The sequence below is a fragment of the Mus musculus genome, chromosome 10, assembly GCF_000001635.26.
Source record: "Mus musculus strain C57BL/6J chromosome 10, GRCm38.p6 C57BL/6J".
Lineage (NCBI taxonomy): Eukaryota > Metazoa > Chordata > Mammalia > Rodentia > Muridae > Mus > Mus musculus.
The window spans coordinates 22,425,785-22,497,873 of NC_000076.6; the positions used below are offsets into that span (position 1 = coordinate 22,425,785).

Sequence of the window (72,089 nt, forward strand, 5' to 3'; positions counted from 1 at the left end):
TGCCAGGGCCAGGCAGTGGGAGTGGGTGGGTTGGGGAGCAGGGTGGAGGAAGGGTATAGGTGACTTTTGGGATAGCATTTGAAATGTAAATGAAGATAATATCTAACAAAAAAAGAAAAAGAAAAAAAGAAAAAGAAATAAATATATTATTTAGATTTGGATAAAAAACAAGTGAGATCATTATGGGCAACATTCAGACTCTCAGAGGTAACTTCTCAAAGGTGAAGGGGACTAGGTCACTGCTAGTCTGAAAGTCCTGTGTTTGGACCTCAGAGGGTGCAGTCTTGTTGGGGATTAGGGTAGACCCTATGTTGCCAGTGAGCTTTCAGGTATGTTCTTGCTAGTTTGAAGGTCCTGTGTCTGGACCTCTGAGGGTGCAATCCTGTTGGGAATTTGGGTAGACCCCAAGGTGACAGTGACCTTTGGAATGTGGGTTTGTGTGTGGCCAACACTGGGTTTGGCCTCAATGGTCTAGGAGGAACCATGATTCTCTGTTAAGACAGCTGGAACTTAAATTCCCTGTTCCTGAACATAAGTTAAGGTGGGTCCTTAGCAACCAGGTTTTTTCAAGTCCCTATCCCATAGCTGTCTCTCCTTATTGGGTGAATTTTATGAGCGTGGAATTACATTTTTTGTTTCTGATATTGCTGGTTGAAGAATTTTGGTACTAGGCCAAACCCATCCATAAGTGATCTTTGGGGAAGTTGTCCTGTTTAGTTACCTGAATAAAACCATCCTTGACTGGATTTGTCCTCCTAAGAACCATACTCATGCAGTCCCATTATCCCCAATCGTAAGAGTGAGTCCCTCCACATTTTACTCTCCAATTTCTGTTACCATTTTTATGGCCTGCACAGACATAAAAATAAAGTTCCTTTAGGTGGGCACTAGACAAGGTAACCACCACAAGGTCTGAGAAGTTGAAGATGAGGTGGGGATATCTGTGGGGCCACCCTATGCACCAGCTGAAGGATGTCACCCATAGAGGCGTTATAGATAATCTAAGTTAGGCCCTAATGCTGGTGAGGATTGTTAGAGCAGGCTATTTGTTAAAAGCAAGGCTACTAGAAGTATAACCTTTGCAATTTGAGTTTCAAGGGATTGGTTTTGTCTTTGACAACCTGTCATCTGGGTGCGATGTCCTCAGGGTCTGAAGGAGGAGGGTCTCTGTGGCAAGCCTGGGTGTGGTGAATCCAGGTGATGATTCTGTCTCCCATAAGTGCAGTGGGTGTAGTCAGCATAACTACGTAAAGTCCTTTCCATGGGGATTAAAGACTCTGTTTCTGATGTCTATTCACAAGTACCCAGTCACCTGCAGGTAATTATGAGGAGTAGGTGGAGGAGGCCATAGCTGGCTCTCAGGTGTGGCCAGAGGTCCTTCTCTGTATAAGCTAGTGCACTGTGGAAGTCAAATATATGTGTAGCAGTCACTTCAGCTATTACATCTGATTTTAGCTTGGGAATCATGGGAGGGGTGTCTCCTATACATGACCTCAAAAGAAGGTCAGTTCCAAAGTATAGGACATGTTCCTGACCCTATAGAGGGTGAAGGCGAGGAGAACCACCCGGTTCCCGCTCTCCTCCCATGGTTAATCTGGTAAGGTTAATCTTTTCAGAGACGCTTTCAATTCATCCTTTTTACCTGTTCTGAACTTTGGGGCCTATAAACACAATGTAATTTCCAGTCCACCCCAATGGTCTTGGCTGTTCCCTGTGTTTCTTGAGTCGTGAATGATGCAGTAAAACCCCTCTATACTTTTATCCCAGGCAGGTACAAGAACGTGCTGTTATCCACCTTCCTCAGTGTTTTCGATTCATAAAGGAATGACACACATACATGTAGGCTTATTTTTAATATTCCTTAGCTAGCTCAATGGCTGGGCCCTGCCTAAACTTCCACATGGCTAACACACTCCCTCTGATATTCCTGAGTTAACTAACTCTAAATCTCTATTTTACCTTTGTTGCCTGATTTCCTTCTGGGCAGCCTTCCCACGGGGCCTCTACATTTCAGCTGTCTTACCTGCCTGCTCCTTCACAGCACGGTTCATCCAACGCCCCTCTCATGGCAACCTCTCCCCTTCATTTCTTGCCCAGGAAACCTAAAAGTACCTCCTCTGTCTCCTTGCCCAACCCTTGGCTGCTGGAAACTATTTCCTAATCAGAGCCAACTGGAGGCAGGCTTCCTTTAGCCTATGTGTGGGGTACTGCAGACAGGATTTTGGTAACCATAATTAGCCTGAAAACACAGACCGCTAAAAGTGAAGGCAGGTCCATTATCAGAGCTCACCATAGCTGGCGTACCATACCTAGGAAGGATATCTCCCAGTGTCTTCTTGACCACTGTTTGTGCGAAGGCCTTAGTTGATCCTGAAAAAGTATCTACAGGTACTAATGTTGGCCTGGACCCATATTTGCCTGGTTTTACCTCAGTGAAGTCCGTTTCTCAATGGGCTCCTGGTTTGGTGCCTATCTGTCAGGAGCCTTTTTCTTTGGGATTGTTTTTTAGCATTAGGGAGCTTGCTGGTGAGGTATTGCTTCTGGACTTTGGGCCTATAAGTACAATGCAATTGAAGGCAATTTATCCCACTAAAGATTTTAGATGAATAATCTTCAAGTCTGCAAGCCAAGTATACTATGGCTTCTCTGGTAGAGTGGATGACCCAGGATCTGGCAGCCAAAGGGTCAGGGTTGCTGTGGGACTAAGGATGGACTTTGAGGACTAGTCTGCCCTCTGATTGCCCTTTGAAGGCCACAACTTCCCTCTGCTGGCTGGGGAAGTGAATGATTGCTAGCTTTTGGGCAGTCAGAGGACTTGTAATGAGTCTCAAATTTCTTGCTTGTTTTTAGTCATCGTTCCCTCAGTCATAAGCAGCCTCTCTTCATACACAGCCCCATGGATATTCTGTGGCAAAGGCATATCTGTATTAGTATAAAGATTGACTTGTTTGACCAGGTTGAGGGCATTTTTAGTGACATCCTTGACTTTCTGTCTCATGTCTTTTCAGGTGGCCACCCAGCATCCAACCTGGCAACTTCCACCTGCCAATAATGATTAGTCTGTCCACCCTACCATCTGGTCCCAGTTCTAAAGTTTTTAAACTTATCCAGGAAAAGCACTGGGGGGGGGGGGAGGGGAGAGGGAGACATCTGGGTCTGTTCCATCCTTCTAACCTTCAACACAAGAAAATAATTCAGACACGATTTAAACAAACAGCCAAAGGACACAGAAACATGAATGCCGATTTGTATACAGTAACAAAAGAGAAAGTGAGATGATGACAAAGTGGGCATGACCTGAAATGTCTCTCTAAAGAAATTAGAGGATCCAATCCCTTACTGATAGATCTGGTAGATCTCTTGGTACTGGTGACTCTTGGTGGATCTGCTAGTGGATCTGCTGCAGTCCTGTGTGTCAGTGTTAAATCACGGGTTTACAGATTTACCAGAGTTAAAGCAGGCAGACACTCAGACAAACATTATCCAGAGAATACTTATCAATCAGTCTTTGACTTTAAAGGTTTGGGGTCCTGATGGAGGGGTGACGGGGTCCCAAAAGAGCCCCAAAATATTATGCCAAGATTGCCCATAGACCCCCATAGTCAAGCAGGAATTCCACTCATATGCAACAGCAAAGAGTCTTTGTTCAAGCTCGAGCTTGTACCTTCGAATCTCTCCAATGCAGTGGTTGGGTGTGGAAGGTCCCGAGCTGGTGAAGCTTTGCCTTTTTATCACAGTTACAGCAAGGCAGGTAAATCACAATTTAGCAGTTACTTGGTTGGGCAACATTTGAAAATTGTAGATTGGAGCATTTCTATGGACTAGTAATTTTAGCTTATTATGAATAATTGTGATTAACTTGAGTAATTTTTTTCCAAACAACTGAAATATTAGGAATTTTCCTCTTTGGAGCTGACTGGTGGTTATTAAGGGTGGAATGGTTGTTTTCAGGAAAGTTATGGCTGTTGATAGTGGTGTCTTGGTTTCTGGAATAAGCTGTGTTTTTTCCCAGTAACTCAGCCTGTGGACAGCGTAACATAAGATGGAGACTAAATACAAAATGCAGGTTGTTGTTAGACTGGGCCCTTCAGATCTCTGTTTTTTCCTTTTTCCACCATCATTCTCATCACTGAGTTCTATCTTGTTGGTGGAACCTGGTGTCATATTTAGGGACAAATTCCTTTTCCAATGTAGTGGACAGTTTCCCCCACCCACTGTGCTCTGCCTCCATCTTCTTCCAAGGACAAATAGCCTGAAGCTGCCTCTGTTGCTTTAGTTGGACCATCTTCGTGGTCCACTGCTCTTTCTTTAGCCACATGCAGTCCATACATTGACCCAGCTTCTAAATCCAATTTGTACTAGAGAAAATTTGTGCTTTTTTTTTTTTTTTCCATATGCACTTTAATCAGAGGGCCTTGTTGGCTTTTTGTTCACAACCAAAGTGAGGGTTCTGGGGCTGCATAATGTTCGTTTTTGTGTCCATCAAACTTTTCGTTGGTTTGTTTGTTTTTGAGACAGGGTTTCTCTGTGTAGCCCTGGCTGTCCTGGATCTCACTTTGTAGACCAGGCTGGCCTCGAACTCAGAAATTCACCTGCCTCTGCCTCCCAAGTGCTGGGATTAAAGGCGTGCACCACCACCACCTGGCCCATCAAACTTTTTAATGCAGTGAGAAAGAACCTCAGGCAATCAAAGGGAATGAACTTCAGAAGTTTAGTTGTCAGAGTTGGAAGAAATTGTGAAGAATTTAAAATGGTAGAGTAGGCAGTTGGGAGGAGCAGAGTGAAAGTGGTTGAGCCCCTTCTCTCTCTGTCTTTCTCCCCTGTCCCTTCACCTCTCCCGCCCTCCATGCCTCTCCTCTCTCTCCACCCTTTCATAAGGCTATTCTTCGTTCCATAGGTAGAAACTCTCTCTGAGTTACTTGCTCCCTGCCCCTAACCTCACTGCATGTTTCCTTCACAGAGGCTGCTTCTCTTTGTAACATTTACAAGGTTGACAGGTCAGAGTCTGGACAACAGAGTCAAGAAGTTCAAGGCCTACTCAACAGACAGCCTCTTTTTGTCTACAAGGATAACAAGTGTCATACCATTGGTGCTCATAGGAACAGCATGAATGTTACAAAGATCTGTGAAAAAGAGGTTGACACTCTGAAAGATGGAATTGACAACTTCAAAGGTCTGCTGCTTCACATATTGCAGGAGACTAACACAATCAGAAGTAAGTTTCAAATGGCCCAATAGGGCTGGTGTGTAGCTCATTAGTGGGGTGTTTGGCAGCATACATGAGGTTTTAGATTAAATCCCCCTGTTACAAAATAAGTAAAAGAGCATATCAGACAGCCCCCCCCCCAATAGGAAAGAACAGGTTGACAAATTAGGGACATTCACTGTTTTTATGGAAGAAAAAAAATGAATCACTGTTAGTCCTATCTAAGATATCCAGCAGCAAGGGCAAAATATAGAGGGTAAAGCAAGGTCAGTGGATGAGAAGGGATGGTCAGTAGGCAGACAGGAATAACCAAGGCCAGAAGCTAATCTCTTTCCAATGGGCATAGAGCCCTTCACTCTGCAGGCTGGGATGTGTTGCCATTATGGAGACAAATGTTTCAGGGGATCCTGTGTTGCTAGCCTCAATGGAAAGAAAATGTTCTATGTTGACACAAGCACTGGCAACTGGACTCAATTGGATCCTAAATTGAAGAAGAGTATAGAAATATGGAAGGAAGACAGGGCTTGATTTGCCTTCTTAGAGAAGACTACAGAGGGCGACTGCAGGACCTGGCTTGATGAGCTCATGTTGCACTGGAAAGAACATCTGGAGCCTGCAGGTAACTGGGAAGATGGGGTGAAAAGCTTTCTGCAGGTCTGGTAGTGGTGAGAGTGGATCTGGAAGGAGTGAGGAGGAACATGTGTGCCATTAAAATGAAAATACATGTATGCAGGCATGACAATCTCAGTGAACAAATGTACTGTATTTAGAAATGTCTTGCTTAAATATAGAGACCCACAGCAGATACCTTATGCAGAACATTCAACCTTAAATGGGATGTCTTCAACACATCTCTCTCCCAGAGGTCAGGGAATGGTGCGGAAGAGAAGACACACAACATGTAAGAACCAGAGGGGATTGAGGACACCAAGGAGAAAGGTCCCCTGAAGTCAACACGATCCACACACATATGAACTCACAGGTACTGGAGCAGCATTCACAGGGACTGAATGGGTCTGAACCCTGTCCTCTATCCTTATATTATAGCTTCCAATTTCATGTTTTTATGAGATTCCTGAACAAGGGAACAAGGTTGTCTCCGACTCTTGTTTGTGCCCACTTTAGGCAGTTTTCCTTCTGTTGGTCTATATTGTTTGATTTTAATGTGATAGTTCTTGTTTTTTCTTCATTCATTTGTTTGTTTGTTTGTTTGTTTGTTTTGTTTTTCAATACAGGGTTTCTCTGTGTAGCCCTGGCTGTCCTGGAACTCACTTTGTAGACCAGGCTGGCCTTGAACTCAGAAATCTGCCTGCCTCTGCCTCCTGAGTGCTGGGATTAAAGGTGTGTGCCACCACGCCCAGCTTTCCTTCATTTTTTAGAAAATGAAAAAAATGAATGAGTGTGAACCTAGCCACTAAGGTGAAGGTTCACAACACACTGTCATTTATACCTGCGGAGAGAGGGAAAATCAATTTTCTCTCATGAATAACTCTGGGACTATCAAATACTCCAAGGAAGATCAAATGATCAGTAATTGACCAATAAATAAGCAGTGACACAGGTTGGTGGGTTTTTTTGGTTTGGGGTGTGTGTGTGTGTGTGTGTGTGTGTTTGCTTTTATTTGGTTGCAATTATGTGGTTTCTTTCATTTTGTTATTTTTCTTTTTGTTGATATTATGTTTTTGTTTTCTAGGTTACGGGCATTTCTAGATATAGTTGGGCTTTGCTTTCATTTTTGAGAAACAACTTAAAGTTTTATAGGTAGAGAGAAGGGAGGAGAGGATCTGGGTGAATTTGAAGGAGAAGAATATGATCAAAATATATTTAAATTAAAAATAGTTTTAAATAATAAGAAAAATATTTTTAAAAACTACTTATAAGTGGTAGTTACAAATTCAAAGATTATCATGTATTATATTTATTTGTTGAGAAAAAGGAGGTATCCTTTCTTTCCATATTTTTATGAGCAGTGTCCAAACGCTCTACCCCTGAGCTAGAGTCTCTTCACAAGAACCAGCAAGTACCAATATCTATTGGGTGGTCGATAGGCTTGTGAAATAGAGACAAGCCAACACGATTCCAATAAAGTTGTGAGTGTCAAAGATGATGCATTTTAAAAACATATTGTTGTATTTTTGTGAATTTCTCTATTTTTTTCTCCCAGAGAAGGTAGCTTTCAGACTCCTCTTCATTTTCTTTTCCTCTTTAATTAGTAAATCCAGCCATATCCGGGTTGGCTAACCATCTATTTATTTGAATTTAAGATCTTTGTGTTCTGTCTGCCATGCACCCCCTATGCAGACAGACCCCAGGTTGTTCCTTCCTTTCTTACTCCTTTGTGGACCTCTGTCCTTGATGTTACTGCTCCTGACAGTCTATCCTGATGGGATTTTTATGTACCTTATTGGCTGGGACTCAGGAATACAGTCTCCTAACTCCACCCCCAGCCTTGAGCCCTCAGCGTCCCTGAGCTTCCACCAATGCTGGTGTCCTTCTCCCTGGTCATTCTCACTATGCTTCTCAACATGGCAGCTCCTGCATCCCACAGAGCAGCAAGTACTCTGCACATTTACCAGAATGCTTTGCTGGTCCATCCACTTGGGCACAAGAACATCTCTGAAATGTTTGATCAGCACTTTTCAACTACTAGACTTATTAACCATCTTAGGTTTTCTCTGTCTTGTATTGAGGTCCACCCTCTGACCAGTTCCAGGAAGATATTCCCAGAAGTCTACTTTAGGTCCAAGGGATCTGGCATTGTGTTGTTCTAATTTCATTCTGTTGCTGTGATAAAACACTTTGGCCAAAAGCCATTTAAGGGGAAATAGAATGTCTTGCTCTGTGTTCTGTCCTTTTAAAGAGACTCCATGACTATGGCATATCTGATAAAAGACAGCATTTAATTGAGGCTTACATATGGTTCTAGAGGTTTAGGCCATTATCATCATGGTTGGAATCATTGTGGTACAAAAGCAGATATGGTAGCTGACAATTTTACATGCAGTTCCAAAGGCAGAAACAAGTAACAGTCTCTGGGCTAGAAATGGGCTTTTTGAAACTTCAAAGCTCTTCTCCAGGAACATGTCCTCCAGTAAGGTCATACCTACTCTTACCATGGCACACAAACAATCCTCTTTTCATAATGCCACTCTCTAAAAACCAAGCATTCAAATATTTGAGTCTATGGGGGGCCATCCTTATTCAAACCACTGCATTCCACTCCCTCGCCCCCATAGGCTTGTAGCCATATCACAATGTAAAAAGGCATTAGGTCCAACTTCGACAATTCTACAGTCTATCACAGTCTCTATCCCTTTTAAAAGGTCACAGTCTCTTTTAAGACTCAATGCAACCCCTTCACAGTAACACACTGTAAGATTACAGTGAAAATGCAGACCCCAAACTTCCAACATACAATGGCAGAGAATATGCATTTCCATTCCAAAAGGGAGAAAACAGAGCACAGCGAGGAAATACTTGACCAAAAAAAGATGGATAACCAGCAGGTCAAATTTCAGACCCTACAACTCCATGTCAGATGTCAAAATGCTCTTAAGAATGCCAATCCTATCAGCCTTGTTTGCCTGCCATGGACTTCTGTCCCCTGTGTGGATATCCACTTGTTAGCAGATCTCCTTGGCAGATATGTCATGAATCTAGCATCCCCAAAATCTTGGTGTCTCTAACATAATCCAGGCTTCATCTTCACAGTTTCACACAAGGGCCTCTTTTCGCCTCCATGCAGGGGCCTCTCTGACACACGCTGGCCTCAGCAGCCTCCATGCAGGGGCATCCCTGACACACGATGGCCTCAGCAGCTTTACGTAGCTGAGAAATGAGATTCCACACCCCCTCATGTATCCTTGACTCTTAAAGCCAGAACCACATGGCCAAAGCTGCCAAAGTTTTCTGCTTGCTTAGGCTGGAACATGGCCCCTCATTCAAATACTTTCATTAGCTTTCTATATTTGATAGTTTCCACCATTACTCAGCCATCTTTTTAATTTTTTTTTTTTTGACAATTTAGAAGTTTAGCTGAGTGGACTCTTTCCTGAGACAACAACCACTTTTATTCATTTTAGAATAAGGCTTTTGTTAACATTTTTTAATCTCACTAAGCACTGGGCTTTCTTATTACACTTCCTTGTGTACCTTTCCTCCTCAAACTTTTTCTGGTTAGCTTGCTCCTTTTCATTATAGAGCTGTATTGGAGTGACCACTAACAACCACATGACCCAGTCAATACTAAGATGTCTTAACATCTCTGTCAAAACCATTAATCCAAAACATTTGCATTTAGCTGGAGGGAGATTTTTTTTTTTTGAAGAGTGGCAATAAGCAACCACATTCTTCTCCTCTGAATCCTATTACACCAGGCTATCCTAATTAGTATTGCTCTAGGTACTCCTGTGTTCAATTCTCCTACTAGTACAGCCCACTAACTCCAGCTTAAGATGTTTAATTTCTTTCCTAATCCTAAATTGAATAGTCCTCATTCTGCACACAGCAATATAGCCTGTCACATCAATACCCCACTCTCTGGTACCAATGTGTATTCAAATAGGTCAGTGTCCTATGTGAGTAGCATGGTGGCACACAGGTAGATATGGTAGCTAAGAGTTCTACATCCCTATTCAAAGGAGGAAGAAGAGAGAAAATCAAGGGCTGGAATGGGTTTGATGAACTTAAGAGGTCACCTGCTGTGACGTACTGGCCCAAATATGGCTACAGCATGTTCTGGTAAAATAGTCCTCACAAAGGAGTTCCTTTGTCTACCTAGAGAGAGGATTTGCTGATGCAGGTGTGTTTTTTGCTTTGTCCATATTTTTTCTGATTTTCTTTCCATTTTTTATTAGATATTTAGCTCATTTACATTTCCAATGCTATACCAAAAGTCCCCCATACCCACCCACCCCCACTCTCCTACCCACCCACTCCCCCTTTTTGGCCCTGGTGTTACCCTGTACTGGGGCATATAAAGTTTGCGTGTCCAATGGGCCTCTCTTTCCAGTGATGGCCGACTAGGCCATCTTTTGATACATATGCAGCTAGAGTCAAGAGCTCCAGGATACTGGTTAGTTCATTATGTTGTTCCGCCTATAGGGTTGCAGATCCCTTTAGCTCCTTGGGTACTTTCTCTAGCTCCTCCATTGGGAGCCCTGTGATCCATCCAATAGCTGACTGTGAGCATCCACTTCTGTGTTTGCTAGGCCCCGGCATAGTCTCACAAGAGACAGCTACATCTGGGTCCTTTCGATAAAATCTTGCTAGTGTATGCAATGGTGTCAGCATTTGGATGCTGATTATGGGGTGGACCCCTGGATATGTCAGTCTCTACATGGACCATCCTTTCATCTCAGCTCCAAACTTTGTCTCTGTAACTCCTTCCCAGGGTGTTTTGTTCCCACTTCTAAGGAGGGGCATAGTGTCCACACTTCAGTCTTCATTTTTCTTGAGTTTCATGTGTTTAGGAAATTGTATCTTATATCTTGGGTATCCTAGGTTTTGGGCTAATATCCACTTATCAGTGAGTACATATTGTGTGAGTTCCTTTGTGAATGTGTTACCTCACTCAGGATGATGCCCTCCAGGTCCATCCATTTGGCTAGGAATTTCATAAATTCATTCTTTTTAATAGCCGAGTAGTACTCCATTGTGTAGATGTACCACATTTTCTGTATCCATTCCTCTGTTGAGGGGCATCTGGGTTCTTTCCAGCTTCTGGCTATTATAAATAAGGCTGCTATGAACATAGTGGAGCATGTGTCCTTCTTACCAGCTGGGGCATCTTCTGGATATATGCCCAGGAGAGGTATTGCTGGATCCTCCGGTAGTACTATGTCCAATTTTCTGAGGAACCTCCAGACTGATTTCCAGAGTGGTTGTACAAGCCTGCAATCCCACCAACAATGGAGGAGTGTTCCTCTTTCTCCACATCCTCGCCAGCATCTGCTGTCACCTGAATTTTTGATCTTAGCCATTCTGACTGGTGTGAGGTGGAATCTCAGGGTTGTTTTGATTTGCATTTCCCTGATGATTAAGGATGTTGAACATTTTTTTCAGGTGCTTCTCTGCCATTCGGTATTCCTCAGGTGAGAATTCTTTGTTCAGTTCTGAGCCCCATTTTTTAATAGGGTTATTTGATTTTCTGAAGTCCACCTTCTTGAGTTCTTTATATATGTTGGATATTAGTCCCCTATCTGATTTAGGATAGGTAAAGATCCTTTCCCAATCTGTTGGTGGTCTTTTTGTGTTATTGACGGTGTCTTTTGCCTTGCAGAAACTTTGGAGTTTCATTAGGTCCCATTTGTCAATTCTCGATCTTACAGCACAAGCCATTGCTGTTCTGTTCAGGAATTTTTCCCCTGTGCCCATATCTTCAAGGCTTTTCCCCACTTTCTCCTCTATAAGTTTCAGTGTCTCTGGTTTTATGTGAAGTTCCTTGATCCACTTAGATTTGACCTTAGTACAAGGAGATAAGTATGGATCGATTCGCATTCTTCTACATGATAACAACCAGTTGTGCCAGCACCAATTGTTGAAAATGCTGTCTTTCTTCCACTGGATGGTTTTAGCTCCCTTGTCGAAGATCAAGTGACCATAGGTGTGTGGGTTCATTTCTGGGTCTTCAATTCTATTCCATTGGTCTACTGGTCTGTCTCTATACCAGTACCATGCAGTTTTTATCACAATTGCTCTGTAGTAAAGCTTTAGATCAGGCATGGTGATTCCACCAGAGGTTCTTTTATCCTTGAGAAGACTTTTTGCTATCCTAGGTTTTTTGTTATTCCAGATGAATTTGCAAATTGCTCCTTCTAATTCGTTGAAGAATTGAGTTGGAATTTTGATGGGGATTGCATTGAATCTGTAGATTGCTTTTGGCAAGATAGCCATTTTTACAATGTTCATCCTGCCAATCCATGAGCATGGGAGATCTTTCCATCTTCTGAGATCTTCTTTAATTTCTTTCTTCAGAGATTTGAAGTTTTTATCATATAGATCTTTCACTTCCTTAGTTAGAGTCACGCCAAGATATTTTATATTATTTGTGACTATTGAGAAGGGTGTTGTTTCCCTAATTTCTTTCTCAGCCTGTTTATTCTTTGTATAGAGAAAGGCCATTGACTTGTTTGAGTTAATTTTATATCCAGCTACTTCACCGAAGCTGTTTATCAGGTTGAGGAGTTCTCTGGTAGAATTTTTAGGGTCACTTATATATACTATCATATCATCTGCAAAAAGTGATATTTTGACTTCCTCTTTTCCAATTTGTATCCCCTTGATCTCCTTTTGTTGTCAAATTGCTCTGGCTAATACTTCAAGTACTATGTTGAAAAGGTAGGGAGAAAGTGGGCAGCCTTGTCTAGTCCCTGATTTTAGTGGGATTGCTTCCAGCTTCTCTCCATTTACTTTGATGTTGGCTACTGGTTTGCTGTAGATTGCTTTTATCATGTTTAGGTATGGGCCTTGAATTCCTGATCTTTCCAACACTTTTATCATGAATGGGTGTTAGATCTTGTCAAATGCTTTTTCTACATCTAACGAGATGATCATGTGGTTTTTGTCTTTGAGTTTGTTTATATAATGGATTACATTGATGGATTTTCGTATATTAAACCATCCCTGCATCCCTGGAATAAAACCTACTTGGTCAGGATGGATGATTGCTTTAATGTGTTCTTGGATTCGGTTAGCGAGAATTTTATTGAGGATTTTTGCATCGATATTCATAAGAGAAATTGGTCTGAAGTTCTCTATCTTTGTTGGGTCTTTCTGTGGTTTAGGTATCAGAGTAATAGTGGCTTCATAAAATGAGTTGGGTGGAGTACCTTCTACTTCTATTTTGTGAAATAGTTTGTGCAGAACTGGAATTAGATCTTCTTTGAAGGTCTGATAGAACTCTGCACTAAACCCGTCTGGTCCTGGGCTTTTTTTGGCTGGGAGACTATTGATAACTGCTTCTATTTCTTTAGGTGATATGGGACTGTTTAGATGTTCAACTTGATCCTGATTCAACTTTGGTACCTGGTATCTGTCCAGAAATTTGTCCATTTCGTCCAGGTTTTCCAGTTTTGTTGAGTATAGCCTTTTGTAGAAGGATCTGATGGTGTTTTGGATTTCTTCAGGATCTGTTGTTATGTCTCCCTTTTCATTTCTGATTTTGTTAATTAGGATTTTGTCCCTGTGCCCTTTAGTGAGTCTAGCTAAGGGTTTATCTATCTTGTTGATTTTTTCAAAGAACCAACTCCTCGTTTGGTTAATTCTTTGAATAGTTCTTCTTGTTTCCACTTGGTTGATTTCACCCCTGAGTTTGATTATTTCCTGCCGTCTACTCCTCTTGGGTGAATTTTCTTCCTTTTTTTCTAGAGCTTTTAGATGTGTTGTCAAGCTGCTAGTATGTGCTCTCTCCCGTTTCTTCTTGGAGGCACTCAGAGCTATGAGTTTCCCTCTTAGAAATGCTTTCATTGTGTCCCATAGGTTTGGGTACGTTGTGGCTTCATTTTCATTAAACTTTAAAAAGTCTTTAATTTCTTTCTTTATTCCTTCCTTGACCAAGGTATCATTGAGAAGAGTGTTGTTCAGTTTCCACGTGAATGTTGGCTTTCCATTATTTATGTTGTTATTGAAGATCAGTCTTAGGCCATGGTGGTCTGATAGGATACATGGGACAATTTCAATATTTTTGTATCTGTTGAGGCCTGTTTTGTGACCAATTATATGGTCAATTTTGGAGAAGGTCCCGTGAGGTGCTGAGAAGAAGGTATATCCTTTTGTTTTAGGATAAAATGTTCTGTAGATATCTGTCAGGTCCATTTGTTTCATAACTTCTGTTAATTTCACTGTGTCCCTGTTTAGTTTCTGTTTCCACGATCTGTCCATTGATGAAAGTGGGATGTTGAAGTCTCCCACTATTATTGTGTGAGGTGCAATGTGTGCTTTGAGTTTTACTAAAGTGTCTTTAATGAATGTGGCTGCCCTTGCATTTGGAGCATAGATATTCAGAATTGAGAGTTCCTCTTGGAGGATTTTACCTTTGATGAGTATGAAGTGTCCCTCCTTGTCTTTTTTAATAACTTTGGGTTGGAAGTCGATTTTATCCGATATTAAAATGGCTACTCCAGCTTGTTTCTTCAGACCATTTGCTTGGAAAATTGTTTTCCAGCCTTTCACTCTGAGGTAGTGTCTGTCTTTTTCCCTGAGATGGGTTTCCTGTAAGCAGCAGAATGTTGGGTCCTGTTTGTGTAGCCAGTCTGTTAGTCTATGTCTTTTTATTGGGGAGTTGAGACCATTGATATTAAGAGATATTAAGGAAAAGTAATTGTTGCTTCCTGTTGTTTTTGTTGTTAAAGTTGTCATTCTGTTCTTGTGGCTGTCTTCTTTTAGTTTTGTTGAGGGATTATCTTCTTGTTTTTTCTAGGGCGTGGTTCCCGTCCTTGTATTGGTTTTTTTCTGTAATTATCCTTTGAAGGGCTGGATTTGTGGAGAGATAATGGGTGAATTTAGTTTTGTCGTGGAATACTTTGGTTTCTCCATCTATGGTGATTGAGAGTTTGGCTGGGTATAGTAGCCTGGGCTGGAATTTGTGTTCTCTTAGTGTCTGTATAACATCTGTCCAGGCTCTTCTGGCTTTCATAGTCTCTGGTGAAAAATCTGGTGTAATTCTGGTAGGCTTGCCTTTATATGTTACTTGACCTTTTTCCCTTACTGCTTTTAGTTCTATCTTTATTTAGTGCATTTGTTGTTCTGATTATTATGTGTCGGGAGGAATTTCTTTTCTGGTCCAGTCTATTTGGAGTTCTGTAGGCTTCTTGTATGTTCATGGGTATCTCTTTTTTTAGATTTGGGAAGTTTTCTTCAATAATCTTGTTGAAGATGTTTGCTGGTCCTTTGAGTTGAAAATCTTCATTCTTATCTACTCCTATTATCCGTAGGTTTGGTCTTCTCATTGTGTCCTGGATTTCCTGGATGTTTTGAGTTAGGATCTTTTTGCATTTTCCATTTTCTTTGATTGTTGTGCCGATGTTCTCTATGGAATCTTCTGCACCTGAGATTCTCTCTTCCATTTCTTGTATTCTGTTGCTGATGCTCGCATCTATGGTTCCAGATTTCTTTCCTAGTGTTTCTATCTCCACTGTTGCCTCACTTTGGGTTTTCTTTATTGTGTCTACTTCCCTTTTTAGGTCTTGGATGGTTTTATTCAATTCCATCACCTGTTTGGTTTTGTTTTCCTGCAATTCTTTAAGGGATTTTTGTGTTTCCTCTTTAATGTCTTCTACCTGTTTGGTTATGTTTTCCTGTAATTCTTTAAGGGATTTCTGTGTTTCCTCTTTAATGTCTTCTACTTGTTTAGCAGTGTTCTCCTGTATTTCTTTAAGTGAGTTATTTAAGTCCTTCTTGATGTCCTCTACCATCATCATGAGATACGCTTTTAAATCCAGGTCTAGCTTTTCCGGTGTGTTAGGGTGCCCTGGACTGGGCGAAGTGGGAGTGCTGGGTTCTGATGATGGTGAATAGTCCTGGTTTCTGTTAGTAAGATTCTTAAGTTTACCTTTCGCCATCTGGTAATCTCTGGAGTTAGTTGTTATAGTTGTCTCTGTTTAGAGATTGTTCCTCTGGTGATTTTGTTACACTATATCAGCAGACCAGGGACACTAGCTCTCTTCCCTGAGTTTCAGTGGTCAGAGCAGTCTCTGCAGGCAAGCTCTCCTCTTTCAGGGAGGTGCACAGTTATTTGGTGTTTGGACCTCCTCCTGGCCGAAGATGAAGGCCCAAAACAGGATCTTTCCCAGAAGCTGTGTTGCTTTGGCCTGCAGACTGCCCACTGCGGAGTCCCAGAATCAAGGTGGCCCCCGAGGAACGTGAGGCAGAAGCCTCCCGGGCTGTGCGGACACCTGTGCTCTGACCAGGAAGGTGGCTGGTTGTCTGTAGCCGAAAATGGCGCCGCCTCAGAGGCTCTGTGGCTCTCGCCCCTTCCAGAAGCTGCTGGCCTCTGTGTTCCACACTCTCACCCGCAGACCGCCTGCCGCGGAGTCCCGGAACCAAGGTGGCCCCCACGGAAAGTGAGGCAGAAGCCTCCCGGGCTGTGCGGACACCTGTGCTCCCACCAGGAAGGTGGCCGGTTGTCTGTAGCCGAAAATGGCGCCGCCTCAGAGGCTCTCTTTTCTGATCTTTTTAAACGTCCTCCTAGTACCTTGGTGATTACTCTATGCATAATAGCAACAATCGTCTTTATTGGATTGATCATCTCAGGTGTCCATTGTTATGTATCAAGATACTCACCTGCAAAAAGGATAGGAAACAGGCTGGGTTCTCACTCTTGTTCTTGGTAATATGAGTTTGATGAGAACATAGGAGACTGGGCTTATCACTCTCAGCCAAGCCCCTGGCCATCACAGTGCCTATCTGTCCACCAGAATGATGTTCCTTGTTAGTCTTGAGCACCCTCTTCACAGCAATGTTAGAGGTGAGTATTGTTCTGCACAGGAGCCTGGCAGACCCAGCCTAAGTCTACAATCAGAAGGAGGATGAAGCAGGAAAGTCCTCCTGAGGTAATGGAGAATTCAATGGACCAATGATCCAAATAAATCAAGAAAAATGGAGATGAGGCGATCTCACCTCATAAACAATAAAACTTTCCCTGAAGACTGTGATTAAAATCAATTTGCTTTCTGAGGATGACATAATTCACCACAATAATTCTTATACCTAGGACCAAGTCCTGTACATTAGTAGCTCCCAACTTAGGACAGCCCTGAATATAAGATGATCAGAATGATCAGACAATTCAAGGAGTGGGCAGTGATGGACTGACCTGGAATCCCAGTACTGAGAAGGCTGAGGCAGAAGAATTAGCAAGTTCAAGGTCAGCCTGGACAGGGCAGTGGTGGTGCATGCCTTTAATCCTAGCACTTGGGAAGCAAAGGGAGGCAGATCTCTGTGTTCAAGGCCAGTCTGGTGTCTAGAGTTCCAGGAGAGCCAGGGCTACACAGAGAAACCCTGTCTCGAAAGACAAGGTCAGTCTGGGCTGCATAGTCATATCTTCTCAAAAGAACAAACAAAGCAAACAATGAAAAATCCATTCATTCAACTTGGTCACTCTACTTCACCACAATCCAGTGTATGTGGAACTATGATTCAATGTCTCTGTCCTCTGAAGTTGAAGTCACCTGTGTTTATGCAGGTAAAGTGGTCTGAGAGCCCACTGCTGTCATTGATAGGTTTTGCCAAATATGGTCTAGAGTGAAAATATAGACTTGTGATGAAGACACCAATGTTCTGTTTTAATGTGCTATAAAATTTCCCTGTAAGCATAGACTGATGAAAGATTTACGTTTAATGTTAGGTGACATATGTTTAAGTCAATATATTCATTTTGGAATAACTTTTGTTGCATAACATCTTTTAAATCTACCTGGATATTTGGTCAGACCTTCAATTCCAGTATGTAAATAGCTGAGGCAGGAGGATTGCTGTAACAGTTCAAGCCTGTTGTGGATAATATACTCAGCTCAAGTCCAGCTTGGGAGCTAAGGAGAATCCTTGTCCCCAAAAAACTAAAAATGAAAGCTAAAAGGCCAGCAAAGACAGAAACACGGGTGTATTTTTCTAGCTTTTCATATTTGCTGATTTTTTTCGTGTTTCCTGACTTTTTAAAATTTTTAATTCACAATATAGCGTTGCTGTACTTAAGCCTCTAGAAACATCTGAAATCTTATCATACTAGAGCTTACAGTGGTTGAAGGATCTATAATGAAGAATGACATTGAAAAGGATTGTGCAACCGAGTTCTGTGGTCTGTGGTATGGGGGACTGTCTGAGAAATGAAGGAGAGTGGGGTCTGCAGCCGATGCCCAGGAGCACACTGTAACCCACACCCCTTTTGTCCTCCTGCTCTCCAGATTGATCTGCAGTCCTCAGCACCACCTCTGTTGGATGACTCTTTGACAGTGCCTGAGACGTGTTCAGTAAAGAAAGAAGATGAATTTCTAACAGCATCTCAAAATTCTGTGCTGTTGACTTCTGACCAAACTGGTGGGAACCCATGAGACTGATGGCCGACAGAGCCTCATGCACCAGGGCATCAGAGTGCACTAGGCTGTTGCCATCAGGGGCTTCCTCTTGCTCTGTTCCTTTCCTTTCTCATTCTTACATGATAGCGCTGTGGAGATCAAGCAGGGCATGGCTCTAAGTTACTTCTCACTGTGCAAAAGCAATGGCTTGCCCTGAGTGACTCCATTTCACAAACAACACTTGGCTCCCTTCTGAGTACAATGCAGACATTGGAGGATATGACACCTCACTTTAAACATAGACACATGTCAGCCAGGTACCATCCATGATGCAGGTGTGGATAATTAACTGAATCCCCAAGGAAAAAATATGCCTCCCATGCACTTATCAGAATAGGTTTGACATCATGAACACATACATGTGCATCTCAAGTTATATCAGAGAACTAGGTCTGAGAATTTATCTCACCCTCACCTGGTCCCCTAAAGAAGCCACCTAACCCTGCAATGCTCATGGTGCCCACAGACTTGCCCCTGTCTGTTTGTGTGTCAAGGAACCTTCAGACAGAGGACTCTTGGCCATCTTTTAAGGCTTCAGCTCCATCCACACTGCTAAAGCCTCCTGCTTGGATCACTGTCTGACAATTCATCTGCTGCTCAGTGCTAATGTGGGTCTGCATCTCACCTGCTGGATCCTGGGGTCCTGCACCTCATCTCTGCAGTTCACTCAAGCCTGACGCCTGGTGCAGCCCTGCAGCCCTGCAGCTCTTCACTGGCTTCCTTACCAGCTCCTCTAACCACCTGCATTGAATCTGTGAGACTAGAATCCCTCTCCCTGCCTCCAGTCTAGTTGCTGTGAACTCTACTGACAACTCATTCAGTGTTTTGCAGCCATTCTGTGAGCTAAGTACATATAATAACTGTGTGATGTACAGTGTGTGATCTGAGAGTTTATATTAGTAATTAAGACTGAAGAAAGAGAGCCCAGGTTAGCCAGGAGACAGTTATCAATGTTAATTAGGATTACTTGGTAATTATAGATATTGAATTGGATGGAGCTGGTAAATTAAGACATATATATGAGCACCTGTTTTCCTGGCATAGCTCACTGATTCAGGACGTCACTCACAATATTGTAGCCTTCTAGTGAGTAAATAGACCATTGGCAAAGAAATTGGAAATACAAATTTTTTTTTTCAAATAAATGAAATATCTGGTGATAGGAAGAAACTTCAACATCCCTACTAAACCCTGGTCAAGAGAGTCTATGCTTGTTCCACCATCCAGTGCCTGGCTCACACTGCAGTGTAACCTCACACTGTGCATTGTGAAACTTGACAAGGTGTTAGGAACAGGAGAGACTTCCATCAGCATCTGGATGCCCCAGGTAGTTTAGAGGTCATGTGGGGAAGAGGGTAGGGGCATCCACATCGAGATGGGGTGGGGTGGGGAGGAAGTGTGGGATGTGTAGCAGTCAGCGGGTAGATGGGTGGAGGCAGGAATGAAATGTGGAGTGTAAAAAATAAATTAAAGTAGAAAAATGGAATTAAAAAATGAAAACAAAAATAGAAAAAAGTTAACTTTCACAGATATTCTTATAAAAAATAAAATATACATTAAATGCAATTTTACATTAAATCAAAATATATTAAGTACATATTATATACATATATATATATACACACACACATATATATACACATATACACATATATATGTATAATTACCCTCCTCAGGGTTATTATAGCTGTAATGACACAGCATGACTAACTAAAGCAACTTGAAAAGGAAAACATTTTGCTTATACTTCCACTTCACTCTTTGTCATCAAATGAAGTCAGAACAGGAACTCAAACAGGGAAAGAATCCGGAGGCAAGAGCTGATGCAGAGACCATGGAGGGGTCCTGGTTAGTGTCTTGATATCCCTGGTTTGCTCAGCCTGATTGCTATAGAACCCAGGACCACTAGCCTGGTGATGGATTCTCCCTATGGAGAATCCATAGGGAGTGGGCTGGTAGTGCAGAGGAGGCCTGTGATTGGACAGGGAAAAGGGAGGCAGAGATAAGAGTTGAGAGGGGGAGAGAGAGAGAGAAAGAGAGAGAGAGAGAGAGAGTCTCGGAGGAAAGAGAAGAGAATGGAGGCCAACATGATGATTTAATGAGGTTAGAATAATTGGCATAAAATTTTTATCATTATCCTTTGGGTCTGAAATTATTGTATTGGCAGCTTATAAATTGTGATTTCACTATAAATAAATCTGATTGGTTAACTACAAGCTTTAAGAGTCTTGATTTTACCGGGTTACTGGGTATTGTGATATGCAGCCTCCAGGTTGGCAGCTATATTTAGTTACTATAGAATGTGGCATCACCAACTATGTGAGTTTATGGCTGAGGAAGAACAAGCAGCTCCAGGGACAAGCAACGGAGAGCTGGGAACGCAGCAATTGGGCATAGTGGGGCTAGCTCAAAAGAGTAGCTTGGCAAGAATACACCAGTGCCGGCACTAACATGGGAACCTGCTGGCTTGCTTTTTTAATATTTCCCACAACGGGCAGGACCCCATCCTCAGTCAATCACTAATTAGCAAAATGTCTTGCAGAATTGCCTAAAGTCTGATCTTACTGTGGCATTTTCTCATTGAGCTTCCCTCCTCTCAGATGACATTAGTTTGTGTCAAGTTAAAATAAAACGATCCACTGCATATATTTAAAAGAAAATTTAAAAAAAAACTGACCTCAGAATTCTCTTCTTACTTGAAAATATTCCTCATTTTATCAGCAATCCACCTCTAACCCACTAACTGTTGTGTCTTCTCAGTCTCAGTGGTCTTTCCTCTTGTACTTTCTGTTATAAGAGTCTTGACACAATTTAGGATTTTCTCTTCCAGCCTTAAATGCCTGGATGTCCACGTCAACCACTGCTGCCCTCTACAGACAGGATTCAGCTGAATATGTCAGGTTAAATTCTTATTAGCTAAAACATGGAATCATCACATTTAAATTGTTTGGCGATATTCACAAATTTGCTCCCAATGCCTGAAGTAACAGTAGTGGATAAATGCATGGGGCTGATGGCACAGCTGTGGACAAAGGATTTGGAAAGTCAGAAAAGAGGAACTCCTAAGAGAAAAGACACCTCTTGGGAAATGCCTCCAGAAGGAGTTCTAGGACATGTGGGATTCAGATCTGTGTCTCTGACATGATCACCAACACAGAGAGCTGGGGCTAATGAAAGTCATTGTGTCTTAAAGCAAGCTGCATGGAACCTGTGGATACACACACATATAAGGTTAATCTCTGTCCTGTAAGCACACACACACACACACACACACACACACACACACCTTTACAAATATACAGTGCAGCTGCAAAACAAACTCAAAAAAAAAAAAAAAAAAAAGTAACCCCCACATGATCTGCCAGGGACCTGGGCATTTCCTATGCAGAAGCCTGTTCTACAATAGAAAGAAAACGATTCGGTTATTTTCATTTCATTGCATGAGTGGTTTTTGGTTTTTTTTTTCCTTTGTACTCATTCATTTAATAAACATGGTGTCAGAAGCAGGTGGTCACCCAAAGCAAACACCCTCAATAGTGAGGTCTAGGGCTTCAACTTTGATGACTCAACCAAACCCCAAGAGTTCAGTTCAGTTGTTATACAAAGTTCAGAGGGAACACAATGCCAAACTTCATGTACACCTGGGTTCCAGTTCAGCACCATATCAGACTTTATGGTCAAGCAGAGAGAGCACAGGTCTTGGGAGCAGGGTTCCATTGCAAGCACAACAGGCTAACCTCCATCTCTACAGCTGTCCCACACCTTGGGTGGTCCCTCCACACAAAATGAATCTCCCCTAGTTTTGCCAGTGGGTAAGTGGATGAGTGGGTTACCCTAGGTCTTAAGCTGTTTGGGGGTGATTGAGCCTCTGAGGTGGTCCCTAACCATAAACCTCCACCAGGGCCTTAAGAACAACACAGAAACTAGGGCACAGCCCAGGGGAGGGACCAGCCTATGTTCAAAATCACTAAATGTGATTGAGTTACACTGCTTAGAGTACACAGTGCTGGATTTCAACACTAGTGTTGAGGGAGATAAAAAATACACTTTTACCAGGAAGCCTTTTCATTTGATTAGTGAGTTAAATGACATAATTACACTCAACAACCACCTGAACGCTAAGTCTGCACACGCATACTAAGTCTGCACACGCATACTAAGTAAATCTGCACACACATACTAAGTAAGTCTGCACACGCATACTAAGTCTGCACACACATACTAAGTCTGCACATGCATACTAAGTCTGCACACACATACTAAGTCTGCACACACATACTAAGTGTGCACACACATACTAAGTCTGCACATGCATACTAAGTCTGCACACACATACTAAGTCTGCACACACATACTAAGTCTGCACACACATACTAAGTCTGCACACACATACTAAGTGAGGATGTGTGCCACACAGAGCACCAGGTAGTTTTAATCACCACTGAAAACCAGTACTTCCTTTGCTTCAGTGTGGTTGTCTCTGGTGCCAAATATCTAAACCACAACTCAGGAATTTTCTCAGAACTGAGCAGTAACTGGTGAATGGTATGAAAATTACGGTAGGACTGCTCTATGTGAGCAGTTCTCCATGTCTCCACATGTCCTGGAACACTAAAATGCCACAGACCGGGCCTAATCAGCCCCCCTCAACCCGTGGCAATCAGGGGTTCGGACAGATGGGCATAGAGTCGGCGAGAATTGACAAACAGACAAAGACATGAGAGAGTGTGCTGGATCTGAATGTAATTTGTCAAATCGAGCATCAAACTTTTTATACAGAAGAAAATAGGGAAGTTGGGTGACACACGGGCAAGGTACAAAGAGGTTACTGGATTCTTACACAAAACAGAGAAATACAAACATGGAAAAACTGGCAGGAACCAACTGGGGTAAAACTCAATGTTAACAACTGGGATCAAAAACAGCTCCAGGTAAGGTCCACTTAATCTTAATGCCCTTGCCATAGTTCCTACTCTAGTCGACCTTTCCCCTAGGCCATTGTAAATACTTGTGTATGGTGTAACTCAGCTACCTATAGTTCTAAGTATTATCTACTCTGGTTCCTCTTTAGGTCACAAACTTCCTTCTTCCCAGATAATGGTAAATTTCTGTGTAGAGCAGTGACTTAGCTATCCATGCCCAAGGTCGGATCAAGGACTGGCTAGAATCTAACTTAGCTATATATCAAAATATCAATCCTTAGGAGCACTTGTAATAAAGCAATGTTAAGGGAAAGCACACAGCTCCATTTACCAACTAAAGCAAGGACATTGGAGCATTCTTTATACAGGATGCCATGATTCTAGGAGACTAAGTTTCTGTGAACTTTTCGCCATGGGACAGCACCCAGGTTTTTGGGGCCTGTTGTGCTTGTCACTACTGGAGTGGATGTAGCAGTTCCCCCTGTTTTTTATTTTTTTAGACGAAATTCCAGAATGTCCCGCTTCGTGGTAGCTACAGATCTCAGAAGAACTCTAGAGATGAGTGGAAACACAATGATTACTAATAAAATAATTCCAGTAATATTAGCAAGCAAGATTATATATTGAACCCAATCCAAGGGATTCAATGCACTTAGGTTATTCTTTAAATCTCTGGTCAATTCATCAATGTTCCAAGTATTCAAATGGCTTCTGCTAATATCTGAAATTTCTGTTAACCTAGCCTTAATACTTGGTATATCCTGTCTCAAGCTATTGCTAAAACTACCTTTTTTTTTTTTAAAGCATTAACCTTTGCCTCCAGTTTATGTATAACAAAATGAGAGGTATGTAGTTGCCGAACTAAAGCTGTGGTAGATACTGCAAAAGAAGTTAAAATTGCAATTAAAGCAGTAATTCCTAAAATCAGAGCTGTAACAAATCTCCTTTGGTCTAATAAATTCATTTAACCTTTTCAAAGTTTGCAATCCTGAATTCTCAAACCAAGGATTATTTCCTAAGTCTACAGGCAGCAAAATGTAAGCAGGTCTTTTTAACAACATCATAACAGCAGATTCCTTATCTAAGTTATGATCTACACAATGTTAATTGACAAGAATTAATTAATATGAAAAGACTTGCCAAGATTGGTGATCTTAACTCTTAAAATTATCTAACAATATAGCATACTGGTAAGGAGCACAAGTGTTTACAGCTATAGGAGAGTTGGCCTGAATGGCCAAAAACATTGTCTCTGACGAAAACATCTTGTTCATTCTCTGTACCAGTCCCTCTGCCTCACGAGTCAGCTCTTTTAGTTGTTTGTATTTTAAGTCGGCACCAGGTTGGTTCTCCTTGCTGTAGTCTGTGGTGGAGATAGGAAGAGTTTCTTCATTTTGCTTGCAAGTGTCTGCTCTCCCCAATTCCTCCTTCTCTGTGCGCTCAATACAGCTTTCCTGTCACCACTGTCAGGGCTCTCAGGAACTCACAGGTCAGCCTGTCACAGGAATCATCCTGGAAGCTAGCATGCTCCTGCAGCATTCTGTGGAAAAGACAGAAACATTCCCACTCTTCCCCATTTTAAGTACCTGAACAGGATCATGCCATGTGCCAATATATGGATCTTTTCTCTTTACCTAGGCATATGTATGCCTGGTTGTAGAATATTATAAGGCACTCACTCAGCAATAGGATGTTAAAACTTTACATGATTCTACATTAATGATTTCTTTGCCAAAATAAGCAGCTAGTATTTCATTACCCTTGATTATAATTGATAACAATTGATCAAAGCTTTCTCTACTTTCCACAAAGCTTTCTGTTTCTCACCAGTTAATTTGAATCTCACTTGATAGCACATAACAAAGGCTTAAGTTCTCCTGTGGTGAGGTTAAGGTGTGGTCTTAGCCAATTAACATCTCCTGGAAGCTTTCGAAAATAATTTGTAATAAGCAAATCATTTTCTTTTAATTTTCTTGTACCACAATTTTTCTAGGATAACTAAAACCCTAAATATTAAAAAGATATTGTATCTGAATCTTTTTTTTGGAGCAACAATTACTCCCAAGACTTTAAAGCTCATTGTGTGAGAGCAAAGATTTGAAGTAAACTTCCTTTTAGAGGCAGTTGCTAATACATTACTTTCCATTTAAGAAACTGTATCCACTGAAAGATTCGAACTCTTAGCTTCTTGTATTGAAGCAAAGACAATAAAATGTTTTCTTACATAATGTAAGGCTATTAGCCATACCTAGAGGCAAAATTTTCCAGTGATCATGTGCTCACTAGAAGCAAACCCTGTACAATTATCAGGATGCAAAGGAAAAAAACTTTCAAATCTAAAATAATTTTATATGAAGTAGGCAAGCCATCTTGTAATGCCTTTATAAGTTCTATAGCCTGATTGACCTTTTATAAATCTAGAATTTAAACTTTATTATGAACAACACCTGGGTAGATCTGAAAAAAAAAAAATGTTGTTTAAAGAGAAATCCCCTTGAAGGCAGGGAGGGGTGAGGTCCCAAAAATTTCCTTAGGCATGGTTTTCAAAACACAAGAAACTTTGCACAGCTTCCCTGGGGCTGCTCTGAACTTTGTATTAACTCAAATGTAAATATTTTTTAATCTAAGCATCTTGGCCCTCCTTCAATGAGGACAGATTCTTGGGAACAATTCTATGACTGTCTGTCTATGCCTCTAATTTTAGACAGTCTATATATATATTATTAGGTATTTTTCTCATTTACATTTCCAATACTATCCCAAAAGTCCCCCATACCCTCCCCCCCCCCACTCCCACTTTTTGGCCCTGGCGTTCCCCTGTACTGGGGCATATAAAGTTTGCGTGTCCAATGGGCCTCTCTTTCCAGTGATGGCCGACTAGGCCATCTTTTGATACATATGCAACTAGAGTCAAGAGCTCCGGGGTACTGGTTAGTTCATAATGTTGTTCCACCTATAGGGTTGCAGATCCCTTTAGCTCCTTGGGTACTTTCTCTAGCTCCTCCATTGGGGGCCCTGTAATACATCCAATAGCTGATTGTGAGCATCCACTTATGTGTTTGCGAGGCCCCGGCATAGTCTCACAAGAGACAGCTATATCAGGACAGTCTTTCTTAAGATGACTTATAGTTAAAACGTTCTTTATAACTTTAGTGCTGTGAAAAAATTGCTCGTACTGTAGTCTCCTGCCAGGCAGCTACCATAGCCAAACTGATTGTCTGAGAGTCTAATTTATGTACAAAGACAAACATATCTAGATAACTCTGTCTTATCTTAGTTTTGTATGAAGTGAGCTGTATTAGCACTCTCATAAGATGATTACTCTTGTAATAATCTTGATTAACAATATATGAGTGAGTTAAAAGTCTTAAGCTTGTGATCAAACTGCAAGCTGCAGTCAATGGAACACTGGCAATTTTAACCATAATTTTTAAGTTTCTTTTGCAACATTAGAATATTATCTACAACTTTGGGAAAGCAAAACCTAATTTTAAAACAATTTATATTATCTTTAAAATAAATATTAGAAACATCACTATCACGTTACAAAGTTTGGCTGCTAATTTATACCTATGAATGCATGACAGTGCAAATTTTAATGCTTCATTAAAGAGACATTGTTTTGATCTTATCTCTTGTAAGTCTACTTTCTAGAATAAGAATCACATTAAATATTATCTCAATTTAGAAGTATCCTTAGAGGCTTAGTTTTCTGGCCTAGTTTATGCCACATGTTGGACTCCAACACTGAGTTACCAATTTAAAGCTAACTTTCTTGTTACGGACGTTACACCTTTTTTTTTTTTAACACAGCCTTACATTTCAATTTTTTTCTTTAAAAGGAGTGAGTTGTGTACAGGGGGGTGAAATGCTTTATAGACAAGAAAATAAACTGCGCTAGAACCAACTTATTCATCATCATCTTCGTCTTCCTCCTCTTCCTCATCCTCTTCATCCTCCTCATCTTCCTCTTCCTTCTTTTTCTTGCCTTCTTTTTCAGCCTTGACCACCCCCTTTTTCGCTGCATCATGTTTTCCTTTAACTCTGCAGGCAGCAATATCCTTCTTGTACTTCTCCTTCAGCTTGGCAGCTTTCTTCTCATAGGGCTGCTTGTCATCTGCTGCAGTGTTGTTTTACATCTCTCCTAGTTTCTTTGCAACATCACCAATGAATCAGCCAGGATGCTCGCCTTTGATTTTGGGGTGGTAATCAGAACAGAACAAGAAGAAGGCCTAAGGAGGCCTCTTGGGTTCATTGGGGTCCTTGAACTTCTTTTTGGTCTCCCCTTTTTGGGGGGGAGGGATGTAGGTTTTCATTTCTCTTTCACAACGAGCTTTGTCAGTCTTTGCCATATCTTAAAATTTCCCCTTTTCTTTAGCAGACATGGTCTCCCACCTCTCTGAGCACTTCTTGGAGAACTCTGAGAAGTTGACAGAAGCATCCGGGTGCTTCTTCTTGTGCTCCTCCCAGCAAGTTTGCACAAAGAATGCATATGAGGACATTTTGTCTCTCGGCTTCTTAGGATCTCCTTTGCCCATGTTTAGTTGATTTTCCTCCGCGAGGCACAGAGTTGCCCAGTGCCCGTCTGGCTCGCGCTTGCCCCGGCACTGTCTCTATGGAGCTCCCGTTACACCTTTTTAATCATACCCAATAACTCATAAGCTAATACTCTATGAAGAAGACATGCAGAGCATATTTATACCTTTAAGACCAGTCAAAAACCAAATGAAGCGGCTACACGAATCTTATAAATTTATACCAATCAAAGAATTTTACTTTTTTTAGCTATAATTTCAAGATAAAAAAGCACTTTGTCATTTGTTAAACACAATAATCATGATTGCAGAGAATTTTCTAGGGAAAAAACTCTCAGCTTATTTGCCTTAGAACTAAGAGGTTGCAGACTCTTTTGTAAAAACAGTTTTTCAGCAGGGCCTCTCCTGCTGTGCTTGATTTTTGGCTAAAGTTCTGGGCCTCTCTCAGCCTCTGCTGTGCAAACTGAGAGTGAATCAGCAGGTAAAGTTTTAACCATTTATTTTTTTCTTTTCTTTTCAACATGAAACATAGGACAGTCCGTCATTCAGACAATGAAACAATCATTCAGACGAAACAAAAACATACATGAATTGACACATGGACAGATTGGCGCACCAAACATAGACAATACAAAGAGGGTAGAGAACTTGATGTAAGCAAAACTAAGGATGTCTCCTGTAGGGGCCAGAGAGAATTAACAGGGCATTTCCTGATTTCTCTCTGTTCCGTTCCGTTCCGTTCCATTCCTCTCCTCTCCTCTCCTCTCCTCTCCTCTCCTCTCCTCTCCTCTCCTCTCTTCTCCTCTCCTCTCCTCTCCTCTCCTTTCCTTTCTCCCTTTCCTTTCCCCCTTTTCCTTTCTTTTCCTTTCCTGCTTGTAAGAGGGGGCTTGTCAAACTAGGATTAAAACCCAAAATTCTCTAACAGCTTCTGGCAAACATCCAAAACTTCCAATTTATTTAATCTGAGGGCAATTCTCTGAGAAAACACACAATCTCTATACACTAAAGGTCTCAAATAACCTAAAAGTTTACCATGCTGAATCTTTTTTGAAGCTACCATCAGCCCACACTTATTCAAACATTTTACAGCCATCTGCAAAATGCTCTCCACTTTCTGCGACCAACAAAACCGCCAGCCACAAAATGAATTCTAAATGCTTGAGGGTATGATTTTTTTTAACTTCCAATAAAGCCTTATCTACGAATTTTTGGAACAATGCAGGATGAGGAGTTGTAAATAATAACAGTAAGAATTGAGCTATTCTTTGACTTTTATGAAGTCTCTTTTTAATGCTTTAACCATAACTTTTAATTTTACCTAAAGTATCAGAATCTACAACTTGAAGTTTTTCTATTAACTGGGGCTGTGTCCTATAATGAGGTCCACAGTTCCTGAACAGGGCTAAGAGACTGCCCCTTTAGTTTTTTTGTCTTACCCGCTTCTTTAGTGAGCCGAGTCCCATCTTTATGGGACTTTGATTTACATTCATTCCGCAGCATGGGCAGAGACCTGGAGGAAGGCCCTCCTTGTTTCCCAAGGGATTTTTACAATCTTTCCTCGGGCGCTCTGGTTTTCTACAACTGGAACATGCAGCTTGATTCCCCTGAGAACACTTTTCATTCTCACAGGTGTTCTTAAGATTGGCGCTGAGTTTCTGTCTCATCATTGTTACAACATAGGCCTTTTCTATGGTTGGTGAGGTGTCTAAACATGTTTTAATGTCAGACTGTCCCGTGGTAAAAACTTACTCATCATCCTCAAACTGATGATTCTTTGTCAGTAGGCCTGTAGTGCCCTGACGAGATCCTATCCATGCCTGAGGAGTAAAGTAGAAATAGAAGAAAAGGAGATAGTCTTACCTGTCCAGGGGTCCCTGCTTGGGCACCATTCTGCCACAGACCAAGCCTAATCGACCTCCCTCAACCTGTGGGAATCAGGGGTTCAGACAGATGGGCATAGAGTCAGCGGGAATTGACAGACAGACACAGACACGAGAGAGTGTGCTGGATCTGAATGTAATGTGTCAAATCGAGCATCAAACTTTTTATACAGAAGAAAATAGGGAAGTTAGGTGACAATGAGGTTACTGGATTCTTACATAAAACAGAGGAATGTAAACATGGAAGGACTGGCAGGAACCAACTGGGATAAAATTCAATGTTAACAACTGGGATCAAAAACAGCTCCAGCTAAGGTCCACTTAATCTTAGAAGCCAGGAGCAAGGGCTTCATGCCCTTGCCATAGTTCCTACTCTAATCTATTGTATAGTCCACCTTCCCCCTAGGCCATTGTAAATACTTGTATATGGGTGTAACTCAGCTTTCTATAGTTCTAAGTATCTACTCTGGTTCCTCCTTGGGTCACAAACTTCCTTCTTTGTAGATAATGGTAAATTTCTGTGTAGGGCAGTGATTTAGCTATCCATGCCCAGGGTCGGATCAAGGACTGCCTAGAATCTAACTTATCTATATGTCAAAATATCAATCCTTAGGAGCACTTGTAATAAAGCAATATTAAGGGAAAGCACACAGATCCATTTACCAACTAAAGCAAGGACATTGGAGCATTCTTTATACAGGATGCCACGATTCCAGGAGACTAAGTTTCCATGAACTTTTCGCCTTGGAACAGTGCCCAGGTTTTCAGAGCCTGTCGCGCTTGTCACTACTGGAGTGGATGTAGCACTCAAAGATGCTTGGTCATATATTGGACCAACAGGGAGAGGAAGATCATAACTACCCCACTGACAAGTAACCCTACCTACACAAGTAAGCAGTCACATGAGGGGATTTCAGCAGGATAAGGAAACACGTGGATACAGAAGGGAAGGGTTGTCTCATGGCTCAGACAGAAGCATTTACCCATGAGAGTGAAAGATCCTGACAGAATGTAAAAGATCACAGAAGCCCTGAAATTGGCAAAATAGATGTCATTGTTAGTAGAAGTAGCTTCACTGATTTAGAAAAATAGAGGTGCACAATGCTCTGGCCGTTCCTTGAACCCATGTGTCTGCCACTGTTCTGACCGTTCCTTGAACCCAGGTGTGTGCTGAACCCACTGCCGCACCTCACTGCCTGGTGTTTGTGATATTGGTTGATGGGATAGAGTTGGAAAATCTCCCCAGCAACCACAGCTGGGGCCAATCTGGAGTTACTGCACCTGCATTAGACTCTCTTTTCTTGTTTCCCTCCCATACCCATTTCTTGAGAAATCAATCATTTTACATTGTTTAAATCTGGAAATTCCCTACTCCCCCCTTCACCTTTCCCCCCTGAGGGCCTACAAAAACTGGGACCCCTTTCCCCTCAGGGTTGACTCCTCTACCCCTGTGTGGGATATGAGTCATTCCTAGAGCTCTGGCTTTCCCCGAATAAAGCCTCATGTGGTCTGAATCAAGTTTGGTCTCTCATGAGTTCTTGGGGGTCCGCTATTATACCAAGACTTGAGTGAGGGTCCCTTCAGGGGTCTTTCAAGAGGACCAGCAACAGAAGGCTTCATAGCAGTTCCTAGGAAACCCTCAGGAGCATCAAAGAAACTGGTGAGCTTGGAGCCTCTGTACCCTGTCCTTAGAGTTCCTGAGCAGCCGGGAGGAAATTTCAAGGCAACTCACACTTACAAGGTCCCCTTTCCCGTGGTTAGTCTTTAGACTGAAGGAGGACTGACTGGATGAAGATGTCTCCAGGCAAGTTTGAAGATTTTACTTCCCAAGGAAGCAGCTCTTATTAGTGATGGAGATAAATAATATTACCATAAATAGCTCTTCCCATATGGAAACTGGACTTTTTGTTTTTTTGGGTGTGTGCGGGGAAATCCAGAGAAAAGTTTCTTGAGGTTTTCCTTAGGGTCCACCCAACTGACAGAGGGGCGCCACCTCACAGGTAGATTGGAAACAGTAATGAAGGAGGAGAATGCAGATGCAGTTCTACTGGAAATGCTGCCTCCACTCTGAGCTCCATTCTGCTTACTCACATCCAGTGCTGAGTGAGAAAAATCATAGTATAGATGACCAGGAACCAGACTGTAGGGATGCTGACCGAGTAACAACATTGACTAAGTAGTCAATGTTAATGAGTTAAAAATAAGTTGCTTGGAGCCAGGCATGGTGGCAATCTCTCACCTATAATCTGGGCACTGGACAGTAGAGTCAGGAAGAGCAGGGGAGTTCAAAATCAGCCTCAGCTACGTAGTGAGTTCAAGGCCAGCCTAAGTCACATGAAGCCTTTTCTTTAAAAAAGGAAGACAGACAGACAAAGGTTTTTTGCTAATTTGTGCTATGCTCTGAAGTGCTATGAACAGGAGGACCCATACTGTCTGGATCTTAGTCTGCTAGAGAGTAAGGTGAATAAGAAATAAATCACAGCACACATCTTTGGTGGTTTTTAATAAAATCATAATCATTTGGTCTTACCAATGAAGAGTCAGAAGCTGGGGTGAAAGCCTGCTAGCTCAGAGAGGCAGAGAAAGCACCCAGCTGGTCCTCCTTAGCCAACATCCCTCCAGGAATGCTACTCTCTCATGCTGACTCAAGAAACCTTCTAACTCAAAGTCCCTCCCTTCTACTTCCTGTGCGGCTCTCTATCCATCCATCCTCCTGACTCTCTCTGTTTTTTTTCTTAATAATCCTATGGTCACCTCCTGTGAACTGGTTGCTTGCTCTGCCTCTTGACCTATGGTTGACTTTATTTAATCCTGTTCAATCAGAAAGTGCCAGGGATCGGCCCCAGTCGGCCTCCCTCAATCTGCGGTAGAAATCCAGGTTCCGGATAGGTGGGCAAGGAGTTGGTGAGAAATGACAAACAAATACAAACACAAGGGAGTGTGGTATCTGAATGTAATTTGTCTCAAAGTGAACACCAGTCTTATAAGTGACTTTTACACAAAACAGAGGAATGCATACAAAATGCTAACAGGAACCAACTGGGATAAAATTCAAAGTTAACAACTGGAATCAAAAGCAGCCCCACCTAAGGTCAGCTTAATCTTAGAAGCCAGGAGCAAGGGCTTCATGCCCTTACCATAGTTCCAATTCTAGCCTTCCCCTAGGCCATTGTAAATTCCTGTGTATGGGTGTAACCCAGCTATTTATATTTCTAAGTATTTATTCTAGTTCCTTCTTAGACTACAACCTTCCTTCTTCCTAGATAATGGTAAATTCTTGCATATAGATTTCTTACTCTTTTGTTGTTGTTTTGAGACAGGGTTTCTCTGTATAGCCCTGGCTGTCTTGGAACTCACTTTGTCGACCAGGCTGGCCTCGAACTCAGAAATCTGCCTGCCTCTGCCTCCCAAGTGCTAGGACTAAAGGTGTGCACCACCATTGCCTGGCGAGATTTCTTACTCTTATCCAGTGAAATACTGTAAGACAGCCTGCAAGACCCTCCACATTATCGCAGGGACAAATCTGGGGCATTCTACCTATGGGAATGCCAAATTTCCAGGAGACTTAAGTTTCCATGAACTTTTTGCCTCTAGACTGTGTCCAGGTTTTGGGGGCCTGCCACGCGTGTCACTACTGGAGTGAATGTAGCAAAAAAGGTCTTGGATCAAAGGGTATACTAAGGCTGAGCTACACCACAGCTAAAACACAGGTGTGTCTAGTAAATAGCACAATCTCGGGGTTCATGGTGTGAGCAAATATCCTGCCTCACATCAGAATAGAGTTGTGCACAAAGAATCAAACTAAAGCATTTTCACATCTCATTTGTTCACTGGTATGTGCATTTAGTTAACATGGACATTTACAATGCTTAGTTTGGACGTTCCTAGTGATTAGAGGATGGTTAAAAAATTGGCCCAGAAACACATCTTTTTAAAAAACCCTTAACTAAACTGCAAATTTTTTTTAACATGTTACCTTCAGATTTGGCAAACATTCATGGCAAATGGAAAGAAACCAAAGCAGTTTTCAAATGTTTTTTGTCTTTTGATGTTTTGAGTCATTAGGTGAGTTGATAATGATACTAAGAATGAGACAGGCCCGGACTCTTTTTTCCTCAGCGTTTTTAAAAATTATCAGGGAGGAAGATTGCAAGTCACTCCCACCCCACCCAGTGTGGTCGTGAAGAAGGCAGCTGGGGCTTGTCTTTATTGCTATTTTGTCATTTTGTTATTCCTTTCTTATAGATAAGGCTGTTTGGGGACCTCAAGTCTGAGGCAATCGATGTCCAATCACCATATTTGTATTTCTGTCCAGAATGATTTCAAAAATATTTTTACAGAGAGAACAGAAAGTCACATTTTAGGCTTCTACTTTTTGGGAAAAAATTTTGCCTTTATTTTGAACAGAATTTATTTGGGACTAGGATTTCCCTCCATATGGTAGAGTGACTTTGTGCAGAGAACTGAACATGGATGTCCACTCTGCCTATGTATGCTGTCCTGCTGTGTTAGGGAGAGCCCCATCTTTTCCCTCTTGTTCTACTTTCTACATTCTTCATTTAATTGGCAGTCACTCTATCAGGATAAACTTAGATTGCCAGCACCAACTATGAATTTGATGTACATGAGGTACGTTTCATTGCATACTCTACAGGAAATAAATCAATCTTAAGGGGTCTGAGGCTGGCCCCGTTTTCCCTGTGTATAGCATAGGCATTTATAAATGAGGACCAAAGCCACAATGCTTAGTTGTTAGTGTCTGACAGGGTTCATATATAGCACCCCCTTCTCTATTTTCCAATTCATACATGCACGCACACACACACACACACACACACACACACACAAACACTTCGTCTTGGTGATGGTTATGTTTCATTGCATACTCTACAGGAAATAAATCAATCTTAAGGGTCTGAGGCTGCCCCCGTTTTCCCTGTGTATAGCATAGGCATTTATAAATGAGGACCAAAGCCACAATGCTTAGTTGTTAGTGTCTGACAGGGTTCATACATAGCACCCCCTTCCCTTTTTTCCAATTCATACATGCACACACACACACACGCTTCTTCTTGGTGATGGTTACTCTTCCTTACCAGCTTGGCTGGCTTTGGAATCTCCTAGGAGACACATTTCTGTACCCAGGGAGGTTTGATTGAAGGGACGTGCCCTATTCTAACTGCAGGCTGTACCACCGCATAGACTGAGGTCCCAGGCTGAACAAAGATACAAAGAGAAGGGAAAGACAACCATTCATCTCTCTCTACTTCCTGACAATGGACAAAGTGTGGCCAGTTGTATCCACCCTCGTTCTAATGCCTTTCCTGCTAGGATGGATTATATCTCATAAACCAGAGTCAAAATTGATCCTTCCTTTTGTAAGTTGTATCTGTCGCAGCACAGGGATTTTGACACAGCAGTGGAGAAAAGTGAATATGCTTACAATTCTGATAAGGTTATGCTTGTCTGAGATGTTAGAACTCACTGTTAGAGGGGTTCACTCACCGGACCCAGGCTGGCAGGCTTCTATCTGAAAGAACAGAACGGGTGGGGTTGGGTGGGGTGGGGTGGGGCGGCAGGCATGGGATTTTCAGACCTGGTTCCTTCCCCCATGTCTTCAAGCAATGTCTCCTCCCCAAACCCCCTCCCCCACGATGCACTGGCAGTGGTGGGTGGAGTCTAGCCACATTGGAGGAAAGGGGAAAGGCATGTCCCTTGAGACAGAACCACTGCTCAGTCATGAGCCACTTCACAATAAAGGACTGCATCTTTGGATATAATCTCCTGTCTCAAACTCCTTAGGTGGTAGGTCACTGCTCCTGCATTTCTGTCCGCTCAGTCCCCGTCCCCCCCCCCCCCCACTGGCTCAGCTTTCCTCTGGAGTGCTATTTTCTGAGCACAAAAGCTGAGCTTGAGATTTGTGGCACAGAGAGAGGCTTCCTCTGAGTGGCTTCCTCGTGTTTTAGAGTCTGTAATATCCTGAAGCCCAGGCACATGGAGTCTGATTTTGGCTTCTGAGATGAAAGAGAAAAAGGACAATCTCTCTCTCTCTCTCTCTCTCTCTCTCTCTCTCTCTCTCTCTCTCTCTCTCTCTCTCCCCCCCAGTCCCTTGTTAAAATAGCATTTGCAATTTAAATGACAGGCATTGTAGTGCATTGCTTTGCAGTCTGTCACTGATAGGGGAGAGGAAAGACAGCCTGGAGTTTCTTTTCATGCTTCATTAAGAACTTAGCACTGGAGCTCAGAGTTTGCACCATGGCAACATCTTGAACAGGTGGTGTTCCAGCCCGTTTTGAAATAGTTGGTTTGGATAGGAGAGAGGGCTCATTCATTGGCTAAGGGGATGTACCAATCTTCTGCAGGTCCTGAGTTTCTTCTCAGGACCGAGTCAGATGGTTCCCGACAGCCCTGTACTTTTGGCTCCCAATGCTTTTGGTCTCAGTGAGCACATGCACTCGTGTCCACATATACACATACACACACATACTCACACATACACACACATACACACACATACTCATACACATGCACACCCACACATGCACACATGCACACATGCACACACATACTCACACACATACACATGCACACATGTACACATATACACATACACACACATACTCATACACATACACATGCACACATGTACACATATACACATACACACACATACTCACACACATACACATGCACTCATGTCCACATATACACATACACACACATACTCACACACATACACATGCACACGCACACATGCACACATATATGTAAATAAAAATATTAAAATAAATCTTTAAAATAGCCAGTTCCCTGTGAATGGGAGCCTTTTGCTAGCATAAGGAACTGCCTCCTGAAAAATGCCTGGTTCATAAAGACTTTCAAACAAGTCTTCTAGCCAGCCATGATGGTGAACACCCTAGCACGCAGAAGGTAGAGACAGGAGGAAATCAAGCTCAAAGGTAGCCTGGGCTACATGGTGAAATCTGGTTTCAAAAAAAAAGAGGAAAGGCTGAGGCTGATCAATGGTAAAACATTTTCTTAGTATGCTCAAGGCCCTGGATTCACTTTACTATTTACTATTGTTATTATTAATAATAATAATTACTTTATTTAATGTATATAAGTACACTGTAGCTATCTTCAGTCGCACCAGAAGAGGGCATCAGATACCATTACAGATGGTTGTGAGCCACTATGTGGTTGTCAGGAATTGAACTCAGGACCTCTGGAAGAGCAGCAGTTGGTTCTTTTAACTACTGAGCTCCAGCCCACTGGGTTCACCTTTAGCATTGGGGAAAAAACAATTTTTACCAGAAAGGCCAGCATCATAAAAATAGAATTACAAATATGATCAGATCCACAGGCTAGACTCATTCCCTGGATACGGATCCAGGTTACACAGATATTGTTTGCCATAATCCCTTTACATCAAGGATGCAGTAGGACAAATGAAATGATAGTTCTTTAAGGGCATCTTTGATGAACAAATCAACTTCATGTTGTCTTTAAAATGTCACCACTGAGATATTTGCATGTCTGTGTTTATTCCTGCACTATTCACGATAGGACCACAGTACCAGCCCAGACGCTGTCAGCAGATGGATGGGATTTTACTCAGCTGTAAGAAAGACTGAGATTACAACACGTGCAGGGAAACGGAATCAACTGGGGATCACTATGTTAAGCAAAGTAAGCCAAGCTGAGAATGACAAATAGTGAGTCAGTCGTTTCTCTATGCAGAAACCTAGATTGAAGTGTGTGTGTGTGTGTGTGTGTGTGCATATGAATGATTATATGAACATGTGTGTGAGTGTGTGTGAGCATGTGTGTATGTATATGGTATGTATGGGAGCATATGTAGATATGTTAGTGAATGTGTGTATTTGTGTGTTTATGTGAGCATGTGTGTATGGGAGCATTGTGAGCATGTGTGTGTGTGTGTGTGACAAAATTAGGACTGTGAGAGGAAAAGCAGTTGAGGGAAAAGGGGAAGGAACAAGAAAATGTTCTTTACTGTGCAGTATGAAGCAGAGGATGGACCGTTTGAGCAGGAGGCAGAGGATGGACCATTTGAGCATGAATCACAGGATGGACCATTTGAGCTTGAATCATAGGATGGACCGTTTGAGGGCAAGAAGGGGTCAAGCAAGGGACAAGACAGCTGCAGAGTACACAAGGACAAGTATGATGTCTGTGTCCAGACAGGTCACAACCCAGCACGTCATACAGTAACCACTCACACATACTACATACACATTCACACACTCACACAAACACTCATACACATTCACACACTCACACAAACACACATATACTAGTAAGATATTAATAAAAGAAATTTTCATTTCTATAAGCAGTCTTGTACAGACAAATTTTTAAATGGCCATTTTAAAACTATTTTTCACAATAAATTTGGCTTTTTAAAAGTTAATTCCTCTCACTAGATGTGTTTTTAAAAAGATAAATCACAGTCAAGTTATACTGTCATAAGAAAGAATGAGAAAAATAAAGAGAAAGAAGAAAAGTAAAGGAAGAAAATCAAAAAGGAAATGTTAATGCCATCTTCTGGAACCTCACTTTTAGAAAAGTGAAAGAAACTGAGGAAAATTAAACCCAGAGAGTTTTTCCACAAAGTAAATGCTCAAAATGAAGAATTTTAAATAGTTTTTGAGATTAAATTACCCCATTATGTAGTCTCCCCTCCCCCAGTCTGAAACCTGCTTGCTCAGGGGTAGAGCTTCCCGCTCAATCATTCTGCCATGCCCACTGCTGGAACCTGCCACTTTGCTGTTCGGAGCCGTGCATGTGGTCACCCTGCTATTGGACTCCAAGATTAACTGGCAGAAATTGGGCCCCCTTCCCCTGCTTTATAATTGCGTGTGGAACAGTAAAATTGAGCTTTGATCAGAATGACTGTCTTAGCTACATTTCTTTATCTTGCCACCTAGCCCCTCTTCTCTTCCAGGTTTCCAAAATGCCTTTCCAGGCTAGAACCCAGGTTGTGGTCTGCTGGCTGGACATAACATTTGGCAAACCAACACGGGACTGAGAAACGGCAAAGGATTTTTGGAAGAGACACTGCTGGTTTGGAGCTCCATAAAATAAATAAAGGATAAAAGAAATTAATACCGGAGAAGGTATGGGCTAAGCTGAGACAGCGTTAAACCCGAGCGCTGGTTCACTTAGGTTCAGCAGCGAAGCTTAAGAGGAGCTGGGTAACAGGCGGTAGGCCGTGGCTCTCCGAAGCTACATTAGGCACGAGAAAAGAAAGGGTTTATTAAAAGGAAATTAATAATCAGGCGGATTGCCGCAGTTAATAAAAACTGCATCATGAGGGAGGAAAATGTCCCAAAAAGCAGAGAGAAATTTCTCTCTGGGCCTTATAGCAAGAGTACTCCTTTCCCTTTTGTCTTGTCTAATGTCTGGTGCACCAATCTGTTCTCGTGTTCAATTCATGTATGTTCCTGTCCAGTCTGTATGAATGAATGTTCTATGTTTTATGTTGGATAATAAAGATGGTATATAAAAACTTTATCTGCAAAGCTGAGAGCTACCACATGTTTCAGCCAGGAATCAGACACGTGGCAGGAGGGCCCCTGCTGGAAAAACTGTTCGTTTTAGGAAATAAGGGTGAGTGCACAGCCTCTTAGTTTCGGGGTAAAAAAGCTGATAAATGGTTTGTGACTAATGTGTTTGACAATGGTAAAGTGCCTTTTATTCTATGATTGTAGCTACAAAAATTAATATTCTCTGATTGGTCTAAATGTAACTGCTTCATTTGGTTCTTTTTTATTAAAAATGTGCTCTGCATATTTTCACATTCAGCTCATAAGTTGTTGGTTAAGATTGATAATTGTTACATTGCTACAGATGGTTAGTGTTAAATTTGATAACTCAAGTTTAGAGTTCTTCTGACACGTGGCATAAAGCAGGCCAAGAGACTGGGTCTCTAAAGATATTTCTAGTTTAGATAATAATTAATGTGGTTCCTATCCTAAATAGTAAAATTTAAGATGAGATCTAAAACAGTGCCTCTTTATTAAAGCAGTAAAGTTTGCTTTAATAGGTATTCATAGGTATTAATTGACATCCAAACTTCGTAATATGATAGTAATGCTTCTAATATTGATTTTAAAGATGATAAATTGTTTTAAACTTGGGTTTTGCTTTCCCAAAGTTATAGGTATTATCCTAACCTTGCACAAGAAACTTAAAAAATTATGGTTAAAATTGTCAGTGTTCCATTGACTGCAGCTTGCAGTTTGATTTCAAATTTAAGATCTTTAATTCACCTGTATATTGTTAATTAAGATAATTACAAGAGTAATCATCTTATGAGATCGCTAATACAGCTCACTTCATACTGTGACAGAGTTATCTAGTTATGTTTGTCTTTGTAAATAGATTAGACAAACAGTTTGGCTATAGTTGCTGCCTGGCAGGAAACTGCAGTACGGGCAATTTTTTCACAACACTAAAGTTGTGAAGAACGTTTTAACTGTAAGTCATCTTAAGATAGAGTATCAAAAATTAGAGGCATAGACAGTTAAATTGTTCCTCTGGAATCGGTCCTTATTACAGGAGGGCCAGGATGCTCAGATTAAAAAGTATTTTACGTTTGAGTCAATGCAGGGCTCTGGGCAGCCCCAGAGCGGCTTGTGGCCTTCTTGTGTTTTGCAAACAGTGCCTGAGAAAGTTTTTCCCTGTGTTCAAGAAAATTTCTTTTTAACAGTGTTGCAGATCTATTCAGATGTTTAATAATGCTTAAATTTGCTTCTAGTGAACTGTAATCACTAGAAAATTCTGCCTCTAGGTATGGGTAATGTAACTTTACATTATGTAAGAAAAATTTTTATTGTTTCTGCTTCTATACAAGAAGCCAAGAGTTTTAATCTTTCAGTGTATATTGTTTCCTAAGTGAAAAGTATTAACTAATGCTTCTCAAAGGAAGTTTACCTTAAATCCTTGCTCTCACCCAAAGGATTCAGAGACAATATACTTTTATTGCTTAGGGTTTTAGTTTACTACAAAAGATTTTACAAAAAATAAAGAAAGCTTTTATAATTGTTATTAATTATATTCATTGGTAATTAAATATTAGTTGTGCCCAAGACAATTTTTTGGCCAGAAAAAACATTATTGTAAAGTCATTTTTCTCATCCTCCCAGCCGATCGTTGGCCCACGTGGGCCCAACTAGCGTCTGTGGGGCGGAGTCTTAAGACACACAGTTTCCCCTGTTTCAGCACAAATAATCTAGTTGTGTGCTGTAGATCGTGTTTTAAAATGCTGAACAATCAAACCTTAATTTGTATATTAATAGTCAATGCCATATCTCTGAGCTCACAATTGCTTAAATTGTTCATCCCTCAGATACTATTAATTCTCAAATTTACAATTGCTTATGCATATTTCTAGTTAATAAATAAATAAATTATGCATATATGACTCTTAATAACTCTGCAAGCTTTCTAGTTACAACCACTCCTTAAGAAAATTGATTGATAGTGCAATTAGTCACTGCCCCTTTACAGCCAAGTATTTAAAATATTTTGTCAACAAGTTATTAATTCAAAAGGTTAGGTATTGTAAAATTTTAAAACTTTAACTTCTTAAAAGACAAAAAAGAGAGAAATTGTATCCCCGTGCATACTATTTAGTGCATTCCCATGCACACTATTTAAATCTTACCTTTATTTTCAAATTTTAATATTTAAATGTCAAAGAATTTAATAAATGCTTTATAGTATCTTAAAGGGATCTACTTATTGGCTTATAGATTGATCCTAAAACAGCTGCCTTATTAGAAAAGGGAAAAACAGGTTTTCTCCACAGAACGCTGCAGAAACATATTAATTCGTGTGACGAGCTGGCAGGTAAGTTGACTCAGTGTCCTGATTGAAATGACTAAAAAATTAAATTAAATTCATGTTTTAGATCCATCCTTACTTGTCATTTTTCCAATTTAGACTAGCTTCTAGCCTTTTAACTTTATGGCAATAGTACATCAGAGACTGTATATTCTGACTTAGTAAAATTAGTCATTTAATAGAGTCATAATGATTTTTCTCTTTTCTTCAGTGTGACCAGTCATTCTAACTCAATCTTAGACTGGTCTAATATTCAGTCCAATGTTAGAGATTCCTATATTCTAAATTACCTAGCAAAGTTAATTCAGACCACATCCCCCACTTCCCCTAGATCCCTAACCTCAGAAGGATTGCTGGTCTTACAGCTAGTGGAAGAGCTATTGAAGAGCAATTTGTCATTTATATAGATTACTCCTTGCCCCTGCATCTGTTAATCTTTAATACGACTCATGTGCCTATAGAACTGCTATAGCAAAAATGTCCTATAATGTAGATACACTCAAGGATTTCTCCTAAATGTAATATCTTGCCATATCACAAAGCAGTGGCTCAGATGATTATCACTGGAAGAAGGCAGGCATTAACTTATTTCGGAAAAGAGCCAGATATCATTGTTCAGCTTTTTAAGGGAACTATAGACAGCTATATCCCCCAAGGTCACCAAAGGCTCATCTTGCCTTTACCTTATTTGTTCTAAATATTTTGCAAACTGATATTAAAGGTCAGTCTGCAGTGGATCGCCACTGGCATCTAGTTACTTCTAATTCTTATGCATTGGTAAAATGGAAGGACCCCCTGACTAACGAATGGAAGGGTCCAGATCCAGTTCTAATTTGGGGTAGGGGCTCGGTTTGTGTTTGTTCACGAGATGAGGTTAGAGCACGAGCACAGTGGCTGCCAGAGAGATAAACACAGATTCTGACTCTTCTCGTAAGTATCATTCTGAGGACTAAAATTCCTCTTTTGCTTAATATTCAGCTAGAAACTAAAGCTCCCAGGAAAGCTGTTTTCCTGCTACTCTCTGAGCCAGCTCCCCGACAGGAGGCCGGAAACTAGCCTTAGCTTTACAATTTGCAACTGAATAAAGTACCTGAACTTCCCCAAAAGAAGCTTTGTGATGTTACTCTTCACTCTCTAAGATTTTTGTCTTTCAAGCAGGTCAATCTACACCTTCAGCTGGACTGCAGCGGGCTTGCATCCCCCCGCCCCCAAGAGCACACAGGTGGCAACTGCTATCTTGATTCCCAGGACATTCCAGCATGTGGCTTTCAGTCTGAGTTAAAAATTAGGTTTATCAAGAGGGCTAGAAAAGTAGATATTTCTAATATTAATAGAGATTGGTTTTTATTCTGATAGACAGGCTTAGTCCCTTAGCTGGCCTCTGGCTTTTCACCCTTGCTGTTACTGCGAGGTGTCCTTAGTTCCTCAGGCTATGGGAATAACAGAGATGAAGAGGAACAACTTCCAGCTCCTATTTTAGCCACAAGTCATGGTGTTACTTATGACATAATTCTTGCCTAGGCCTTGCTAAATCTGGTTGATAATTCTCCTTTAGGAGCTGCACAGTACTCAGAACTGTGCATACTGGTTCGTGATCATACGAATTCAGTATGGGTATCGCTTGGTGCAGAGAGCTACTGCAGGGGAAGGTCCAGCTTGACCATTTCTGAGTTTCCTGTGGGTTATACCCGGTTTAAAAAGAAGGTTGGTATCTAATTTTGGCTAAAAACCAAAAATATCTACGGCTCTGCCTCCCCTCCCCAAAAGATACCAAGAGCCACGGGTGTGGGTCGTGACAGCACCCACAGGAGGAATCAGGTCAATGTCCACCCAAGCCAAGGTTAAAAGCCCACTCATCTACGGATGAGAAAATCTTTTGATCACCTCAGTTAAGTGTTGCCTTATTTAACTTAATTAATAGGGGGAAGAGAGGTTGGAGACCGTACTGTCTTCACTGCCTCCCACCCCAAAATAAAAAGCCAACTGGCCTTGTACTACGGAGCCAGTCATACCCCTTCTCTCTGTTTCCCGCCTGTCATCCAAAAATGCGGAGGAATATCAACTCAGTGTTATTCTTAATAAAGTGTATTTCAAATTTGTTCAGTCAAACTTAGCCAGGGTTCCAACGCCCTACTTAAAATTCAACTAGAAAGTTACCTATTCAGTACTAATTAGCAGTATAAAGTCAGAGCCTACTGCTCAGGGCTTTTCTGTTAGTTGTTTACTAGGATAGAGAGGACAGTCTTAGCCAGATACAGTTTACCATAAGAAAAGTTAGGGAATCCCACGGAGACAGGTTTTTTTTCTTTAGCCCTAGAATTCAGGCAGAACTATTGAGCATAGATAAATTTTTTTGCCTCAGGCCGGCTTTTTCTTTTTTTTTAAATTTTTTGTTAACAAAAGGGAGGAAATGTAGTCTCCCCTCCCCCAGCCTGAAACCTGCTTGCTCAGGGGTGGAGCTTCCCGCTCAATCATTCTGCCATTCCCACTGCTGGAACCTGCCACTTTGCTGTTCGGAGCTGTGCATGTGGTCACCCTGCTATTGGACTCCAAGATTAACTGGCAGGAATCGGGCCCCCTTCCCCTGCTTTATAATTTCGTGTGGAACAGTAAAATTGAGCTTTGATCAGAATGACTGTCTTAGCTACATTTCTTTATCTCGCCACCTAGCCCCTCTTCTCTTCCAGGTTTCCAAAATGCCACCCAGGTTGTGGTCTGCTGGCCGGACACAACACCATTATTTGACATTAAATCATCAAAATTTCAAAATAACACACAAAAAGACAAATTTTTAAATCTATTTTAACAAGAGAGACTAAATTATAAAAACAATGAGGAAAATTGAAACCAATTATTCATGAGGTTTCCCTTTAATTTCTTCATTTGAAATAAAAACTGTGAAGCTGTTATTGCTTATTATTGTTATTATTAATAATATTATTATTATTTTAGTATCTTAGTTCATGGAGTACAACAGTCAATAAGATTCCAGAGCTAGTTGGCTCATACTTGTGATAACAGCTTTCAGAAAACTGAGTCAGAAAGGTCATTAGCCTGGGTGACATAGTGAGACACTGTCTTAGAAAACAAAAGCAAAAGATTTGTTTGCTGGTAGTGGAGGTTCACACCTGTAATCCTACACTGGGAGTGATGGTTCACACCTGTAATCCTACACTGGGAGTGGTGGTTCACACCTGTAATCCTACACTGGCAGTGGTGGTTCACACCTGTAATCCTACACTGGGAGTGGTGGTTCACACCTGTAATCCTACACTGGGAGTGGTGGTTCACACCTGTAATCCTACACTGGGAGTGATGGTTCACACCTCTAATTCTACACTGGGAGTGATGGTTCACACCTGTAATCCTACACTGGGAGTGGTGGTTCAAACCTGTAATCTTACAATGGGAGTGATGGTTCACACCTGTAATCCTACACTGGGAGTGATGGTTCACACCTGTAATCCTACACTGGCAGTGGTGGTTCACACCTGTAATCCTACACTGGGCGTGATGGTTCACACCTGTAATCCTACACTGGGAGTGATGGTTCACACCTGTAATCCTACACTGGGAGTGATGGTTCACACCTGTAATCCTACACTGGGAGTGGTGGTTCACACCCGTAATCCTACACTGGGAGTGATGGTTCACACCTGTAATCCTACACTGGGAGTGGTGGTTCACACCTGTAATCCTACACTGGGAGTGGTGGTTCACACCTGTAATCCTCCACTGGGAGTGATGGTTCACACCTGTAATCCTACACTGGGAGTGGTGCTTCACACCTGTAATCCTACAATGGGAGTGATGGTTCACACCTGTAATCCTACACTGGGAGTGGTGCTTCACACCTGTAATCCTACAATGGGAGTGATGGTTCACACCTGTAATCCTACACTGGCAGTGGTGGTTCACACCTGTAATCCTACACTGGCAGTGGTGGTTCACACCTGTAATCCTGCACTGGGCGTGATGGTTCACACCTGTAATCCTACACTGGGAGTGATGGTTCACACCTGTAATCCTACACTGGGAGTGATGGTTCACACCTGTAATCATACACTGGGAGTGGTGATTCACACCTGTAATCCTACACTGGGAGTGGTGGTTCACACCTGTAATCCTACACTGGGAGTGATGGTTCACACCTGTAATCCTACACTGGTAGTGGAGGTTCACACCTGTAATCCTACACTGGGAGTGATGGTTCACACCTGTAATCCTACACTGGGAGTGATGGTTCACACCTGTAATCCTACACTGGGAGTGGTGGTTCACACCTGTAATCCTACACTGGGAGTGGTGGTTCACACTTGTAATCCTATACTTGAGAGATGAAGGCAGGAATGCAAAGTAATTTTCAACTACATGAGAGTTCGAGGCCAACCTGGGCTATATGAGATCCTATCTCAATGAACAAAACAAGGGACTAGGAGTGTGGCTCAGTTGATAGCATGTTCACCTAGTATGCCCTAGGCCTGGATTCAAAGCCTAGCACCATGCAAACCATGGATGTCTTTAATACCGGAACTCAGGAAAAGGAGGCAGCAGGATCAAGGTCATCCTTTGCTACACAGAAAATGAGAAATCGGGCTTCCCTGGGCTACAGGAAACCCTGTCTCAACAGCATCAAGAGGCGAAGGTGAAGGTTTAAACATACAGGAAACCGAATCATGTAAGACTGAAAGTTGGGGGACTCAGACCTGAGGGGAACAGCACAGGAAAGCCAGGGCCACAAGGGTGGGGGGTCAGAGGAAAAGGCAGAAAGAGAAAAAGAAGAACAAGAAGTAAAAGCTGGGGCTCAGTGTCTAAGAGCACTTGCTCTTGCAGGGGCCTCTGTGAGTCCAGTGCTAGTGGCTCTGATGCCCTCTTCTGGCCTACACAGGCACTGCATACACACGGTACACATGCAAATGTATAGGCAAAACACTCAAGCGAAAAATTAAAAAAAAAAGTGTTTTAAAAGGAGTTGGGATTTACTTCAGTCAGAGAGCACTTGCTTAGCAAGAACAAGGCCCTGGTTCAGTCCTCAGCTCTGGGGGAGTTCAGGGAAGAGCTGCAGGCCTTTCTAAGCCCTTCTTTTAGGTGGGTAAATGAGTAAGATAGAAATACAATAAGCATCTAGACGTGTCTTCTGTTGTAAGAGTAGTAAAACTGTTTATCATGTCACAATAACAAATAAAGAAGAAATCTATTAATTCATTGTATTTCTATTTTATAGGGGAGTGGGCTAAGTATCTGAGGAATTACTAGAAGACTCACCTCACAAAACTCAGAACTTATTTATACAGAACTTACTTAGAGGCGTGGTGAGGAGGGAGGCAGAGAGAGGGAGGAAGAGCCCACAGAACCACACAGTTATTTGGCTTCTTACTCTCGCTCTCCAGTTCTTAGCTGTAAAGCAGGATTTCAAAACCATGAAGCCACTTGGGAATGGTTTCTGACTTCAGCCAAGCTTACCCCAGTGACACACATTGTGGAAATGATGAACACACCTACAAAGAATGGAAAATTTTCTGGGCACAGGAGCTCATGCCTGCAATGCCAGCACTGCAAACAGAAGCAAGGGAATAGCAGTGAATTCAGGCTCTCCTGGGCTACAGTGTACGATGCTTTCTCAACACACACACACACACACACATACACACATACACACACAGACACACACACACACACACACACACACACACACACACTTGGGCGCATAATGCTCTCTTACTCTCAGAAACACACTTGTGCACACACATACACATTCACATACACTTATACACATTGTGCACACACAACACTCTCTCTCTCACACACATGCTCATGCACATACCATACATTCACACATATACACACATTCACACACACTTATACACACATGCTCTCTCTCTCACACACACACATGCATACACATTCACACATACACACTCATACATACTTGTGCACACACATGATTTCTTGTTCTCTCACATACACACTCATGCACACACATATGCACTCACACATTCACACTTACACTCATTCACACAATGCTTTCTCACACACACATATACACAAACAAACCCCCTAAATGTAATTTTCTCTAGAAACAGTTACTTTTTCTTCAATTTTAACCTTTGTCATTGTTCATAAAATGTCAGCATGTCTCATTATCAAAACAGACAATTCCTGTCAAATCTTATTTTGGGGACGGAGAGACAGAGAGATCACTGTACATTGCATATTTATCATACATAAGGCCATAGTGTGAACCTTTATTTAAAGGAAGAGATCTTATTTTTACCTAATGCAATTACCAATACAATAAAACTCTTTTCCCCAAGCCCTGTTCAAGGCACATTTGTGTGTTATTTGGCCACCGAGAAATCTGGATTTTGGCACCACTTTAAAAGTTTCTTAACAGCAACTCAACTCAGAATATCCCCCTTCACCCCCTCTGAAGCACTGTAGAGCAGCCGTGCTCGCTACCCAGTAACTCAGGGGAGTTCAGTAGGCTCTCCCAGGTCCCCCCATCCACCCGGGGCTAAGCTCAGATCCCCGCCTTGCCTCTGAATAGTCTACACCTAGCCTTTTCTCTCCACAGAACTCCAAAATTGATCACTTCATCTATTTTGAAAGTACATTTTCTAGTTTGTCTCCCTATTGACAAAGTGAAGTTGGCGTTTGTTTTAGAGACAGGAGAAAGAACTTCACACCACACTGTGGAGGTCTATATGAACACATTACCAACTTTCCTGTTTGCTTTCTGTTTCTATGATCAAACACTGACAAAAAAGCAACTTGGGGGGTGGGGGAGGTGGAGGGTGGGGAAGGGTTTATTTCATCTTACACTTCCAGAAAACAGTAGTCTATTACTGAGATAAGTCAAGACGGGAACGAAAGCAGAGGCCATGGAGGAATACTGTTTACCCACTTGCTCTTTATAGTTTTCTTAGCTTGCACTTTTATATAACCTGAGACCACTGCCTAGGTATGATGCTGCCCACAGTGGGGTGGACCTTCCCACACTAGTCATTAACAAGACAATGTTCCCACAGACTTGACTATCAGCCATTGTCTTAGTTAGGGTTTCATTGCTGTGAAGAGACACCATGACCAAAGCAACCCTTATAATAAAGGGCAATATTTCATTGGGGCTGACTGATAGTTCAGAGGCTCAGTCCATTATCACGAAGCATGGCAGTGTCCAGGCAGGCAAGGTGCTAGATAAGCCAATAGTTCTACATCTTGATCTGAAGGTGGCCAGGAGAAGACTGTCATCCTCAGACAGCTATGAGGAAACTCTCTAAACTTGAGCAGAGGAGGAGACCTCGAAAGCCCACCCCCTCTGTGACACACTTTCACCAACCAGGCCACACCTTCTTAGTACAAATCCCTGTATGGGCCAAGCATATTAAAACCACCACAGCCATTCTGATGTAGGTATTTTTCTCTTTCTGTTTCTTCTGCTCAGATGACCCTAGCTTGTGTCAACCAGAACAACATCTGAATTAATTCAAGCACAATGATACAAACTACATTCTCTGAAGGGGCATTCCAGCTATGGTGTAGATCTGTCAAGTACACTTACTCTCCTGAGCCTTGATGTCTTTGCCTGGATTATGGTGGGTCATGACTGTAAGTTTGGAAAGCAAGTCAGATAGCAGGAGGCTGGGCTGGCTCTAGACATCAATTAGGTCTTACTTTTGTTAGCACTTGTAGCAAGTACTTACTACTGAATATGGTCGCTTTTCTATTGAACAAAAACGACTTCACAGGACAAAGATGACAGACAAAGCCATTCTACGAATAAGACAGATCATGAAAAAGCATTGCACACCCAAGTCCATATGAAACAGGAGCTATGTGGCTAGGATCTTCCAGAAAAGACATGAATGCCTTGCAATAGATTCTTCCCTAGCACTTTTGGAGTGAGCCTGGCTTGGTTGGTAGAGGGAGAGGCATTCAGGAGACCCTGGGTTTGAGCCACAGCACTGTATACACAGACATGGTGGCATTGGCAGTAATTCTAGTAATAGGGAACAGAAGGTAGAGGATCAGGGGTTCAAGGTCATCCTTGGCTGTGCAATAGGTTAAAGGGTAGCCTGGGATGTATGTGATTCTATTAAAAAGCAAAACAAACAAGAACTGTAACTCAGTGGACACCTGAACTGAAATCGGACTCCCAGCTTCCAGAACTAATCACCAGTAAATGGCCTTTGTTTAAGACGTGGAGCGTGCAGTATTTTGTTCCAGTGTCTCTGGAGACAAGTTGTTTATGCAGCATGTGAGAGAGCAAGGGATGACTGGTGTTCTGAGGGCACAAAAGCCAGAGAGAAGGTACTTAAACCATCCATAGAATCTGACACCAACTCAGATTGTCTAAGACTTTCCACTGACCCACCCGACAGATCTACCGGGAGCATAGTTCTCTCGGCTATCACAAGTGAATAAAGCCACCTTTGCTTGCCAATAAGATCCACGGTAGCCTTTGGTTAATTAAAATGCACTGATGTAATCAGCACCTTTTACCTCCCAATAACATTCATCATCATTGTTATTTAAACAACTTTCTCAGGGAATCCTAGTACTCATATCTTGGAAGTAGATTCCTTCTCTTCTTTATAAAATGGCTTCAAACCACACTGGCTAGTTTTACAGATGTGAAAGAGCATTCTCTGGGACTTTGTGTCAGGCTTTCACCTTCATTTCTTCATTCTTCATTTCATTCACAATTACTTTCCTTCTTTCATTGTTTAATAATTCAGTGAACTGCGGCTCTTTCCCTCAGGATTTCCCCCTCCTATTTCACATAGCCAGTGTAAGTTGAGAGTGTTGGTTTGTTTGTTTGTTTGTTCATTTGTTTGTTTGTTTTCTGAGACAAGTTTCTCTGTGTATCCCTGGCTGTCCTGGAACTCACTCTGTAGACCAGGCTGACCTCTAACTGGCAGAGATCCACCTGCCTCTGCCTCCTGAGTGCTAGGATTAAAACCCTGTGCTGTAATCTCAGTCTCCTTGGGGTTGGTCAGGTGCTTCTTTGTATTCAAATGCTAAATCCAGGCCCCAAGATCTGCTTGCATCCTGATGGGCAGATTCTTTGCTTGCCAATCTTCTCTGACTGGTTAAATAAAAGTGGCCACAGCCAATTGCTAGGGAGAATAGAGGTGGGCGGGGTTTCCGTTACCTGGGCTGTGGTTTGAAGGTAGGGAACTCTGGGGAAAGGAGAAAGACAAAGACCAGGAGGTTTCCACTAGCCAGGCAGGGCCAGGAGCACTTGGCCAGAAAAGTGCACCCTGAGGACAGACAGATGGAGCCGAAATAACCCAGTAGAGACTCAGGGAAGAGCAGGGAACTTGGTATTGCAGCTGGAAATAGCCAGTCTAGCACTGAGAAATAGTTTACAGGTAATCAATCGCCCAGTAACTGAGCTAAAGCTGATTAAATAAGTCTATAGGATTCTGCCTCAATTATTGGGGGGCTGGCTGGGTCATTATAAGAACTAATAGAGTTCCAAATATATATCACAACAACAGAATCTTATTAAATATTTCAAAGAGGGCTGGAAGGATGACTCAGCAGGTAAAAGTTTAAGTCTGCAAGCCTGAGGATGCACTGCGATTGCTGGAGCCCACAGGAAAAACCAGGAGGAGAGTCTGAAATCCCAGCACTTCACACCACAAAATAGGAGGCAGAGACAAGAGAAGCTCCCAGAACCTCTGAGCCATCTATCCTGGTGGATGCAGCTGAGTGGCAGAAAGAGGGAAGGGGAGACCTTGCCTCAAATGGGTAGAATCCCAGGACCAACTCCCCCAAATGTCTACTGTTATCTATCTATCTATCTATCTATCTATCTATCTATCTATCTATCTATCTATCTGCACTGCCCCCACAATGATAAATCAATACATTACCCCCCCCAAGAGTTTCCTCAATTCTGAGTTTGATGAATAGTGTTTAGGATTTTCCTATTTTGTTTGTTTGGGTTTTCAATATCCTTAGTCCCTTGCAATGGCCCACATGATTTGTTGGCATACACAGTAGACTATATTATTATTAACAAATACTGCCTCACAGTGGACTATACTTTATTGAGTTCAGCCTGGGTCAGCCAGCCCCTTGCTGACCATGAACATCACCGGTGACTGTGATAATGTCACTAGGACTTTGTCACTGTTCTTTATGGGTCAGTTGCTAATGGTAACCAAGTTTTCATCCCTTGCAAATCCACAGTCTGATTCAAGAAACTGTCTAGACCCCCAAAGAATCATGACTTCCTGGGTCACCACTGGTGTTGCTTCAATGCTGTCTTTAGGACTGTTCCTGTTAGGTGGTTTGGCCTATTCATCCACTACTCCAAGTTCTTGTGGCCACCACATGTTTCCATCCATGGCAACAGCAGAGAGGGAAGCCTGGTTCTGTTCTGTTTCTAACTCAGTCTTGTGTTTTTGGACTGAGAGGCATTAGGGATGTTCCGTTTCTCTTGTCACTGCACGGGCTGGACTCATCACTGAGTTACCCTTGCAGTTAAGGGAATTTTCCATTCGATTCTAGAATATTCATTTTCTTCAATTACATCACTGGGAATATTTATATATTCCTCTTTTCTGAAAAATCTTAGTAAAAAAGAAAACTATATCAAAATTCTGTATTAAATGTGATTTTGAGGGAAGAGAAAATAAAGTGTTATTGAATGTGCTTCTCACAAGAAGGGATTCATTCTACAGTTCTTAGTCAATATAGTACAGAATGCTACAGTACATTACTGGGTACATAGCACTGGACACACAGCCCTGCACACACTCAAACACCACTGGGCACATAGCACAGGGCACATAGCATCGGGCATACAGCACTAGGCACACAGCCCTTGATACATACATACCACTGGACACACACGACTGAGCACATAGCTATTGTTCAATAAATTTTCTCTAATGGATAAAATCATTTTGGTCTGATAGCAGTTGGCAAATCCTAAGGACCCAAATGATGTTTCTTGGCACTAGAGAAATTTCGAATCGTCCCCAAGGTCATCATACCCTGCTGCTAAGATATTGAGCCAGCCACTACTTACTTGATTGCATTAGCACCAACCTCATGAACTCTCTGGGAAGGTGACATAAGTGCTGCTTACAGCAGTCAGTACGCTGCCACGGTGACGGTCCAGCGTTCACTTGAATCTGAGCTTGTATTTATAAGCGACGTAGAAGAATGTGTTTCTTTAAAGTATGTTTTTAACATTTTTCCTTAATCCTATCTTGTTGGTATCCAGGGGCTTAACAGATAATTATTAAATGAACACATACAGTAACGAATAAGTCAATTTAGTCACAGCTAAAGCTAGTCACAGATGATTTCCATCTACATTGGAAACTAAATTACAAGCAAGCTTGCCATGTGAAGACATCAACATATGTCTTAAGAGATCCCAGAATGATTTATCTAAATATAGGTACGAGATAAGAAGCATCATCAAGGCAAAGGGAACGTTCCCCATCTAAGCTTTCGAGCACTGCCCACTACCCGTGATCCTGCAAAGTTGTTATTAACCCCTAAATACAGCTGTCTAGGATAAGTCCTTGATTATGATGCACTGGTTCTTAAAATATCCAATATTTATGGCCCATTTGATATTTATTTATTACAAAGGGCCTTTGGCTACTTTTAGTGAAAAATATAGATTGAACAATAAAGTAGAACACCTCAGAAAACAAGGCAAACCAATTCTTGTAAGTGGTATTGTTGTAAATGACATAAGAGGGTTTCTGTTACATTTCCTTATTTGATTTTTTATTGTGTTTGTATAAATTTAATCTGGAGTATAAGGTTAAAGTGTTAAAATTACTTAAAGCAACTGTGAGGACCCAAATAAAATCTGTTACAAGCCTCAGCCAGACAAAACACTGCTATGGAGAAGGGAGGGACCCTAACTCTAACCCTAACCCCGAGGCACCATCCCTACCAGAGGCCTCACCCCTACCTGAAACCCCAACCTTACCTAAAGCTCCACCCCTTACGAGGCTCTCCAGGAAGCTCACATTTGATAAAGTGAAGAGAGACTTTCTCTTCAGTGGTGTGCCCAACGTAAAGTGGTCATGATCTTGGAAGAAACCTCACACCCATGATCCAGTAAGAAGTAATTAGTAGTCTAACCCTAATTACACTCGTTGGGTTACAAAATTTTTTAATAAGTAGGGGCTAGTAGCTATGGTGAGGACGTACAGGGGAGAGTGGGGATAGCCAGAGCTAAATCTGATCAAAACACGTTGTATTACGTTCATGAAGATGTCACAATGAAATCTGTGACTATGCATTAGTACAATTAATATATAATCTTTAAAATGTTTTAAATTACCTCCAACTCCTATGTCTATGTTATCGTTCTCTGAGTTTGGGGTAAGTATGTGCGGCTTCAATTTCCATGAGACTAGGACTAAAACTGAACGCTATTTTAAATGTTGGAAGTGACATGTAACTGATTTCTGTTCTGGTGTTCTTAGTGACGTCAGCAAAATCTTTTTGAGTTCCATTTTGTGTGGATATCCTGATTGCTAGTCGCCTCACAGCCTGCTACCTCAAACGAAGTGCTTCTAAGAAGAGTGACTTTCAGAACGCAGAATTTAAGGCTTCTGGAACTTTCTTTTCCTTTATTTATAACTTTACTATTCTGAGATGAAAGAGAAACCACAAATTAACGGAACAACAATGAATTAAAAGCAAAATATCTCTCAAGTAGATAGTCCTTGTAGCATCGGTGTCCTGAGGCCCTCCCACAGGTATGGTTGGCTTTTCTGGGCCAATATTGCCATCTACTGGTGAACTGGCTGGTTTTGCGGCAACTTGACACAAGCTGGAATTATCAGAGAAAGGAGCCTCCCTTGAGGAAATGCCTCCATGAGATCCAGATGTAAGGCATTTTCTCAATTAGTGTTCAAGGCGGGGAGGGCCCCTTGTGGGTGGGACCATCCCTGGGCTGGTAGTCTTGGGTTCTATAAGAGAGCAGGCTGAGCAAGCCAGGGGAAGCAAGCCAGTAAGGAACATCCCTCCATGTCCTCTGCATCAGCTCCTGCTTACTGACCTACTTGAGTTCCAGTCCTGATTTCCTTTGGTGATGAACAGCAGTATGGAAGTGTAAGCTGAATAAACCCTTATGCTGAAAACTCAGAATAAATAATTATATTGCTCAGTGCAACATAAATGTATCTGTCTTCTCAGCGTCTGACAGACCTCATGATTTCCTCAATAGATAGCTAAAGGCCCAAAAGATGAGCAGGGCTGTCTGACAGCTCTCATCAGTAATCCAGGCATTTCAGATCCTGAGACTGAAGGATCTATGCAAATTGTAGGACAGCCATGGAGACCCTGCCTGAAAAGGAAACACTAAACAAACCGGCTAGGAACAGAGGAGGGGCCTTCCACAAAGTCTCAGAAACTTCTAGAAGTAGGAGTGATAATTCCTGTGGTCTGAGTCGCAGTCTCTGCTCACTGTGTAAATCCCGACACATGGTGAAGTTAAAATAGTGCCCCATGTTCCTTCCCTGGAGACATGACAAAACTATCACCAGATGTGACTGCCTTAATCCCACTCAGATCCAGTTCTCTGGTCAATTTAATCTCTGCATCATCTTCTTTTTACAGGATTGGTGCGGCCACTCTTCTTGAGAACATTTTTTTTTCTGGGTTAATTGTAGAGGGGGCCCTTGGCACCTGAAGCTGCTGTCTGTGTCGCCCGCCCCTCCCCCAGTCTTCCCTCCTCAATTCTGCTGCCCTTTTCTTCCCCGCAGGAATGGCAGACTTCCCATCTCACAATGCGGGTCCTTAGTAGCTGGATAAAAGGTGACATACCTTTTCTCCGGGGTTCATGTCTGTTTTCATCTCACATCGCTAATTCAGCCCCATAGACAATGAATCGTCTGTTCTTTATTCTTTCTTCCGGCTCTCTCCCAGGGGACCTTATAACACATGCAGCCCCATTTTCCCATCTCCCCATTCCCCACTCCTCCATCCTCCTCCCCACGAGCTGTCCCACCTTCTTCCCAAGTCTTCCTTTCCATGTCTCTTGGAACCCCGGGAACATCTTCTGATTGATCCATTAGAAAAGTAAGCCCGACCATGACCTTTCTCTGTCATCAGCCCTGAGCTGGATTCTTTTTTCCGGGCTTCGCTTCCTTAGCCTTCCGGTTCCCTGAGCCTCCCAGAAGCCTTCCAGTCTCTCCCCTCCTATTCTACACCTGGCATTCTCTCCACAAGAGACTTGCATCTCATGTCCTTCCAACCCCACCTCAAATGTGATTCCCTAAACGTACAGTATTCTTGCAGCAGAATTTACCCACTCGACTAAAAGCAGACGATCTCCTGAAGATAACTGACAGGGTCTCATGTGGAGCCCTAGAGCAAGAACCTTTTTTTTTTTTTTTCAAAGGCAAAATTCAAGATGGAAGTTAAAATCCTTTTAGAATTGAATGAAAATGACAACACAAAATATGCTTACACAATGAAGGCAATGCCATGAGTCAGTTCATAGCGCTAAGTTCCTACATAAAAATAAAAAACAACAACAACAAAAAACAAAACAAAAAAACCCAGACAGATCTTACACTAATAAAAATGATACACTTGAAAGTTTTAGGGGGGGAAAAAAAAAGAAGAAATAGCATCCACAAAGAGTGTATGGGAAAAACAATCGATTAGTAAATAACCAAATTAATAAGTTAGAGATAAAAGGGGAGACATAACAACAAACATGGAGGAAATTCAGGTAATCATGAAGACATACTTTTAAAATCAGTATTTCACCAAACTGGAAAACCTACATGAAATAGATACATTTCTTTATAAACATTACCTACTAAAATCAACATGACATCAGCAGACCCATACCCCTAGTTAAATAGAGCATCAATTAAACTCCCAACTAAGAAAAAAAAAAACCCATGTTCTAGTAGACTCAGTGCAGAATTCTACTAGAATTTCAAAGAATAACTAATGTCAATAATCCTCAAATCATTTCACAAAATCGGAACTGAGGGAACTCTTCCAAATTCTTTTTACAAAGTCCCTATACTAAAACAGAGACTCAACAAAAATGAAAAGTATAGCCCTTACTTATGAACATAATGCAGAAATTCTCAATAAAGTACTCAAAAACTGAATTTAAGGAAACATCAGAAAGACCATCCACTGATCCAGTTGACTTCATCCCAGAGCCGCATGGTTCAACATATGTAAATCAGCAAACATACCCAGCACATAGAAATTAAAAGGCAAAAACAAAATGATCATCTCACAGATGCAGGAAAGGTTTTGACAGATCCCAACATTCATTCAAGATAAAGTACAGGTGAAACGAGGCTTACAGGGACAGAGACATAATGAAGGGGGCTTACAGCCAGTCAATATCAAGTTAAATGGAGAGAAGCTCAAAGTGTTTCCACTAAAGTCAAGACCAAGTCAAGGATGTCCACTCTGTCCAGTGCAGCACTCAAAGTCTTAGTTAAGGAGTAAAGTAAGGACGACTGAAGGAGATCAAAGGATTACAAATAGGAAAAGGGAGGGGGGATTCCAGAATCCACATTTGCAGACCATTTCTTTTCTATTTCAATATACAAATCATACACTTACTTAGTTAAATTTATTATTATTCTATGAGAACAAGAATTTGAAAAGTGGGATCAGTTACACTCCTTGGATTCCTATCCCAGGTAACACAAGGGCAAACATCCCTGCCCAGAGTATGCAAAATATGTAATGTGAATGAGATTCATTTTAAGGATTAAAAGTGTGTGTGTGTGTGTGTGTGTGTGTGTGTGTGTGCGTGCGCGCGCGCGCCTGCGTGTTAGGGATCACCATCAGAGCCCTTACACAGGGCAGGCAAGTGAACTACTTCCCAGCCAAAATGATTAATTTCGGGGACTGGAGAAATGTAGTGGGAGGGGCTGATACTGAAATCTGGTTCCCTAATTGTTTCTTGATTATGTCAATAAAGATGGCAGAAGGTAATCACTGGGTGAAAATAAAGAGGTGGGATTTTCCAGGTCCCAGAAGGAGATAAGATAGTGAGTAGGCTTTTCAGTCAGGTTTTGGGGAGAGGAGCACAGAACCATGTAAGGTCTGGGACCAACTAGAACCGGTGGCTGCTTCAACACCGGAAGAATTCTGACACAGGATAGCTGATGACTTCAGGGCAGTAGGTTCCATGCTCAGTGGTTGTGTTATCTGGCTGGCTTTAAAATACTAAGGCTGTCTGATGTTTTCCATCCTCTGTGACTCAGGTGGGCAGGAGAAAGGGCAGCCTTGGGGCAGTCGTTGGTGGTTGGTGGAGCTAGCCTCGGGCTTGGTTGGTCAGTATAGACTGATCACAGCTCTGAGCTTTCTCCAGTTGTTAGAGGATTGGTGGCGCTAACTGCTGGCCATTGCGGAGCTATCTGGAGTGGGAGCAGCTGCAGCGAGTTCTTAGAGCCAAGCTGAGAAGCTGAGAGTGCAGTCCCAGAAGGCATGGAGTTTTAAATTAACAGGCAGCGGAGGTGGAGTTCTGAGTTTGAGGCCAGCCTGGTCTACAAGGTGAGTTCTAGGACAGCCAGGGCTATACAGAGAAACCCTGTCTCGAAAAACAAAACAAAACAAAACAAAAACAAAAACAAAAACAAAAAATAAAACAAAACAAAAAAACCCATGCAACGGAGAAATAGCTGTTTTTACAGAGGAGCCCATTTTGGTTGCCAAGCATGGAGGCTCACAGCCATCCGCCACTCCAGTTCTAGGGCATCTAAAGTCCTTTGCTGATCTCTTCAGGACACTCCAGAGCACCAGGCACACACATACATAGAGGCAAAACTCTCGTATGCATAACAAAAATGGAAACCTTTAATTGTAAGAGCGTCTCCGATAATGAACAATCCATACACTAGAGATTATTTGAAGGCATAGCAACCATGTCTGAAGTGAGGCTACCAGGTTAGTGTTTCAAGGCTTACCAGCAACTGGAGTGGTATTCTTCCTGAACACTGCAGATTTCCAGCAGCTGGCCCCGGGGTTCACATGGTACGCTGTCCAAGCTGAAGTATTTAAACATCAAATGAAAACCAGGAAACTCCAGGTGACGTAAGTGAATGCTCAGGTGGGCAGCCAGTGAGACCATCATGTTAATGCCACCAGTGGTAGGAAAATAGCCCTCACAGTTGCCATGACAATAACCGGAAGTTGACAGTTTCTGCTCTCAGATCTCAGAAAGAGCACGGCTTGTTTCTGTTCCCACTGGTTCTCTGGTTGCAGCAGATGTTACTGGTTTGCCTTCCTCTGTGTGTGTGTGTGTGTGTGTGTGTGTGTGTGTGTGTGTGTGTGTGTGTGTGTTTTCAAGACAGGGTTTCTCTGTATAACCCTGGATGTCCTGGAACTCACTTTGTAGACCAGGTTGGCCTCGAACTCAGAAATCTGCCTGCCTCTGCCTCCCGAGTGCTGGGATTAAAGGCGTGCACCACCACGACTGGCTTCTCTGTGTTTTGAGTTATGGAAAGTAAAGACAGAGCAAGCAGAGGTTGGGAAGAGGGCTATACTGGGTGGTTTTGTGTCAGCTTGACACAGGCTGTAGTTATCACAGAGAAAGGAGCTTCAGTTGAGGAAATGCCTCCATAACATCCAGCTGTAAGGCATTTTTTCAATTAGTGATCAAGGCGGGGAGGGCCCCTTGTGGGTGGTACCATCCCTGGGCTGGTAGTCTTGGGTTCTTTAAGAGAGCGTACTGAGCAAGCCAGGGGAAGCAGGCCAGTAAGGAACATCCCTCCATGGCCTCTGCATCAGCTCCTGCTTCCTGACCTGCTTGAGTTCCAGTCCGAATTTCCTTGATAATGAACAGCAGTATGGAAGTATAAGCCTAATAAACCCTTTCCTCCCCAACTTGCTTCTTGGTCATGATGTTTGTGCAGGAATAGAAACCCTGACTAAAACATGGGCTCAGCCATTAAGTGGGAACCTGGGCTGAATTTGATGCCCAGCGCCCATGTGAATAGCCAAGTGTGGGTGTATGCTTATACTTGCAGCACTGAGGAGGTAGAGAAAGCCATCTGGGGCTCCCCAGCAAGTCAAGCCATATCAATGAGCCCTAGATCCTAGTGAGAGACCGTTTCAGATAATAAGGTGGACAGACCTGAGGAATGATTGACACTCAAAGTTGCCTTTGTTCTCAATACATGTGTGCACGCATTTAGATTTAATATGGCTTACAAGATTAGGATTCTAGTTCCAGTGGCTGTGTTACCTGTTGATTCTGAACTCAGTTTGTGTGGTGCTTTCTTTCATGAGGTAGTTTGACTGGGTTCCAGAGAGAAGGGTACAGCGGCAAAGCGTGGGTTTGCCAGATGTGTACCCCTGGCTTTGTACCAATGCACTAGTGGGAACTTAGCGAGTTGGGTGGAGAGATTTCAGAGCTCTGAGTCAGAAAGTCTCCACAAGATGAGAACTGGCCAGCCAGCTGGCTGGGGCCTGCTGATGTAGCTTGAATAGCATCTTTTTGATTATTTCCCACAACAGATCACACCAAGGAGTCTACCACCCACAGGTGCATCTTGGGAGCTCTGTGGGAATAGAGGAAGGCTTTCAGGATGCCCCAGACAGATGCTGGGATGTGGGGAATGGAGGTAGGGTATGAGAAGTGGGCCCCCCCTGGACATATTACTTCAAGCTGTGGGTGAGAGTTCTACCTTTGAGCATGGCAGGGCCCCTCTGTATAAGCTTGGCGTCTTGGACTCAGCAGAGTGGATCAGGGATGCCATCTGATCTGATCCTTTCCCAGCTTGTGGCTGCAGCTAAAGCTACTTCTGAGGCTATAGAGGTGGGAGACACCAGACACTACCAAGAAGAACACACTCTCCTCTGCTTATTTTCTTATCCTTGTCTATTTTGGTTTGTAGGTTCCCTTCACTGTGCATCTTGTCAATATATGTCCATCTGACATCAACTTCTTAGGAATCCCTTAAAATTTCTGTCCCACGGGTGGTACTGTTCTTTGGTTACTTTGTTGTTAGCTTTTTATGTTGTGTTGAAAAATTTGACAAGAAAATTATTTAGATATTTTTGCTGCAGTGGGGGGAAAAATAAAAACAAACCAAAACACACACACCAGAAATGTAGCCAGGCGTGGTGGTGCACGCCTTTAATCCCAGCACTCGGGAGGCAGAGGCAGGCAGATTTCTGAGTTCGAGGCCAGCCTGGTCTACAAAGTAAGTGTCAGGACAGCCAAGGCTACACAGAGAAACCCTGTCTCGAAAAACCAAAAAAAAAAAAAAAAAAAAAAATGTAATGATTTCTGGCATTGTAATATGTATATCATAGATCTTTATTAGATTCTATAGCTTGAGTATATGAAGTATGCTTTCTACATTAATACACACAAAGTGAGCACATACAATTGAACCACTAGCAGTGAGCTGGTTGAGTACTCTTTGCCTGCCCTTGGAACACCTGAAACCTTGACTGACCCTTGGCCAGTCCCCAGCATGTTCTTCACGTTAGGGATGTGCTGCGGTAAATCTCCAACCTACATATGCCATGGCAATGAAAACATGACTCAGTTAATATGAATAGATGCTGTGTGCCTAGATTGGGAAGATCTACCACTACACTACCATCTTCCACATCTATGACACCCCTTAGAACTTGCGGTTTCTCCAGGCCATGTGCTTCTGCTCCACTTTTCTCCTCCTCCTCCTCCTCCTCGTCAATCTCCTCCTCCCCTTCCTCCTCCTCCTCTGCATCCTCTCCCTCATCCATTTTCTCCTCCTTCTCTCTCCCCACCTTACTCTCCACCTTCCCTTTATTTGCCCAATCATCAGCTCTCCTTTATTTTACAAGTTAAGGTGGGAAGCAGGTTTACAGGAAGTCACCTGAGTGCTGACTTGTTCACAACCCCTCACAAGAGAATGGAATTAACATCAAGTATAATTAACCCCAGGGCTATCCACCACAGGGATGGGTGATTTTGCTGTTTACACCTAAATCAGGGGGCTACACCATGTCAGGCTCTCAGGTTACCCTGTATAAGCATCAAGTTTAATGGGGCGTTTTCATGCTTGGGTTGACGAGCGGGCGTATTTTCATGGTTAGTGTCCCACTGAAGCCACTGACCCTGACACTTGAGCAGGTCCTCCTGGGTGCAAGCAAACTGCACCTGTCTCTGTCACTGGACTGTAGAACGACCCTCTCAGGGTCCCCTCAGATGAGGAAGGACTAGGCCCTCTCTGGCCTTTCTGTATCTCACCAGAACATACCCTTTCCTCAGTATTCACTATAACAGGAAGCCTTTAGCATAAAGATTACTTATTATTGACTCTGAAACATCAAACTTGAAACCTTCTGAGCAATCCAATCATTAACCACAGGATAAAAAATTTCCCACGGCCCCCTGTTGAGGGATGGGGCCACACACCCATCTCAAAGTTTTAACCCAGAAATGTTTCTGACCAAAGGAAGAACAGGGATAAATAATGGAGCCGAGATTGAAGGAAGGGCCATCCAGGGACAGCCCCACCTGGGAATCCATCCTGTCCAAACTGGACACTGTTGCCATTGCCAAGAGGTGCTTGCTGACAGGAAGCTGGTGTGGCTGTTCCTTGAGAGGTTCTTTCAGCTCCTGACCAATGCAGATGTGGATGCTTGGAGCCAGCCTTCAGACTGAGCTCAGGGACCCTGGCAGAAGGCCTGGAAAAGTTGAGGGGGATTGCAACGTCATAGGAAGACAACATCAGCTGGCCAGAACACCCAGTGCTCCCAGGGATTAGACCGCTAACCAAGGAGTGCACAGGGAGGGATCCATGGCTCCAGATACATATGTAGCAGAGGATGGCTTTGTCTGACATCAATGGGAGGAGAGGCCCTTGGTCCTGTGGAGGTTTGATGACCCAGCATGGGGGGATGCTAGAGCAGTGGTGTGGGAAAGGGTGGGCAGGGGAGCGCCCTCATAGAGGCAAAGGGGAGGGAAGAGAGGGAGGTTGCGGTATGGGGGGCTAGTGGAGGGGTAACCAAGAAGTGGGATATCATTTGAGACGTAAACGATTGGAATGATTAATAAAAAAGAAAAACGTTTCCCCCAAATGGTTCAATTATAGGAACCTTCACTGGGGCTGGAGAGATGGCTCAGTGGTTAAGAGCACTGACTGCTCTTCCAAAAGTCCTCTGAGTTCAAATCTCAGCAACCACATGGTTGTTCACAACCATTCATAATGAGATCTGACGCCCTCTTCTGGTGTGTCTGAAGACAGCTACAGTGTACTTAGATATAATAATAAGTAAATATTTGGACCAGAGTGAGTGGGGCTGACTGGATCAAGCAGAGGTCCTGAATTCAGTTCCCAGCAATCACATGATCATCCACAACCATTTGTAGAGCTACAGTGTACTCACAATACATAAAATAAATAAAATAAATATTTTTTTAAAAAGAAATCTTCACATTTTGAAAATATGCAAATTGTAGTATAATGATTGTCTTAGTCAAGATTTCTATTGCTTTGACCAAACACCATGACCAAAAAGCTCGATGTGTGGGGGGGGTGTATTTCAGCTTATATTTCCATATTGCTGCGCATCATTGAAAGAAGGCAGGACAGGAAAGCAAACAGGGCAGGAACCTGGAAGAAGAAACTGATGCAGAGGCCCATGGGGGTGCTGCTTACTGGCTTGCTTCCCCTGACTTGCTCAGCCTGCTTTCTTATAGAACCCAGGACCACCAGCCCAGGGATTGCACCACCCACAGCCTCAGTCTTCCCCTAGAGGACTGACTGTTTGACCCCGTACCAGCTGGGCCAGTATAGTAGACCAGGCTGGCCTTGAACTCACGGAGCTTCACCTGCCTCTGCCTCCCAAGTGCTGGCATTCCAAGCCCAGAAAAAGTGTTTCTCTGTTGCTGGGAAACAAAAATAGCAAACTTACTGACATTCTGTAGGTCAGATGTCTAAGCACAGCACAAGTAGCCCTTCCTGTCTAGGGTATCTGTCTGTATTGATGGATTCAACCTACCCCAGATCAGAGCCAGTAAACATCAATGTGGATGATTTAAACATGTATGGATTTGTATTGTCATCATTCCATATATAATACATCAAGGCATTTCTTTTGTGTCAGAGATTATAGCCAGGGCTAGAGAGATGGCTCAGCCGTTAAAGGCTAGGCTCACAACCAAAAATATAAGAGATTATAGCCAACCTGGAGCTAACCTGATGTACATAGGCAAGGTACACATAAGTGGCTTCAGCATCCTCCAGCTTTGATGTCAGAACTCCTTGCATCAGTCTTCTGCACGTGCCCACAGCTGATGCATGACTGGGCTCTCCACTCAGGTTTCACAAGGCTGGAATCTAGACAGCATCGGGCTGCATGGTCTCCTGAAGTTTACTGCGCTCTCCCAACTCCCTCAGCTTGGACTGGATTTCAACTCCTTCTAGTAATAAGACTGAGGTCTTCAGTAGGTGCTCCCCAGCACCCCGTAAAGCGGGTGTGTCGTCATCCCAGCACTTGGGAGGTAGAAGTTCAAGTTCATCCTTGACTACATCATGATTTCAAGACCAGGCAGGGCTTCTTGAGTCCCAGCTTCAGAAAACAAACCACGTGAATCAAAACTCTGAGGTTCCTGTTTGGTTGCTGGTTGTTAATCAGGGCCACATGTGGCATTTCAACGCCACTTTGTCATGTTGTCCCTTTGCCTTGGAAGGTGGAGACAGAGAATCTTCCTCACAAATTAAACTTCAGTGTCCAGGAAAAGTCAGATCCTCTTCTGGTCCCCAACCCCTCACACAGATCAAAAGGCCGTGGCTTCTAGGGGACAGTCAGTTTTCTTCATGACTTTGGTCTCTGGTAGGCTGACCACCTTCCAGCGAATGACCTCCACCCCACCCCTAGGTTCATGGGCAGAACAAATCAGACCCTGTGAGTTATAGACAGAGAGGACATGGAATTGGGAGGGGCTTGGACGAAGTTGGAGAAGAGAGTGTGGTTGAAACACATTGTAATTGAAAAAAATATTTATTTTATTATGTATAGTGTTCTGCCTGCACACCAGAGGAGGGCACTGGATCTCACTGGTGGTTATGGCCCACCATGTCATTGCTGGAAACTGAAGGCAGGACCTTTGGGAGAACAGCCAGCCAGCGCTCTCAATCTCCAAGCTGTCTCTGCAGCTCAGAAGCTGTTGACTTTTAATTAGTGCTTTATTTATTCTTTAAGCATTGCACACATGTATGCACTACACTCTGATCACAACCAGCTCCCCTTCTCTGAGGGCTCCCCGCATGCTGCCCCCCAGCTTCCTGTGCTCTTTCATGTCTTCTTTTTAAATGATCCACTGAGTCCGACGACTGCTGCTTGTCCACGTGGGTGTGGGCCTGTCCACTGGAAGTCGGGAGACACACCTGAGGAGAAGTTCCTTTTCCTTCCTCAGCAGCAGCTCACTGACAACAGCTCCTTGGCTGTGAGACCTTGTGAGTCCCTCCTCCATGTATATGGGAATTTTTATACTTTTATTAAAAATATCCATATACTAGATTCTGATTACTGTTTCCCATACCTTATCTTCTCAGAATCTTCCCCTCCCCCCGCCCATCCAACTCCACATCTTCTCTCTCTTTCATTAGAAAACAAACAGGCCAATAAACAAACAAACCAGAATAAAAAGCAGACAGAGAAAAGAAAAAGAAAAAGAAAAAAAAAAAAAACAAAGGAAAATGCAAATAGCAGATGCAGACACACACAATTTAAAATAAACCTTAAAATTGTGTGTCTGTGTGATGTATATGTGTGTGAGAGTGTGTGTGTCAGTGTGTGTGAGTATATGTGTATATGTGTGTGAGTGTGTATGTGTGAGTGTGTGTGTGTATGTGAGTTTGTGTATATGTGTATATGTGTGTGAGTGTGTATGTATGTGTATGTGTGAGTGTGTATGTATGAGTGAGTGTGTGTGTATGAGTGTATTTATATGTGTGAGTGTGTATGTGTGAGTGTGTATGAGTGTGTGTGTATATGTGTATGAGTGAGTGTGTGTGTATGAGTGTGTGTATATGTGTGAGTGTGTATATGTGAGTGTGTATGTGTATATGTATGTGTATGTAATAACCCTCATTAGGGTTACTCATTACTGTGATTAAACATCATGACCCTCTCTGCCATGGGCTGATCTGCAAGCCAAGGGCTGGCCCTATCCTATAATATCTTGTTCACTGTCCACTGCAGCTGCACTCACTATCCCACATTCCCCCCTCACCCCCCCCACTGCTCCTGGCTGACATCGTGGGCAAGAGTGGCCATCAGCTTCACAGCAGCATCTCTCACCCTTGTACCCAGCTCAGCATGGCCACTGCAGGTGGTCAGCTGCGACCTGGTGCGGGGGAAGAAAATCATTTTAAAGAGGCCCATTATTACATCACCCGACAGAAAGGTGGGGCACCTTATAGATGCATTTTAATGTTGCTTAATCTGCCAGGTCACTGGTGAGCACGCCTGTCCCTTCAGAGTCTGTTCCTTGCTGACTGAATTTACAACGGTGCCTCTCTCCCTTCCTCAAGCCTTCATCCCTATTCTACTGTGTTCATTTCTCACATGACTTCTCACCCGGCCAACTTTCCTCTTCAATCTACCTTACGTAACACTGTCAATTTAATTTCCCATAAGCCAAGTTCTGATCTTGTCACCCATAACTCAAAGCTAGCTAATGAGTTTCCAGGCATAGAGCAGCAGCTCATGATTGTTGCTGAACACTAGAATCAACTGGAGAGCTTTTAAAAATTCATCTTTTAGAAATTCCAATGCCCAAGGCTCACTCCAATTTAATGAAATCAGAAATGTGGGCTGGAGTGGCGTGGGTGGGAGGAGAGTCAGGCACCAGTCGTGTTAAATTCTTTCCAGCTGAGGCCAATGTAAAGTTAGGCTGCGGTGCTCACTTGAGAGGAACAGTTCACAACTGGAACATTAACCCTGTCTGTGACGCTGTAGAGGACAGTGGAAGCCGGGCTGCTTTCCTCTTGTCCCGAATTAGGAGACGATGACTGTGGGGGAAGGGTCTAGGTAATACATCTCTCTCTAGCGGCCACAGAGAAGCTGGGAGTGACGTGCTACACCTATGATCATAGCACTTGGGAAGGGAAGCAGGAGAGTCGGGAGTTCAGGGTCATCCTCTACTACTCTGTGAGTTCCAGGCTAGCCTGGGAAACACGTGACTCAGCCTGGGAAACACGTGACTCAGCCTGGGAAACACGTGACTCGGCCTGGGAAACACGTGACTCAGTCACCAACTGATACAAGCAAGGGGGAGCAACAACAAATGACCACAGGACATCACCGATGCTTTCCAACGACCACTAACCCACGCTAACTGAACACAAGGCAATTTAATCAAAATAAAATGCTTCTTGATTGTGACAATATAATTAGCGCTGAATCAGGAACAAATTTTTTAAAAAGCACAGATATACCAGGATTAGTGGCCCATGCATTTGATCCCAGAACTTTGGAGGCAAAGGCAGGTGGATCTCTGTGAGTTCGAGGCCAGCATGGTCTACAAAAACAAGGGCTCTGTTATACAGAGAAAGCCTGTCTCAAAAAACCAAACAAAACCAACAAACAAGCAATGCCCCCCCGCCCCGCAAACAAAACAACGTCAGACACTATAATTAACATTGATGCCTCTACTTTTAGAAACTAAGGCAAAACTAAACCCGACTTAAGCTTTGCAGGTGGTTATAATTTCCTTGGCTCACTGTCCTTATGTCATTGGAAAGCTCCGTCCCCATAGCCCCATGTAAGAGAAGGACTTTTTTTCCATGTCCTAGGGAAATGGGTCCGTCTCAGGAGATCTACCACAGCAGGTAACTGACTCAGCACTACGTCATCAAAGAAGGGACAGTGTTTGCTTCAAAGCATACTCAAAATTACTTGATGAATAAGAATATGTGATTTCCAGCTAATACCTTGAGGTTTCACAATCCTACACACTCACTCTCTTCCTCTCCTCAACGTTTATATATAGAAAGTCACCAACCTGTTCTCTCACGGCCACCGATGTCCCTGTGTTAGAGCATACAACTTTATCGCTTGATACAATACTCATTAGAAATATTTCTCTATAGACCACAGCTGTGCCATACCTTTGGATTCTGCTAGAGAAGTGAGAAAGTTGTACCGCAAGCTGAGTGGTTTATGGAAACAAACGTGGTCTCACAGATCTTGGGGCCAGGCTTCTGAATCCAAATATGACAGGCCAGGTTTGCTCTGGTCTCCGAGGAACAATTTGCCCCACATCTGGAAACTCCTGGACTTGTAATAGCAAAACTCCAGCCTTCCTGCATATATACCTATCTCCTGTGTGCCAGTTAGAAGTCTGCCCTACGTGGCATGATTTTAACTATGCATGAAATCACTCCATTAACTAATAAGGTCATACATGTTGTGGTATGAGATGTTAGAACTCCCCTTGGGCCCAGGGTGATGGAATTCACCTCACATGGCCACTAAGGCGTATCCTAGAGGGGTATATTGTTAAGATCCTAACATCCAGAAGGGCTGCCAAAGCTTAGCCACAGCAATCTTGGTCCTACTCCTGAGACTTGGCAAAACTTTCCCCCAAATACTCTACATGGAACCTGGCAACCTGCCTGTACAAGTGCCATGGGATCACCTTGAAAAACAACCTCAACTTAAAGTCCCACCCGAGGGAGCTGTAGTCCTCCATTTTCTTTCTTCCCGAAGCCCTTTTTGCATTTTGTTCCATTTGCTACGCATGAAGTGCCTGCATGGGCCAAATTAAACACCCTAGTCATGGAACTGCAGAAAATCTCTTACCACTGAGAAAAAGATTCAAGTCAACCAGAACTGGTTTGAATTTGGGCAAGCAATACTTTCTCTGTTCTATTACCCCAGGGCTCTGGGTATTAAAACTACATGTGGAGAAACTCCACGTAAGAGTAAATATCCTGGGGCTGGAGAGATGACTCAGTAGTTAAGGGCACTGGCTGATCTTCCAGAGGACCTGGGTTCCATGACAGGCACCCACATGGTAGCTCATAAGCCTGTCCTGAGGCATCTGGCGTCCTCTTCTGGCCTCCACAGGAACTGCATGCATATGGTGCACAGGCATACATACAGGCAAGACGCCATGTAAAAGTAAACTTAAAATTAGAAAAAAAAAAAAAAAGAACTATGTCTACATAGATGGAAGCAGATCTTGGGGTTAGAGAAAGACTGGGCCTTGTGAGTTTTTTAAAAGTCTTTGGAGCAAAGTCTGACTTCCTTTCTCGGAAACCGTCACCTTTCTGTTCATCTCTATCCCAGTTAAAATATTTAGATTTCTAAAGACATTTGAAAGAATTACAGTGAATTGGTGGGCTCCTGGTAGCCAGGGGATAACATCTCCCCTCCTGAATTCCCTGATCTCAGCTTCTACCTTAAGGTTTCCTGAAGGAAGGATAAGTCGGTGTTAACATTTCTGTGAAAACACTGGTCTCTACTTACTACCTCTAAGCCAGGAGTGCAGGCATCACAGATAGTGACAAGAAGTCTCATGGCAACTAAGAGGACGAGGAAAGGCTGAGTGGCTTTTAAAGCCAGCAGTGACTGCATCCATGCCACATGTAAAGACCAGAAATTTTCCTGGAAACATTTACTTGTCTTAACAGGATTAAATTAATTGGAAAATAGAAGAAAATAAAATTGATTATGAATTGGTCTTGTTGCTTACTTTGTTTTGTTTGGTTTTTTTGTTTTGTTTTGTTTTACTTGGCTGGCCCAGATCTTACTACATAGACCAGGTTTGCCTCAAACACACTTCCTGCCTTGCCTCCCAATGCTGGGATTAAAAGTGTCCACCACCACACCCAATCTCTAAAATCTCTTTTTATTGTTGTTCATTTGAAAATAGGTTTTTGTGTACCCTTGACGGCCATGAACTCCTGACTCTCCTTCCTTCCCCACAGTGTTTGCTACCACAAATAGCTAAAATCTTAATTGAGAAATAAAAGTGACTCACCAAGAACAAATATAATAGCTATTATTAAACAGTCAATAGCTCAGAAAGCTCCCATTTAAAATTACGGCGTTGTGTATATTCTGACTCGGTTATGCAAAGCAATCCCTACTCACATCTCAGGAGAAGTCAGAGGAAGGCGAAGTCAACCTGAGAAGCTGGAAATCTGAGGCTTCAGACAATGTGATGGGAGATTCGACTTGAGCTTTGGAATCAGGGTTGAGCGGAAATCTTAGTTCTGGGACCTTAATCTTTTGAAGACATTCCTCAAGGGCAGGATGCCTTTTATTTATTTAGGTTATGACAATGAAAAATGAATAAATTTAAAATGTGCAGTATAGTAGCTACACAATTGAAAATGGTGGGCATTTGCAGCTAGAGAGATGGCTCAGCAGTTAAGAACACTTACTGCTCTTGCAGAGGACCCAAGTCTGCATCCCGCATCCACGCATCCATGCATCCACGCATCTACGCCAGGTGGCTCACAGCTGCCTGTAACTCCAGCGCCAGGATGGAGGAGGTCCATGAGATTCAGCAGATTCCAGTCCCCAGCCAAGCACACCTGTGTACACACAAGCATGCACACACACACACAAACACACATACAGAGACAGACAACATATACATACCTACATAATTTAGAACAAACCTTTAAAAAGCATTACTCTTTACAAAGACAGGATGCTCCTATCAAAATGTAACAGATGTGATCAGTTTAGATGCTTAGATACCAACAGCAAATCTGAGATGATTGCACAGATCTGGACATATGTAACCCTTTTATTTGTAGAATAAATTAGGTAAAGTCATAAATTAATGCAACATGAATTGATTCAATGCACTGCTTCACTTAAGATTCTCAACACACAACTCATTTCATTGTGCAGCTGGGATTCTACACTGGGATTCACACACAGCAGCTGTATTTAATCCCCCAAGCTGGTTCACAGCAGGGCTCTGAGTGGGCTAGACTCTGCAGTCGTCATAATCTGCAACATACTTAATCAGCCTTCTTTTAGGATCCCTGAACCCGAGGTATTCAGATACAGACACTGTAAAGACACAGGAATTGGGATTTACACAGGGAATTGCTGTAAGCAGAAACCAAGAGGCTTAGAGCCCACAAGAAGACTCTGGTATCTCAGAGGCACAAGGCAAGCCATGTGACTGACTACAAGAACAGGAGCAGCAGCCCGAGGAGGAGATGCTGAAAGCAAGGCTGGGCAGGATGAGACTGACACCTGCATCTGGGCGGGCATCTTCTGTGCTTCAGCCTTTCATCTCAAAGGTTGCCTGTCCTCTGTAGCTCTGCTGCACACTCCCTGATGGCTCTTCTATTCCTGGCTATATAGGTACATAGCTCTTACAAATTTATTTCTCTCTCTGTTTCTGTATGTCTGTTTCTCTGTCTGTCTCTTTCTCTGTATGTCTCTGTGTGTCTCTTCCCTCTCCCCCTCCTCCTCTTCTGCATCCTCTTCCTCCTCCTCCTCCTCCTCCTCCTCCTCTTCTTCTTCTTCTCCTCCTCCTCCTCCTCCTTCTTCTTCTTCTTCTTCTTCTTCTTCTTCTTCTTCTTCTTCTTCTTCTTCTTCTTCTTCTTCTTCTCTCTCTCTCTCTCTCTCTCTCTCTCTCTCTCTCTCTCTCTCCCTCTCTCTCTCTCTCTCTCTCTCTCTCTCTCTCTCCTGTGTCTTGAGAACAGTATCTTTTCTTTCTGTGTGCCTCTGGCTCTCACATAGTGGGAGAATGTAAATAGTGTATTCTCCTATGAGCACTGGAGAGAGAGAGACAAACAGAAAGACAGAGACAAAAAGAGACAGAGAGAGAGACACACACACACACACACAGAGAGAGAGAGAGAGAGAGGGAGAGGGAGAGAGAGAGAGAGAGAGAGAGAGAGAGAGAGAGATTTAGGTGGAAAGATGTAGAACACTCATTCATCTTTTTTATAAACATAGGCTGAGCGGCCTCAACCTAACCACTGCTCCAGAAAACCACCCCAAGTCCCACCAATGAGGCTTCCCACTGTCACTAGGCAGCATTTCTTGATTTGAGTAACAATAACACAAGTTAGTGCCAAAGTACTTCTAGATTCACGATTTCATTTAGTTTTCATGATTATTTTCAAAATTTCTACGGAATACTAACCTCATGCTTATTGCCCTGATCCTTGGAAGCAGAGGCAGGAGGATTGCTGCAGGGTCAAGGCCAGCTTGATCTACACTGTGAGCTCCAGATTATACCTTAAGATCCATCTCAAAACAACAGATCCAGGGAGCAAAGCAATGAGCAGATCCCCTTTCCAGACTGAAGTGTGATTCGATGTGACCAAGGCCAGACTTACTATTTCCTAAGCTGCGTAGTCTACTAAAAACACAAGGATGGGAGAAAACAGGAAAACCAGCAAGAGAACCTGGAGATGGACCAATGGACTGAAGATGGGACGTGCCTAAGGCCTCTTTTCATAAATGCATTCCAGAGGAGCCCCACAAATACACATTCTAGTTGTTCCCAGGCCTGAGGAATCTTGCTATCGCTGCAGTCTAAAATTAATCCCACTTTCTTTAACTGTCAGAATTATTCTCATTTCTCATTGTAATTCTTGAGATATTGCTAGCTAGTAGATTAATGAGACATGATATGTTTT

General features: G+C 42.6%; 1 long non-coding RNA gene and 1 pseudogene across 1 annotated transcript; one reads left to right on the forward strand and one right to left on the reverse strand.

Annotated features, from left to right (window-relative positions):
* Positions 4,959-18,934, forward strand: Gm16531 (predicted gene, 16531; annotated as a pseudogene).
* On the reverse strand, positions 24,704-35,170 carry Gm40610. The gene is made up of 3 exons (XR_871506.1): positions 35,119-35,170; positions 29,594-29,658; positions 24,704-24,738 (listed from the first exon to the last, which is right to left on the reverse strand). It is a non-coding gene; the product is annotated as a predicted gene, 40610 (long non-coding RNA).
* Between the last annotated feature and the right edge of the window lie 36,919 nt (positions 35,171-72,089).